The 72,089-nt window shown below is 39.2% G+C and overlaps 2 protein-coding genes and 1 pseudogene across 2 annotated transcripts; 2 read left to right on the forward strand and 1 right to left on the reverse strand.

The window, feature by feature from the left end:
* On the reverse strand, positions 2,279 to 3,131 carry LOC102188426 (annotated as a pseudogene).
* On the forward strand, positions 7,395 to 42,205 carry NLRP14 (NLR family pyrin domain containing 14). Its single transcript, XM_005689731.3, has 11 exons — positions 7,395 to 7,740; positions 8,765 to 8,836; positions 12,968 to 14,564; positions 16,901 to 17,065; positions 19,664 to 19,831; positions 27,815 to 27,985; positions 28,394 to 28,564; positions 30,887 to 31,057; positions 33,107 to 33,277; positions 41,013 to 41,183; positions 41,894 to 42,205. Exons 1-11 carry the CDS (start codon positions 7,449 to 7,451, stop codon positions 42,027 to 42,029), a joined length of 3,285 nt encoding a protein of 1,094 aa, XP_005689788.2. The 5' UTR covers positions 7,395 to 7,448; the 3' UTR covers positions 42,030 to 42,205.
* On the forward strand, positions 55,572 to 57,138 carry RBMXL2 (RNA binding motif protein, X-linked like 2). The gene has a single exon (XM_018058980.1). It carries the CDS (start codon positions 55,710 to 55,712, stop codon positions 56,895 to 56,897), a length of 1,188 nt encoding a protein of 395 aa, XP_017914469.1. The 5' UTR covers positions 55,572 to 55,709; the 3' UTR covers positions 56,898 to 57,138.

Here is a 72,089-nt window from a genome sequence, read left to right on the forward strand (position 1 = left end):
TTGAACTCCCGAGTGCAACGCCTGCTTCTTAACGGTCAGGTGGTATGATTTTCCCCTCTTTCGTGAATCCTAATGGATTCCGGCACTCCTCTCGCCTCTCTGCCCCAGCAGGTGTTTATCCTTCAATCCCGGATTCTTCCCTCCACCTGTGCTTCGCCTTTATTCCTCCACCCCATGCAGCCTCCGCCCCGTTCTCGCCGCGCTGAAAACAAAACTCAGCTCTGCAGTCTCTGGGCTCCTCGCTGAAGTTCTTTTTCCCCCTGTAAGTAGCAAAGTTCTGAAAAGAACAGCGCGTATTTGCTCACTGCATCAGTCACCCTCTACCCCCATAGTACTGAGACTATCACTCACACTCCTTCTACCCCAGCAGAGACCTAAAATTGCTCTCTTCACAGAGGTTTCCCTTGAACTCCCACTCGCCAAATTCAAGTACAGGTATTCATTTCTTTGTCTTTTTTAACATTTGACAAATATATTGCCTTTCGCCTTTTTATTTTTTTTCCACTTATTTAAGTAATGTAATCTTATTAAAGAAAGTTGTCACAAATTGTCCTAAGCCCAAAACACAACCGTGGTTGATACTTTGGTGTATTTTTTTGTTGTTGTTTTTTGTTTTTTTTTAATGCAGAGGTTTCAGTTCTTTGGTTGTAATCTTCATACTCCTACTATTTGCTTTTAACCATGCATGTGTTGCATATTGCTGTATGAAGAGATCATTTTAATAGCTGAAAAAGTGTTTCATTTTTTATGCATTCATTTCATTAATCATCTTTAAATTTTAATTAGTTGACATTTATGTTATGCACAGAAAATTATTCTGTTATGCCCAACACTTTCTTTTCTGTATTTGTAATTCTTCTCATTGGTTAATTTCCCAGAGAGAGGTTACTGATTGAAAAGTCATGTATGTTTTTGAAGTTCTGCATAGTTGTGTTAAACACACAGCTTTCCAAGAGTGTAGCAAATAACATTTACACTAACAATGGTCCATCCCATTCTCATTGTCAATGTGGTGGTGTTTTTAAACTTTATTTTTCGCCATTTTAATAAGTGTGGAGTGGTATCACCTGGTTTGTGTTAGTTTGGTATCTGCTTAAGTTTGACCATTTTCTGAAATATTTATTATCCATTTTCCCCTCTGTCTGAAGTGGTTATTTGCAATAATTTTATTTAAGTGCTTTTCTAATATATTGTCTTATTTCTTTCTGGTCATATGAACTAAAATCGTTATTTTAGAGGAGACTATAACTCATATAGAAGACAGTATTCAAAATAAATGTGCATTTAGTGAGTGACAACTGAATGATTACCCATGTAAGCTGTCACCAGATCAAGGAATAGAACATTACTATTACTATATTACACTATATTAACTTATTACCATTACTATAGAGTGCCCAAGAGCCCAGGGGATCTTTCCTGATTACAAATTCCTCCCTCCCTGCAGAGGTAACAATAAACCAGTTTTTTTGGTAGCTACTTCCTTACCACTGGCCCATTTTTTAAATATGGCTTTAAACACTTATATATGTATCTGTAAATAGTATACCAGTTTAGGTTTTTTTTACTTTTTTAGTTTTGATTTTTTTTTATAAATTGAATTATATAGTTTATAATCTTTGGGGGGTTGACTTCTTTCATGGGTAATGTTTGTGTGATTCATCCTAATGGCATGTAGCTACAGGTCATATATTTTCTTTGCTGTCCAGGATTTTGATGTATGAATTTATTGCAGTTAATTTATTGGTTCTACTTATAGTGTTACTCTGGATCTTTTCCAGTGCTTAAGAATTGGCAAACAATGCTGATGTGGCTATTTTTGTATGTCTCTTGGCATATACTTGCACACACACATTTCTGTTAGGTATATTCTGAGGACTATAATTCCTAAGCCATAGGGTATACATAAATTCAACTAAAAATAACCATTTTGTTTTAGAATAGTTTTAGATTTATGGAAAGAGTTCTCATGCACCCATCACCCAATTTCCCCTATTTTTAACATCTTGCATTACTGTAGTATATTCGTAACAGCAAAGATATGAACTAAAACTATTATTCACACTTAGTTCAGATTTCACAATATTTTTCCTGGTATTCTTTCTGCTCTTGAATCCTTTCCAAGATACCATATTGTCATTAGGCATCTTGTCTCCTTAGTCTTCTCTGGTCTGTAACAGTTTCTCAGTCTTTCCTTGTTTTTTTTTTAGTTTTGTGGGTTTTTTGGGGGGGTGGGGATGGATGTGCAAGTTACTTAATTAGGCTCTTTGTAAGAAGTTCAGAACACTACTTGGTGAGGGTAAATTCCATTTGTGAGAGCAAACAGAGTTGGGGGTGGCCCTGGAGCTGAGGAGCAGCTTTGATTCTTTGCAGAATTTGAGTCCACGCCCTTTCTGGTCGGCCTTGCGCTGCTCTGCAGTCTTCTATTTCTCCCTCTGTGGGTGGGTCAGAGATCTCACCTTCCTGTTGCCTAGACTTACACAGCTTCTTCTTGAAGTAAGCATCAGTGAGATGTTCTGGGGTTTTCATTCCACTGGTATCAATTTTAGAGGAGGCGGTAATGACAAATTTCTGGTGTGTTCTGTGCAGAGGAACCTGATTGAGGGACAGAGGCCCAGTCACAAGTAGCAAGCTACTGCCCGGCTTGCTTCAGGACAGTGACCGCTTGCCTCTGTGGCACCCAGTGAGGATGATCTGTATGGCCCCTGGAGTGATGCTGGTGCCCTGCTTTCTCACAGGCTTACTGAAGGGTTTTCTGCCATGACTCAGCAGCTTTCCAGGCACATCTTCAGTACGATAATACCTAAGCATTTTGCGCAGTTTGACCACTCAGGTACCACCATTCTTGTTACCACCAACTGGTTTTGTGACAGTAGCAAGAACCTGCATCTTCTTTTTCTTTTCAACCTTGGATTTCGCCACTGAGTACTTCCTCTTGTACAAGCTTTTCTGTAACACATAGCCGATTGGGAATATCTACCAATTCCTCTGATCTGGACAGGGTTTCAACTGCAGTGGGGTTTCCCCTTCTTAACCTTCTTCACTTTTTAAATTTTCTCACCAGCATCAGCCTTCTTGGCTTTGGGGTTTTTACCCTTAGTATCTGGCTTCTTAGCCTTTTCACCCACCATCTTGCAAGATAGGAAAGAGCTCAGTCTTTCCTTATTTTTGATCTTGATAGTTTTGAGAAGTACTGGCCAGGTATTTGTAGCATTTCATTTAAGTTTGTCTAATATCTTCCTCATGGTTAGACTGGGATTACAGATTTAGGAGAAGAATATCACGGTGGTCATAAGCCTTTCTCATCAATCATATCAGTGGTACATACTGTCAGTGGTGACTTATGGTTGATGATATTAACCTTAATCACCAGTGTTTGTCAGGTTTCTTCATGGTTCACACTCCTAGGTGGTAGTGGGCTGGGGGTAAGATCTACCTCCTGGAGGAGGAAACTGCTACAAAAAGTATTTGGAATTCTTCTGTAAGATTTGTCTCCCCCCACCCCACCCCCATTAATTTATTTTTATCAGTTTGGACATAGACACTTGTTTTATCCTTTAGGTTATGATCCAATACAATGTTATTTACTTTGCCACTGGGAGCTCTTTTGGGTTTGTTCTTGTGTATTTCTGATGTACTTAATCCTTTTCCTTTCCTTACTTTCTGGCATAAGAAGCTCTAGACTCTCAGCTCATATACTCCCAGCCTCAGCTCTAGAATCAACAGTTTTTCCAAGGAGCCCTCATTAGTAGTTAATGCCAACAATTCTAAAGTGGTTTTACTAATTTAAACTTCAGCCCTTTATTTGTCAAATTTCCTATAAACATTAGCTGTTTTCAGTTTACTTTTTGCATTTGACTTCCTATGGACAAGAAGTTTTATTTTCAACATATTTAACAATGTATCTCCTGATAGTTATCCTGATTCTTGATCATTTCCCTTAATTTTCCCAAGCTGAGAAATTCCTAATCTCCTAAAATGTAATGAATGTGCTCTGATTTATCCCAGTCTGCTTTGAACTATTAACAATGTCCTGATTTATGTATCTGAGATTTATTATGTGAGGATACTAATTTTTGTCTGAATGATTTACAAGTTGTCCTAATAATCTTCACTGAATGTTCCCCTTCACAGTTATATTTCTTGTCTTATATGCTGCCTTTTCCTGAGCTGTTTACTCTGTTTCTTTGATTTGTTACAGTAATGACATGGAGAAGGGCTGATGAATCATATATACAGCAGTAGAGGTTAAGGCTTTGAAATTGGTTTCAACTGGGGCAATATGCTCCCCTGGGGACATCTGGCAATGTCCAAAGACATATTGTCACAGCTGTGGGAGATTGAGGTTCTAATGGCATGTGGTGGGCAGAGTCCAGGAAGGCCACTGAACATCATACAGTGTACTTACAGTGTCCCCCAAATAAAGAATCATCTGGCAAAAGATGTTAATGGTGGTGAGGTTGAGAAACTGTTATAGGAGATTCCAGTGGCCCTATAAAGGAAGTCAGGCAGAAACACGTGAAAAGGGTAGGAATATCCTGTTTCTTAGATAGAATGCAACTCTTCCAAGACCTTGTCATCTCTACCCTCTTTGGAAAAGAATCCCTCCTTCCTTTATGTTCTGCCGTTATATATTTAGAAGTCTTCCCTTTCCCCTAGCCCAGTGTTGAGCAAAAGTCAGGTATCAGAGAATGGTCATGCAGATTTCATTAAATCAGAATTCCCACTGCCTGAAAAATAAAGTAAAATTAAAAGGCAAGTGGTTCATAGTAGAAAGAAAATGAGCTTTGTAGCCTGATAAGTTCCTTGTCAACTCTGTAACCTGGACAAACTTATTAAGTTCTGAGTCCATGTATCTGTAAAATGTAGATAAAACCAAGCTTTGGGGACTAGAGAACATTTTCATAAACTATCTCTGTAGGTTCTCAAGAAATATGATAATTATTAATACATGCTGAGAGAATAACTTATTTTGAGCAAATATTCTTTAATTATCATAGGTGGTAAAAATTTCCATCAATAAATTTGCAAATTGAAATAGATCCTCTTAGGCCATGGGTTCCCATTTTAGTTCAGAACATTTTGGAATTTATGAATGCCTTCCCAGAAAAGGAGTCATACCAGATAATATCTGCTTTCCTTTTCCCAAAAGTATAAGCACAGGAAGATCACAAAACAGGAAAAAAAGAAAAATCCTTAAAGAACAACATAAAATCATTGGAAAGGAGGCCAAGGCATATTGTACTCTATCAGAGTTGTAGATATCATTCTGTAGAAACACAAGGGATTCAGAAGTTGCAAATCTTGGCTCAAAGGAGCACCTAGAAAGACAGGAGGAAGATGAAGCATGAGGTATTATAAGAGCCAAAGAGAAAGAACATCAAGAATTATGACACTGTTAAAATTGTAATACTATATATATGAGACCCTATAAATTAGGGGCATGTATTATCTTCTAATCCTTGCAGAGGTAGGTACTGTTATTTTTCCTACTTAAAAATATAAACATTGAATCCCCCAAATGCCTACCTATTGGGTTTTACAACAGTGATCATTGGTATGAGTTTTCCCAGTGAAACTGGGGTAGCAAAAGTTAGATTGCAAGGGACTGAGGAGGTATAATAGGTAAAGTATAGAAGACTGAGGATGTTTGAAGAGGAAGGAGATGTGGAGTAAAGGAAATATTTGTAAAAGACTAAGGTGGACTTGCGCATGTTTAAATGCTGGCGAGAAGGACCTCAAGGACAGGGAGAAGTTGAGGCTCGAGAAGGGAAGGGAGATTTTTGATGGACTAAGTCCCTTAATTCCTGATGCTGATGAGATTGAGCTCACAGGTGAAGGAATGAGCTGTAGAAAAGGAGCTAGCGCTCACATCTTTTGTTACAGGAAAAGAGGGAACAGATAAGCCCCCGTGCAGTGATAAGTGTACTTTTCTGGGCAGGAAGTTGAGGGTGTGGTATTCTAGATCACATTTTCCCTCACCTCCCATATTTTGTATGTTCTGGAGAAATTTTAGTGTTCCTTTGAACACTAAAACAACTCTGGGGAATGTGGAAGAAACATTCAAATTCCTCAAATTTACTCCTTTTTGCTTCTTTTAAAAAATTATTGTAGAACCTGTTTGGTTGGATTCTATCTATAATGTAGAGTATTTCTTCAGTGCCATTAAAGCAAACAAAAACAATCCTGAAACAGCTGATAACTCACCAATTGCTGTATGAGAAAGTCCTAATTTACGTTGTAATTTTGAGATAATTCACCTTCTGTTTAAGAAGTAAAATTTCCCTCTGTACATTTTTTTCTTCCCCCATTCATCTTTTCCAATCCCACTGGCAAGAGTAGCAGGTGGCATATGAAAGGCTGGAAAGGAGAGGAGGGCTTGAAGAAAGATCTAGGGTGAGTTCCAGGTGTATCACTTACTACCTCTGTCTCTTTAGGCAAATCACTGAAGAGGTAATGGGGAACTTGAACATAAGATTTAAATGATTAACTAGAGTTCCTGTGCTAAATGAGAAATTGAATAAGGCTCTTAAGATGGCTGATAAATAAGGAAAACACAGGGCTCAGAAGACTAAGATTTAATAGCATCTGAAGAACTGTCATGGGAGTGAGGGGATGAAACTGTTCAGTTAACTAGAAAGTATTAGTTTAGGAGTTTAAAAGATTCTACAGAGTTGGAGTAGTTGATAAATCTGAGTGAGAACATTGGAGTGAAGTGCTGGAGTGGAGTGAGGTCATGAGAGTTGAGGTCAGGGATGGGTGAGAATGCTGTTTTGGAAGGGCTTTACCTTTGAACTCATCTATAATAATTTTGGTATTGAATAGGTGTGAAAGGAGCTTGTGAGCTAGGGAACACAGATCACCAGGAGCTGGTATGTACGTATGACTAGAGCTGACATGACCAGACAAGAAAAAGGTGGCATATGCCCCTTGCATGCCATGCTTTAGGAGTAATGGTGGAGGCACAGTAATAACATTTCATAGTTTGAGGTGCATGCTGGGTGTTGGTAGGGGAGAGAGTGAATGAAGAAATTTGCCAGTACTTAGTAGGAGCCTGTTCTGAGCCAGGTGATACATGAACTCTACCTCATTTAATCCAGGCCATAGTTCTCTGAGATTGGTTCTGATGTCCTCGCTTTGCAGAAGAGTAATGAGAGATGGATTGCCTTCCTTGATTTCTTATAGCTCATAAGCATGGGGCTGGGAGCAACTCTGCAGAATGTGGAAGAAACACAATTAGAGAAATGCTTTTATGATAGAAAATATATTACAGTGGACAGGAGGTTAGTACAGAGCCTGAAACAGTGGGCTTCAATAAGTTTGTTGAATTAGTCTGTGTTTTTAGAGGTATTTCATTCTCTAATCTTACTTTTCCACAGGTCCCAGTTATCCCATGTTCTTTGGATTATCTTTCCCCACTGAAGCTTGAATATTAATCCATAGACAAGATGACGCATTTGTCGTCTTCCTCCTTCTTTTCTGATTTTGGGCTGCTATTGTATTTGGAAGAGCTAAACAAAGAGGAATTAATTAGATTCAAGTCATTTCTAAAGAATGAGACCCTGGAACCCGGGTCCTGCAGGATACCCTGGTCTGAAGTGAAGAAGGCCAAGCGGAAGGATTTGGCTGACTTGATGAGCAAGTATTATCCAGGAGAGCAAGCCTGGGAGGTGGCTCTCAGAATCTTTGGCAAGATGAACCTGAAGGAACTGTGTGAGAGAGCAAAAGCAGAGATCAACTGTGAGTGATGTTGGAGATATACCTGGGGGTGGGGAGAAGGGGGTGCTTCCTGGAGTCCATTGACTCTGTGAAAGGGACTTGGGAATGAAGTCCAGGCCATTCTTTGGTTCACAAGTTCCATGGAGGTCAGGTATATAATGGGAGTTTGTTAGATCATTTGAGGAGCACTAAAAGGCTGAAGAGTTTTGAGTACTGTTGTTCAGTATGGCTCCTTAGGATTTGCTATGCTGTCACTTCAGTTGTGTCCGACTCTGTGCAACCCCATGGACTGTAGCCTGCCAGGCTCCTTTGTCCATGGGGTTCTCCAGGCAAGAATTCTGGAGTGGGTTGCCATGCCCTTCTCTAGAGTATGGCTCCTTAATTGGCAGTAATTCATCCATCTACAGTATTGTAAAGTAAAAAATAAAAAATAAAGAGCACACACACACGAAAACAAAACTAAACATGAAAAAAAAACAACAAAAAACAGAATGATTAGAAAGAATTGCCCCATCTAGTGTTCCTTTGCCTAAACTACAAATAAAGTAATTAGGCTGGCCTACATTTTAAGAATGCTTAAATAAGACCTTAAATCTTGGCTGAAATATGAGGAATGGGCAAAAAAAAATATTAAGGGACATAAAAACTATTTTTTGTCATTCCTAGGTGTGAAATACTGTAGACATCTAAAATTCCTTACTCACATTTAATGCTTTACAGCTCCAAAATGTATATCCATTATTTCTTTTGAGCCTCACCACATCCTCATGAGGTCAGTACAGACAAGGAAACTTAGGCTTAGACTAGACCACGTGCCTCAGAGTTACAGGGTGGGAGGCATGGCAAGAAGTGTCCTGCCTCAGTGTTCACACCACATCACTTTCCTGTCAGCTAAGCTGGTGGAGTCTGCGGCTCTGTTGGCTCTAGGTTCTTAAATCCAGATGATCACAGAATTGGACCACGGAGGAAAATTCTGGCCCCTGTGTGGCCGTCAGCAAATAATTGTCTTTGATAAATCTCATGTTCCTTTTGGAACCTGTTGCAGGGACTGTCCAGACTATGAGACCAGAGGACACTGAGGCCGGAGAGGTACAGGGTGATCAGGAAGCAGTGCTGGGTAAGTAGCTGGGCTTTTTGTCCGATTTGGGAGGTTTGAGCTTTTGAAGCATAGTGGGGGAGGATTATCTCTCAGGGGACTTTTGTTCAACTCTTGCTAATTTCTTACGATATACTACCTGCTCAGTGATTATCACGGAGAAGGCAATGGCACCCCACTCCAGTACTGTTGCCTGGAAAATCCCATGGACGGAGAAGCCTGGTGGGCTGCAGTCCACTGGGTCGCTGAGGGTTGGACATGACTGAGCGACTTCACTTTCACTTTTCACTTTCATGCACTGGAGAAGGAAATGGCAACCCACTCCAGTGTTCTTGCCTGGAGAATCCTAGGGATGGGAGAGCCTGGTGGGCTGTCGTCTATGGGGTCGCACAGAGTCAGACATGACTGAAGTGACTTAGCAGCAGCAACAGTGATTATCATTCAGAAAGAATTGACAAAACCAGCTCTCTGGACAAAATCAGACATAGGACCATGTTAATTCAGAGTCTTTAGAAATGACCCTGTCACAGTTGATCATCTGATGAACAAAGGTATCTTAATATCTTGTTTTATGGACTGAAGAGTTCATAAGAGTTCGTAAGAGTTGGCAGGGACAGTTTGGCTTGTTGCATCTCCTCTCTTCTGTTCAAAATGATACTCTAATTGAGTTCCAGGATGGTGACCAACTAATCTACATAAAATGTAATTTCTAGGGCTGGGTTTTCTTAGTCCTAATTCAATACCATTTCCAGTCCCCCTGCTTTGTTTTGAATTCTATATTAGCTGAATCCCAGTTTCTATAAATTGAAGTATAATACAGAGAAAATTGGACCATGTGAGAAGCCTTTGTTCTTAACTCAGCTATGCTGCTTTTTAATGGGCTACATTATTTCATTCAAAAAATAATTAAGAGCCTACTTTGTTCTAAGAACTGATAAATAAAAATTTCCTATTGTGTTAAATGATTCTGAAGATAAGTTCCTGCTTGAGCCGTGATTTCTGATACAATATAAGGAAGTTTATTTTTGTGGTATAATGAGCTGTAAATTTAGGAAACCAAGATTCTACCTCCATAGAAATTCACTTTATAAAATTTGGAAGATAGATAAAGTGTTACAAAGAAAGTAGATTATCCTTCTAACCATGATTTTTAAAAAGTGCAGCAGTGTCTGAGATGTTATACCATAAAAAGGAGTATCTGACTTCTAATACCATACCTTCCCCTGAGGGAGAAATAAGGATAATTTAGTGGGATCTGAACTTTGTTAGATGTTTGTACTGAAGGCCTTAGTAGAACAAAGAAAAGAATGATATACTTTAAAAAATTAAAGTAATTCCAGCTTGAGATATGTGCTGTGAATGAAAAATATACTATGTTCTGAGAGCATATGTGGAGGCAGGAATCCCATTAGTATTTAGATTGTGATTGCATTAAATCTGTAGGTTGCCTTGGGTGATACGGTCATCTTCACTTTTTGGAGAGTTTTTATTCTAAATGGATATGAATTTTGTCAGATGCTTTTTTGGCATCTATTTAAATGATTGTATGATTTTTGTTATTTGTCTATGCAGTCTCACACTTATTGATTTGCAGATACTGAACTTTCCTTGGGGATAAATCCCATTTGATCATGGTGTATGATCCTTTTAATGTGTTGTTGAATTTGGATTGCTAGTGTTTTGTTGAGGGTTTTTACATCTATGTTCAATGGTGATATTGGCCTGTAATTTTCTGTGGGATCTTTGTCTGATTTTGGTATCAAGGTTATGGTGGCCTCATAGAATGAGTTTGGAAGTATTACTTCCTCTGAAATTTTTTGGAATTGTTTCAGAAGGGTAGATTTTAAGTCTTCTCTAAATGTCTGATAGAAGTCACCTGTGAAGCCATGGTCCTAGACCTTTGTTATGATCCACAGTTTCAATTTCAGTACTTGTCATTGGTCTGTTCATATTTTTTATTTATTCCTGGTTCAATCTTGGGAGATTGTATCTTTCTAAGAATTTGTCCATTTCTTCCAGGTTGTCCATTTTATTGGTATATACTTCCTTGTGGTAGCCTCTTCCTACCCTTTCTATTTCTGTGGTATCCCTTGTAATTTCTTTATTTCTAATTTTATCGATTTGAGCCTGCTCCCTTTTTTTCTTGGCGAGTCTGTCTAAATGTTTATCAATTTTGTGTATCTTTTCAAAGAACCAGCTCTTAGTTTCATTGATCTTTGCTATAGTCTTCTTTGTCTCTGTTTCATTTATTTCTGCTCTAATCTTTATGATTTATTTCCTTCTTCTATTTTTAGGTTTGTTTGTTCTTCTTTCTCTAGTTTTAGATTATTTGTGTTTATTTGTGATTTTTCTTGTTTCCTGAGGTAAGATTTTATTGCTATCAACTTCCCTCTGAGAACTGTTTTTGCTGTATCCCATAGGATTTGGATCATTGTAGTTTCATTTTCATTTACCTCTAGGTATTTTTTGATTTCCTCTTTGATTTTTTCTGTGATCCATTGGTTGTTTAGTAGCATATTGTCTAGCCTCCTTGTGTTTGTGTCTGTTTCTATGTATTAGGTAGGTCTGTCCTGCGAGGCCCAGCAGCACACTTCCCCCTGGTCAGCAGAGCCATGTGGTCTGGGGGTGGCCCCTGTGCAGGCCCCATGGGCCCTTCTGTTGTGACAGGGCTGGCTACTGTGGACACACTGGTAGGCATGGCTGGCCCCTGGTCCAGTTGGTTGCTAGGCCCTGCCTCGTGCAGAAGCTACTGACTGCTGGTGGAACTGATCTCAGAGGAGCTGGCTGCATGGCCTGGGGAGTCCTTGTCCTGGTGCTGTCCCACTGGTGAGGGGGGCTGGGTTGTGGCTGGCTTCAAGCCCAGGTTTGCCAGAGCTGATGTTGACCTGCTATTGGGAGGGGTTGGGGCATGTTGTGACTGGTTGCACGGTCTGGGATGACCTGGTGGTGGGTAGGACCAGATCACAAGTGCCTGGCTTTGGGAGTACAGGGGGGCCAGGACTGGCTGGTCTGTTGTTGGGTGGAGCCAGATCCTGATGTGACCAGCTGTGGAGCTCTGGGGGTTCCAGGGCTGGTGCTGACCCACTGATGGGCAGGTCCAGGTTTGGCTATGGCCTGGGGGTCCTACAGGTGGTAGATGAGACCAGATTCCAGGGCCATTGCTGGCCCGCTGGTGGCTGGGGCTGGATTCCGGGGAAGCTGACTGAGGAGCCTAAGATATCTTGGAGCTGGTGTTTCCCTGCTGGTAGGTAGGGCCCTAGGGACTAGTGCTGACTAGCTGGTGGACATGGCTGGGTCCTGTTGCTAATGAACTAAGGGAAGGATTCCAAAATGGCTCTTGCCAGCACCTGTGTTTTCCTGGTAAAATCAACTCCCAAAGTGGCTGTTGTCAGTGTTGTGAGGGTAAGTCCCGGGTGCCTTCTGCCTCCCTGGGAAGCTCTCCAAGATCAGCCACTTACTCAAGTTCCTTTCATGTTATTGCTTCTACTCTGGGTCTCAACATGTGAGATTTTGTGTGTGCCCTTAAAGAGCAGAGTCTGTGTTTCTCACAGCCATCCAGGCTTTCCTGAAAGTAAACCTTGCTGTCTTCAAAGCCAAATGTTCCATGGGCTCATCTTCCTAGGGCAGGACCCCAGGGCTGAGAAGCTCAGTGTGGGGCTCAACCCTCCTGCTCCTTGAGAAACATGTTTGCAACTCTTCATGCCCATTAATGTTTTATCTGTATAAAGCAGATTACTTTGATCTATAGTTCAGATCTGTCTTCAGATCCTGTCTGGCTGTTATTGTTAATTGTTGCCTATGTTCTCTTTTTATCTGGAAAATGGCTCTGTTCTCCATACATACCATTTTTTTTTTTTCTCTATAGAAGTACAAAGAAGAAAAAATACTTCTGGAATGAATCTAATTTTTATTTTCCATCATAGATTTCTGCATTGTCAATTCCTTTTTTCCCACAATTTATAATGTGCATTTTAAACCCACAGGAATATTTTTATTTTATTTACATTCTTTTCTCATCTAAACCAGCTGTGCTTTGATTTCAGCCTGTATCACTCCTAGTCTGGTCTAGTCCAATATTAACATTGCAAATCATAGAATTAATTTTGATCATGTGTATCTTTTTTTTTTCAATCTCCCTTCTAACTGACTTAGGTGATGGAGCAGAATACAGAATTCAAATAAGGGAAAAATTTCACATCATGTTAGATAAGAACCATTTGCTTGGGAAATCTGAAGATTTCTGTCATGAAATTGCTCAGGAAGGCCGAGAACTGTTGGAACATTTGTTTGAAGAAGATGTTGGAACCGAAGAGCAGCCACAGACAGTGGTCCTTCAAGGGGCTGCTGGAATAGGCAAAACAACGTTGGTGAGAATGATGATGTTAGATTGGGCACAGGGCAACCTCTACCAGCAGAAATTTACCTATGTCTTTTATCTCAATGCAAGAGAAATTAACCAGTTGAGAGAGAGAAGCTTTGTTCAGTTGCTGTCAAAGGACTGGCCCAGCACAGAAGGTCCCATTGAAAGGATTATGTCCCAGCCAAGTCGTCTCCTTTTTATTATTGATAGTTTTGATGAACTGAACTTTGCCTTTGAGGAGCCTGAGTTTGTGCTGTGTGCAGACTGGACCCAAGTGCATCCTGTGTCCTTCCTCATGAGTAGTTTGCTGAGAAAAGTGATGCTCCCTGAGTCGTCCTTGTTGGTGACTACAAAACTCACAGCTTGGAGGAAACTAAAGCCTTTGTTGAAGAATCAGCATTCTATACAGTTACTAGGTATGTCTGAGGATGCAAGACAGGAATATATTTACCAGTTTTTTGAAGACCAGAGTTGGGCCTTGCAAGTATTCAGTTCCCTAAGAAACAATGTGATGCTTTTTAACATGTGCAAAGTCCCTGCAGTATGCTGGATCGTTTGTAATTGTCTGGAGCAGCAACTGGAAAAGGGTGGTGATATCACGCTGACTTGCAAGACAACCACTTCTCTGTTTGCCTGCTGTATCTCCAGCTTGTTGACACAAGTAGATAAAAGCTTTCCTGGTCTACCCAGCCAAACCCAACTGAGGAGCCTGTGCCACTTGGCTGCCAAAGGAGTATGGACCATGACATACGTATTTTACAAGGAAAATCTCAGAAGACATGGGTTAGTGAAATCTGATGTTTCAATTTTCCTAGACACAAATATTCTTCAAAAGGACACAGTGTATGAAAACTGCTATGTGTTCACCCACCTACACATTCAGGAGTTTTTTGCAGCAATGTTCTATGTGTTGCAAGACAATTGGGACACCAGGGACGATTCCCTTCAGTCTTTTGAAAATTTGGAGCTGGTGCTTGAAAGCAGCAGTTATAAAGACCCCCATTTGCTACAGATGAAATACTTTTTGTTTGGCCTTTTGAATGAAGATAGAAGGAAACAACTGGAGGAAACTTTTAATTGTACAATGTCATTGGAGGTGAAATGGACGATACTTCAGTGGATGGAAATGCTGGGAAACAGTGAACAGCTTCCATCACACCTGGTTTTTCTAGAGTTGTTTGTCCATTTGTATGAGACTCAAGATGAAGTATTTGTAAGCCAGGCAATGAGATATTTCCAAAAGGTTGTCATTAATATTTGTGAGGAAATCCATTTGCTTTTGTCTTCATTCTGCCTGAAGCACTGCCAGTGTTTACGGACCATGAAGCTGATGGTAACTGAGGTATTTGAGAAGAAGATGTTAAACTCAAGCTTCCCACCTGAAACTTGGTAAGTGGATTAGGTCAGTTCCCTGGAAGTGCCCTGCAAGAGAGTGAAGGACGTAGGTGTTGTCAGAGGGAGGGGAGGAGTTGTTTAACTGAGGTCCCAGAGCCAGGATAATCTTTCAGAATTGTCCCACCTTGAGACAAGGAGGTCAGGCACTGAAATCCCCTATTGACCAGTCACAGCTACTGGTGAGGAATAGGCAAAAATGTGCCTGCAGTTGCTGTCTTGGCCTGAGGGTAATCCCCAGAGAAGCACTTGGCTGAGAGCTTCCAGCAACTAGGGAATGAGTGTTTCAGTTCTCAAGGAGGGAGGCAGCACAGTGCTAACTTCCATCCACTATAATATATTCTTTTTAAAAAAATAGAGACCAGGAATTTCTTGCTGAACTCAGAGTACATAGCTCATTTGTCTTGGCTGTTTCACTTTACTGACCTCATTCACCTTCCCTATTGCCTTGATATAGTTTGGCCTTTGCATGAAAGATTTAGCCCTTTAGCACCATAAATAGTGAGATAAGAAATAGTAGGTGCTGAAGGAATGTTTTGAAAGACTAAATGCACCTTCAGCATTTTATGCATATTATTTTACCCTCTCTCCTTTCTCAAGTTACTTTTTCTAACTCTCTTGAACTATGGTATCAGTTCCAGATTTAATTGATTAAGGGCTTGGGGCCTCCCTGGTGGCTCAGAGGGTAAAGCATCTACTTGCATTGCAGGAGACCTGGGTTCGATCCCTGGGTCAGGAAGATCCCCTGGAGAAGGAAATGGCAACCCACTCCAGTATTCTTGCCTGGAAAATCCCATGGACAGAGAATCCTGGTAGGCTACAGTCCATGGGGTCGCAAAGAGTCGGACACAACTGAGCGACTTCACTTCACTTCATGTGGCACACAGCTATATAATCACAGAATATTTAACATGTTATCCAAGCTAATGCTGGTCAAAACCATATCTCAATTTATTTTTAAGATTATAAAACTGAGATTCAGAGAAGTTCAGCGAGAAAGTTACAGTTATCAATTATTGATTCAAGCACAGATCAAATAATAGCTAACATTTGCTTAACACATACCCAATATCCCTCTAAATACCAGCTCATTTAGTCTCCAACAATCCTACGTAGATGCTGTTATTTCCATTTACTTATAAAAAACTGAGGTACCAAGAAGGAACATAACTTGATTGAGGTTACACATCTGATTATAGGTATTTGGTTTTCCAACTTTACCCAAGTTTCCTCATTGCCATTACATACAAATGTATTCCTCTTATAAGAACATGCATTTCATTTCTCTTGGAACTGTGGGAGTAGGAATTGTACGCTGGGATGCTATGACCTTTCCTGTCCTTTGGGAGTTGTGAGTAATCACCTGCAGTCGGTTTTCTTAATTCTGACTTCATAGTTCTACTTATAGAAGACATGATTGAACCCAGAATATTAGAATCTATTTTATGCCTAATAATAAGTATTAGGAAGGAATTCTGGCAACTGTATTGCTAGTCTTTTTGCTACTTTCCCCTCATCTATGTTATAGTGTTATCTGATTCTAGAGTTACCATTGTGAAAATAAGAGACCTAGAATCGCGTGTTTTTTTCAAAAGAGACATTATAGGTGACCTCAGCCTATTTTATGACATAGCTACATTGTAAACCTCACAAGAGCTGGATCTCTTGTTCACCATTTTATACATAGTATGCAGTAAGCACCTGAATGTCTGAATGAATGATTTACCACCTCAATCTCAAATTTAAGTTTTCTCAAATTTAAGACCCTGAGTGATGTAGAGACCACCCCCTCTGCAATGTCATTCATCCCAATTTAAGCAAGGCATGGGGGAACCAATATTTATTGAGTAGTGAAATGGATCACTATATTGCCATTTCAAATTACGTAGTTTTTACATAAGAATTATTTTGAATAAAGGCATCTGAGTTCCCCAAATTCCTTATTTGCCTAAAAGCAGAGCCTTCCAAAAGATCTCAGCTTTTGAAATTAGCTGTCATGAATCCCCTCCCCAGAGTAACTCTAATTTTGTCTTTGTGAAGGCAGCAGTTGACACCACACTCAGACATTATAATCACCATCATATCTTCAGGCTCTCCTCCAAGGGGCCCATTTACCTTACCAAAAAGCCATCTGTTTTCCTATAAGAGCCCTTTCTCCCTCTGCCTTTCCTCTAGTAATTGATGTATATAGACGCCAAATTCCAACCACTTCTTTGAGTTACTCATAACTGAGTAACAAAGGACACTTGTTTTCATTCAGTACCATCTTCTGAGAGTTGCCTGAGCTGAAACTGATTTGTTGGTCTTTTCTTTTTCTAATCATTTAGGCAAAGGGCTGGCAGTCGCATTTTTCATTGGTGGCAAGACCTCTGTTCTGTGCTTCATACAAATGAACACTTGAGAGAAGTGATCTTGTGTCACAGCAACCTTGATGAATTCGCAATGAAGATTTTTAATCAAGAACTAAGGCACCCAAACTGTAAACTACAAAAACTACTGTAAGTCTGGCATGAGAAAATGGAGTTATTCTACTCTCTTTCTTTATCCCACCTCCCACTCCTACTCATTAGGGAGAATTAGTAGTAAACAGAAATTAAAATCTACCGCATAAAATACTCTTAAGAACACCAACTATGGGAACGTCTGGAGTTGTGGGAGCATAAGTAACTTTTTCTGGGGAAAACTGCACAGAGCGTAGAAGTGGTTGACCTGGTTTTTGAGGCTTGATTAGGAATTTTCTAGATAAAGAGGAACATAGAACTAAGGCATTCTACTCAGGTCAACAAAGCGTTTTCAAAGATAAGTTCTGTGTTTTCCCCACTCAATACAATGCACAGATGTTAAGTGTTTAGTTCATTAGGTTTTGACAGTTGCATACACCTTTGTAACAAATACCCAAAACAAGATAGAGAATAATTCCCTCACCTCATAAAGTTTCCATGTAGTCTTTATTTATGTCTCTCACTCTGTCCTGTCCTAAAGGCAACCACCTTCTGACCTCTGTGACTGTACATTAGCTTTGTCTGTTCTTGGATCTCATTTAGATTGATTCCTGTGTTCATCTTATTTTGCTCAACAAAAGGTTTTTTGAAACTCTTGTTATTGCATGTTTCAATCATTCATTTCTTTTAATTACTGATTAGCATCCCCTTGTAATGATATACTCCAACTTGCTTACTTATTTTCTTGTTAATGGATCTCTGGATTATTTCCAGTTTATGGCTGTTATGAATAAGGCTTCTATGAATATTTTGTACCAACCTTTTTTATGACATGCTCTTATCTCTTGGGCTAATACCAGGGGATGGAATTGTTAGCTCATAGATGTATATGTAACTTTTTAAAAAATTCCCAACCAGTTCTTCAAAGTGGTTTTACCATTTTATAATCGTGCCTGCATCGTATATACATTTCAGCTACTCCTCATCCTTGCCAACATTTGCTATTTCCTTTTCAAAATTTTTATATCTTCATTTTATTTTAGATACCCTACCACTTTTTAACATTTGCTTGTTCACATTTCTCTCTCTCATCTGTCGGCTCCACCAGGAGCTGGAACCGGTCCTATTTTTCTCTGTATTCAATGCCTATCCACGTGCCCAATGCCTGATTGGTGCTCAGTAATATGTGGTGAATGCTGAACAAATAATTGAGACTTGTTGTTTCCATTAGCACTGGAGATGAATGTTCTTTTTTCGGGAAACAGGCTTCCCTTTAAATATTTCCCTTAGAATCTCAAGTAAGTAGATGAAGTCTGGTCTTGCATATATTTATAAATGTTGACATTTGCCCATATGTGATGATGAAGTAGTTAAGTCCTTTTCACTTACCTGCCTTCATCTCGCCCACAGTGACCGTTCACTGGATGCCACCAACTCAGATCTCAACAACAGCTAATACTGGGGCTTCCCAGTTGGCGCCAGTGGTAAAGAACCTGCCTACCAATGCAGGAGATATAAGAGACATGGGTTTGATCCCTGGGTTGGGAAGATCCCCTAGAGGAGGGCATGGCAACCCATTCCAGTGTTCTTGCCTGGAGAATCCCATGGACAGAGGAGCCTGCTGGGCTACAGTCCAAGGGGGTAGCAAAGAGTTAGACACAACAGAGGCAACGCAGCATGCAGTGTCTTCTCTGGGGTTAAATGGCTCCCTCTTTTAGAACGTGAGAATCTTTTATGGGGGATAACACCATGAAGACGGCTCTCAGTCTTTCTTACCTCAGTGTCACCTTACTTACTCAAATCCATTTTCCCTGATGAGGGGATTGTACTTTCAACTTACGTTTAGTGAGTCCATTAGGCACCTTTACTATATGATGATACCTAGCACTCTAAATGGGTATAAAGCTTTATTCTTTTGGTGTGCTTGGCTGGATGAGGGGTGAGGGTGAAGGGTGAGTGATCTGCAAAAGTGAAGGGAGATGATATCACAGAGGTTTCTGAATGGTTAGAAGTATGACTATACTGGGCATTTGGGGCCAGCAGTGGCACTGGAGGACCCAGTCTTAAGTCTCTGACAAAGTTAGAAGATGGAAATTTAAAAATTGGCCGATTTAACTTACTTCAAATTTTGCTTTCTGCTGTCTCTCTCTCTCTACCTAACAAAGCCCATGAGATGACAGGAAATATTTTGAAAAAATGTGTTTTGCTAATTATGCATATCAAATAGTTGATATTAACTGTGAACTCACGTTGGCTTATTTAAAGGATTAATGTTGTGAATTAATGTTGTAATACAGTATTTGGAATAGCCCCAATAATATTTGGTCATCGTTCCTGAGACTGAAGAGTTAAAAAAAAAAAACCCTCTTCTGCTTTCCTTATGTTGTACCTTCTTTTCCTTCAAGGTTGAAAAAAAAATTGAGAGAATTGGTTGTCAGGATACAATGGACATCTAAGTCATAACCCAGTTTTTTTCCTAGGCAGCATGCTGAATCCTGAGTGTATGATCTTGACCTGGAATATAAGAAACCTAGTGTCAGATAAGAGATGGTAGAAATAGATAGTGTCTAAGAGCTGGGCTTGAAAAGAAAAGGATGTTGTAATCAGGGACAGAGATGATGATGTAATCTCTCCTGTGTACTTTTTCTTCTGAAGGTTGAGATTTACTTCTTTCCCTGACATTTGTCAGGGTATCTCTGGTTCTTTGACCCACAATCAGAATCTGATACATCTTGACCTGAAAGGGAGTGATATAGGGGATGATGGAGTGAAGTCATTATGTGAAGCCTTGAAACACCCAGACTGTAAACTACAGAATCTAAGGTAAATCATGATTTGTGTGTGTGTGTGTTTATAACTGAGACTTTTGTCTGTCCAAATAGACTCTTACAGCCTGGACTTGCTATTCTTTGGGCTAACTTAAATTTACTTTCCTGATACGAAATAGCAGGGATTAGTAGATTCAGGCGTCTTTCCTCTAGACAGGACCTACAACTCCTCCCACCTCCCCTACTGATGAACTCCATTGTATAATTCTCTGTGTCTCCATCTTCTAAGTCTGGGGGAAAAAATGGGAGCAGACCCAGAATTTGTAAGTTTTTCATATTTAAATGCAGGCATACTCACTGTATCTTTGAACTCTCACAGAAAAGAATGCACCAACAGTGGGTGGGGTGTGCAATGCTGTGGTGGCTAAATTTTTTTAACTTCATTTTGGATAATGAATCCCCTTACCTTATAATTGCAACACAGTGACCAGGTCAGAAAGTTGAGGAAGATCAGTGCAGCAGCTGTCAAGGTACTTGCTAGCTTTCACACACTACTGACAGGCCTGACTTTCTTTACAAAAGTGAGAAGGTTAGCAATCATACTTGGTCTCCACATTGTGTAACAGATTTCAAGAAAGATCTTATTTTCCAAGGAAAGGCACTTAAATCAACTTCTCACAAAAGAAAAACAACCAAAAAAGAAAAACAAAAAAATCATTACAGTAAGTTTTACCTTAGAAGTTTTTTAAATCCTTAGGTTCAGTTCAGGGGAGCAAGACTGAACCTTGATACATGAAGGGCCAAGGTAAGGCTTTATTTGTAGGGAGCAAATTATAATCTCTATGTGGACAAAAACAAGTGAAATCTGAAACAAGACCTTCTTTTTGACAGTAGGCAAAAATATCATTGGGATTTTTTAAAGTCTCACCAGTTTTTACGGGATGAAATTCACAGGATATCTGCAAAGTTTTTGGTTAATTCTTGATCATGTGTAGAGTTCAGTTGTCAGCAGGCCAGCCTAGGGTATTGGTTTTACCAACTACAAGGACATTTTAGGTCACGAAATTTCTCCTGTATCCAAGCATAAAACGTATTAGCAGCAAAGGGTTGTTAAATAGAGGGAAAGAGGTTTTCTTGTAGTGGGAGCCATGGGTCCAAGAAAAATGCCTTGGCACTTGACAGGTCAGCAGGAGTGATAAGATTCCTTTCATCAGCTGAGATCTGAATAAGGCATTCCACTGATGAACCTTGATGTAGGCCCAATTACTAGACTTTCAAATAGGAAACCATTTCTCCGAGTCAACTATTATAGGGCTGTTGCACCAGTGCATAGAATGTTTGGAGGCAGAAGTCATCAGAGCTTTGTATATTGCCTAACACTATATTCTGTAGGACTGGATGTTCTCTCAGCGTGGGTGGCCATTGGGGAGTAATCGGTCTCATAAACATTTCATATCATGAAATGTTCCTAGGAAAAACTCCAGTTCTGTGTTTGCTAGAGGCCTCCTGTTATGAGAGTTAGAAATAGCTTGAGTGGCCACGATTGTCTAGTTTAGGCATAGATCATGCTGAGATTAACATTTAGAATTGCATTTTGATGTTTTACTCTCCCTGCTGAATGTAGATGATGTGGGCAGCGAAAGTGTTGATAAATTAGTGGGTCTTTGCCAGTCTGTTTCACCAAATATGATCCCCAGTTGCTACAGGGACTTAGCAAATTTAGAAATAGTGTTTTAAAATGATTTAAATTATAAAGACTCATATCAGCCCTTGCAAATGAACATATTGGAAAGGTACACACAATCACTAATTTTCATGTGAATATTTCACTCTGATATTTACCAAAGATTTTCCCCCACAAGAGGAGAAAGATCTTGTCTCCCTGTCTTAATAACTTCTTCCACATTGTGATAACAGGGTAGCTCTTAAAACATGTTGAACACATGGGAGCGGGGATCTTGGACATGCATTTACTGCCTAATTGTGCCCAGAATCCTGTCTTAGTTTGCCTATACTCTGCTGTTGTGGTTACAAGCAAGGTGAGGGAGCAATCATTGGTTCCACCAAACAGCCACCTGAAGAATGCCAAAATGGTATAAATGCAAAACACCCCTTAGATCCTCAAAGGTTTTGAGTTAGAGGACTAACATTCTAGAAAGGGAGCATCTAAAATGGTTGCTAGAAGAAACTGACTAGTTGCCAGTTATAAACAGAAGGTACTTGAGAATGTCAAATATCCACAGTCTTGGCTCTATTATTAAGTAGAATAGAATACTTTATAATATTAATAGGTAGAGTGCATATGGTCCAGTAGAAATGTTTGCTTTTCCAGGATTGAGGAACTTGCAGTTTATTACAGTTGTTTACAGTCCTTAAGAGCTCAAAGCATAATGAGTCATGATAAACATGCACAGACTTTGGCAAAGTGAGGGTATACACTTTGAAACGAGAAGTTCTGCCATCTGCATAGGTGATACAGCAGGCAGAGACTTGACAACTGAACTACCAATCCTCTCTTCTCTCTTACAAAAATCTTTCATTCATCAGTTTTAATAAACCTTCATATGTATATTTATACAGCTTCATAATCACCCCAAATAAGGTTTAAATGAAGTATCATTTAAACATTTAAGCCTAACTTTTAAAATGCAAATAATATGGGACATAAGACAATTCACTGATTTGGGGGAATTATTTGATCTATAAGGGAACTGTAAGATTTTGCTACTATAATTTGAGTAATATTAACAAGAAATGGTAACAGATTATTGTAAGAATGTAATTTATTTTCTGTCTTTGAAGTTTAACTTCTGTATACGTGTTTAGATAAGCACACATTACTAATTCTTAAAATGTTACATTACTCTGAGCCTCCAAAATCAATGAGTAGGTTTAGAAAATATATTTGACATTAAGGATAGTATAATCACTGTTACTACGAATTTAGCAAAACAGTTTTATATCTCAAAGCTTAACCCAGATATCATGATGTTTATAATATTATCTGATTCTAAGATTTATAAAATTATAATTTTATAAAGATGTCATTTATTTAACTCATTTAAATTATACACACAGATTTACATTTATATTCTTTAAATATTAGCATAATCTATAAGAGAACTGTAAGATATTTAAGTTCTTTTATTTAGATTTGTTAAAGAAATGGAAAACCTTATGTGATCTAAAAAACCATGTGTGCATTTTTATTTCTCACTTTCGTAAAATTAGGGAGAAGTCCCATAGACATTTTAAGTCTCAAATTTTGGACCAAATTTACTTATCCCATGATTTACCTTGCTTGTGGCTCAGACGGTAAAGCGTCTGTCTACAATGTGGGAGACCTGGGTTCAATCCCTGGGTTGGGAAGATTCCCTGGAAAACGAAACGGCAACCCATTCCAGTACTCTTGCCTAGAAAATCCCATGCTTGGAGGAGGCTGGTGCAGGCTGCTGTCCAGGGGGTCGCAAAGAGTCGGACACGACTGAGCGACTTCACTTTCTTTCACTTTAGAACAGGCCCATGAAGCCTATCCCACTAATGTAAAGGCCCTTTCTCTTGTGAGCATCACTTCCCTGGCACCTGTGGTACATTCAGCCCCTATGTGGGTAACAGACAACTTCTGCAACCATTTTGCTTTGGCAACAACTCCATTCTGCTTATCTCAATTTCTAGTTCATATCAGAAAACTCATCTCACACAGCAACAAAAAGAAATAACCTGCAAATTAAACACACATTTTTAGAAAAGAAAGATACACTCAGACAGCTGTTCTGAGCTCCCCAAGAGTTCATGCTCTAGGACAGCAGGTCCTTCTCACTGAGGAATGGTGGCTTTCTTGGGTGATGCCTTTTGAGTGGCAGTTTTCTTACCGTAATCCTGTAGCATAGGAGAGCTTAACTCCACTGGGTCTCAACTCATGAATGAAGCTGTAGCAGCTTCCATCAGATAAAATTCTACCCTGACCACCTCTTGAACTGAGATAATTTATTCTAGGAGCATAGATTCCTTCCTCTCAGTCCCACTGCCTAAGAACTATTTTAGGGACCAATGTCCCATGACAACTCATAAGAGCCACAGACAGCAATCAATAAGAACAACAAAAGAATAAAACTTATAATGTGTCTACCGTAAAGGGGCTTTGGAAGTTTTCAGCCAAGGGCCTCATTTTAGTGGCAACATTAAGAGACTAGTTCTCCAGCAAGACCTGAAAGTAAGTGAGTGCATCTTCTCTGTTTTGCTGGTTCATTATTTAGGAGTTAAGTATGGAGTCACAAACCTCAGCTCTCACCTTCCCTTTTGGTTGAGTCACTGGTGATTGATATTACATATTAATAATAAGAAGACAGAGCCTTTAAACTCTAGAAAAAAATTATTTTTATTATCATAATGTGAGATGAGAGTACTGATAAATCTTTTTTCTGATTTAACAAAATTCTTTCAATATTTGTAACATTTAGGAATTCCAAAATATCAATTTGAGTATTGAAAGAAAGACATTATTACACAGGGCAATCAAAATTACAGACTTAAAAGCACTTAATGGTTGTTCTCACAAGACATAGCAACAATCAGTAAGGTTCAGGTACCCTATGAGATTCCCTTGTTATGATAAAACAATAAAACACAGCAAAAATGTTCTTACAAAATATTTTCTGATTTATGATACCATCTGCTTTTCTTTGCAGATGCAAGGGAAAGAGGGATCATTTTCTTTTTATGAGGCTGATTTTTCATTCATCAAGCATTAGGAGGTCCATAGCTGAAATTCTATTAATTGGCACAAAGAAAAGGGATTAAGAAACTCACTTATAATATGGAAAAGATAAGAGCAAAATAGATTATGAACAAAGGGACTCGAGGGCATGTACTCTATATCTCCAGTCAAAAGCATTTTTTAACGTTTCAGTACCACTTCTATTTCTTGATTCATAAATGAGCTACATTTTGTTTAATGTCCAGCAAATTATAGTGCCTGCTTTTAATTGGTAATTATTAGTTATTACTCTTCAGGGTTCCCCCTCATATGTATGCTTGATCAAATTCAACATGATTACAGCATTTAAAATACTCCATGTAAAGCAATACATTTAGTATACCTCTGTCATATAATTTCCAGTATGTTCATTTAATCTAGGATTACAAGGGCTAGATAGTCTACCTTTTGAACTCTTCTAAAACTTTCTATCATGGCAACACACATGATTGCAGCAATTATTTAGACTTAATTCTATAAATTTTTAAATCAGTGTGTACTGCTAGTTTTTTGGTTTTGTTTTCTTAAACTCACCTTTCTCACTGTATAAAATCTTAATTTTGATTCATTGCACCATTGGCTAGTACAATTTTAAACTAACATTTCCATGCAGGGTGTGGGAATGATACATTTGCCGACTTCCTTTATATCCTTGGATTGCCTTCATAGATGAATGACAGCATATCTGGGTCTCAGGCCTCCACTCTGTTCTGCACACTTTGACTTAGCTACCTTACTTTCTAACATCTAGGTTTCTAAAGAGAAGTCTGAGAAGAATCTGCCACTTCAGCTGCACCTTCCCAGACTTTCTCACTAGTGTTCTCAGAATTTTTTAAAATTAGTTTTACATTTTGTTACTTTCGACCCTGATGCTAGGAAAGATTGAAGGCAGGAGGTGAAGGGGATGACAGAGGACCAGATGGTTGGATGGCGTCACTGACTCAATAGACATGAGTTTGAGCAAGCTTCAGGAGTTGGTGATGGACAGGCAAGGCTGGCATGGTTTAGTCCATGGGGTTTGCAAAGAGTCAGTCACAACAGAGCGACTGAGCAACTGAACTGAACTTTTGAACTGCTGGAAACCTTTGTTTTTTCCCTGTCAGAAATGATTTCTTTGAATTTTTAAAAATGACTTCAGGGCTCACTCTCTTGCATGTGCTGTCTCTGTCTCTCTTCAAAGAGCATCTGATAGTCTTGAGAGTCCCTTGGACTGCAAGGAGATCCAACCAGTCCATTCTAAAGGAGATCAGTCCTGGGTGTTCTTTGGAAGGACTGAAGCTGAAGCTGAAACTCCAATACTTTGGCCACCTCATGCGAAGAGCTGACTCATTGGAAAAGACCCCGATGCTGGGAGGGATTGGGGGCAGGAAGAAAAGGGGATGACAGAGGATGAGATGGTTGGATGGCATCACCGACTTGATGGAGATGAGTCTGAGTGAACTCCGGGAGTTGGTGATGGACAGGGAGGCCTGGCGTGCTGCGATTCATGGGGTCGCAAAGAGTCAGACACGACTGAGCGACTGAACTGAACTGAACTGATAGTCAATGGCTGTAGCTTTCTTCCTATATAATTCTTACTTTTCTAAGAATTACTTTTGTCCTCTTAATCTTTTATCCTCTCCTTCTAGGGGAGTTTCTTAGATTTATTTATGTTGATTTTTCTCTATTATGTCAAATACAGACTTCAGTTCTCTGTTGTTTTTGTTTTTCGTTTGTTTTTGTTTTTTTGGTTGATTGAACCCATGTGAAGCATTCTCACTTCTGATGTGCTGTTCTTGTTTCACAGAATCTGCATCGTCCTATACATTTAAAATGTAAAAGAAGCCTTTCTAAACATTTTCTTCTGTTTCCTAGTTTTGTTTTTTATACTTGTGCTTATTTTCTGTCCCTTAGTATAATGTATCTTTTTCTGTTAAGCCTTAATATTTTATCCACTCATCCCATAATATTGGAATATCTTTTCTGTCTGGAAGAGCTCTATCCATACATAGTTTATAAGATTTCCCTTGTTTCCCTAACTGCCTTGTTGGCTGCTGATACAATATCTTTTTGCATTAATCTACTCAGGATCCCATAATAAAATACCCCAAATAGCACAGACTGGCAAGCTTAGAAAACACAAATTTATTACAGTTCTGGAAGCTGGAAGGTCGAGATCAAATGCTGGCAGAGCTGGTTTCTGGTGAGGCCTCTCTCCCTTGCTTATAGATGGCTGCCTTCTTGTTTTGTCTTCACATGGCCTTTTTGGGCATGTACTCATTCCTGGTGTCTCTTCCTCCTCTTATGAGGACACCAGTTCTATTGAATTAGGGAGTCTACTCCTATGACCTCATTAACCTTAATTACCTCCTTAGAGGCCCCTGGACAGGGAACATACAAATTTGTGGAGGGCAGTTCAGTCCATAACAACTTTTCAGAACAAGCTGAGGTTTTTCAGCTTTAGGTCATGTTCCAGGTCATCCACTAAGGACTAATTCTGGACCGAGGAGGGAGCTGCTCCTGTTCAGCCTACCTCTCTGTACCCTGATTTTGATGTAGAGAACCAGTTCTCAAGGGACTCAAGTTGATAAGTACCTGATTAAAGGGAATAAGTAGAACAAGTCCAAGTTCCAGGAATGCTACTGCCTGACGCTGCTTACAAATAGCTGATATTACTCTCAGCCATGTTTAAAGCCCAAGTTATGTATAAATACGAGTCTGTAAAAATAAGTGCTCTACGTGCACTTTAGTTTTCTTGTTGTTTCCCTTCCTCTTTTAAGAAATACTTAATTTTATTTCTAATTTACTTCTTATTTTCACTGTTAAGGACAAAGTTACTCAGAAAAACACAAATTGGCTGCCATGAATAAATGAAATCTTGACAGTAGTTTATGGTTGGTTCAGCTTTCACCCCTGGTTTCATGCCCATCTCAGTTCTGTTTCAGAAGTCAAAGTGTGCAAGGATACAGCCATCCTTCTGTCTACCTTCTTCATGTTGTTGTTAAATTCCTCCCCCCCCCAAAAAAAACTTATTATTTGAAAATACTTTTCTGAATGCTTTCATACATATTTTGTAGGGAATTGGGGAGGTAGGGATGGGAGAGACAAGCTTCCTCCCCTCCCCTTCCTAACTGTCTTATCAGAGCCCTGTGCTTTAGATAAACCACCCTCATTCTGTGTAGGGAAGCTGGGTTTCAGAACAGGTCCCGAAGACCGGGAAACCACACTCTGTGGCTGAGTGAGTTGGGGTTATAATTCTTTTCTGAGGAGTGGTCGTTTCTATTTTTCTGTATCGTTTTCCAGCTTGGAATCCTGCAACCTAACTACGGTTTGTTGTCTGAATATCTCTAAGGCTCTCGTGAGAAGCCAGAGCCTGTTGTCTCTGAATCTGTCAACTAATAATCTATTGGATGATGGAGTGAAGCTGTTGTGCGAGGGCTTAATGCATCCAAAGTGTAACCTGGAGAAACTGTCGTGAGTCTTTCTGTACTGTTTTCTACAGAGACATTTTGTTCAGTTTTGTTTTTTTTTAACTTATGAACTGAGTGGGTCTTGATATTAATTGGCTCATTTGTCAATCTTGGATGACCTCCTCCTTCTACCTCCTTCCCCCTTTCACTTGGCTTTTAGACATTTCTTTTGTTTATGACAGATGTCTTATTTTCATTCTTTTCCAGCCTTCTTCTCTGTCCTCTTGTGTTTTGTTTCACCATACCTTGTCCATGGCTGCAATGGAATTCATGATTGAAGTAGGTTTGATGAGGTTGCTTCTATAGTAGAGAGGTAGAGGTTGTTAGTACCAGCTAACTTCCCTCTAAAAGGGGAGAGAAGCATGCACTTTGGGACTTGACTGACCCCTCTTCATCTGTGTTTCTGCTTCAGCTTAGAAAGCTGTGGCCTCACAGTAGCTTGTTGTGAGGATCTGTCTTTGGTTCTCATCAGCAACAAAAGGCTGACACATTTATGCTTGGCGGACAACATCTTGGGAGATGGTGGAGTAAAGCTTATGAGCGAGGCCTTGAAACATCCACAGTGCATTCTACAGAGCCTAGTGTAAGTGTCTACTAGTTTTTTAAAAAATATATATATATTTATTGTTATTTACTTGGCCATGCTGGGTCTTAATTGTGGCATTCGGGATCTTCGATCCTCATTGCAGCGTGTGAACTCTTAGTTGCAGCTTGTGGGATCTAGTTCCCTGACCAGGGATCAAACCCAGGCTTCCTGTGTTGGGAGTGCAGAGTCGTAGCCACTGGACCACTAGGGAAGTCCTAGTGCCTGCTAGTTTTCATCATTCCCATGTAATAACATTTTGAAATATATTTAAACTAGGAAAATATTTTGGACATATTATGTCCCTTGCTTTTTCCCTGTTGTCTACAATGATGAAGATGATGAGGGTGATGATATTAATAATTGCCATATATTGTGACCCTACTCTCTGCTGGGCCCTGTGCAAAATTTAACCTGCAGAGAAGTACCCGTTGGTGTCAAATTGGTCACCTGAGTTCTAAGTGCCTCCCTGAATAGGTGAGGATTGTGAGGCTTAGAAAGGTTATGCAACTTGCATAATGCTTACAAGAAAATGATGTATTTAGAATTAAAGTCCACCCATCCAACTCTATATTCTGGGCTCCAAACAGTTAAATATGTATCACTACCATTAAACAAAGACAGTATTCCATGGTATGGCTGGGTTATGATGTGACAGTACTGTTCATTGCTGTTAGGTAACATGAGAATTGTGTGAGTTCATGTTGCTGCATAGGATGAGAGAAGACAACACTTCAAAACAATGATTTTGTTTGATTTTTGGTCAGCTCACAAGGCACCCACTTTTTGAGCTTTTTCACCTTTGCAATTTGCTTCAAATGCTGAATGACCATAGAATGGTCAACATTGGGCAACTTCTCATGTAGTTGTAAGAGGATCAGCTTCGATGATTGCCAGCCACTATGCTCCTCATCTTCAAGGCTCTTGTCGCCTTTGCACAAACTTCTTGAACCACCACTGCACTGTACATTCATTAGCAGTTCCTGGGCCAAATGTGTTGTTGATGTTGTGAGTTGTCTCCGTTGCTTTATGATCCATTTTGAACTTAAATAAGAAAATTGCTCGAATGTGCTTTTTGACTAACATCAATTCCATAGTCTAAAATAAATATAAAATAACCAGCAATTAATAAGTCATTAGCAAAAAAACATAAAGTAAGAAAGGTGCATTAAAAAGATGTATAACATAATCACATTTATTTAAGAATGTATTCCAATATCAAATGGCAAATTTCAACAATGCAAAACCCGCAATTACTTTTGCACCAACCTATACAAGATTCTTTATCAGTATTAAAATTAGTTGAAAATAACTTTAAAAATTATTTGTGTTGAACATCTTTTCAAATTTTTTGGTTTCTACTATTCTAGAAATTTCTTCTTACTAGGCTTAGTTTTCCCCTGATTTTTTTTTTTGTTATATTGTGGTTATTAATGTCACATATACATTATCACTATTATTTTTATATATTATAAATAACATACCTGTTGTATTTCTAACTTTCTTTATGGTTATTTTTAGAATATAGAAGTTTAAAACTTTCGTGAAGTTGAATTATCTTCCCCTTCATGACTTAATAGAATTGTTTAATAATATTAAAAAAAAAAACCCATTTCTGTCATCGTTTTCATACTCATTATGGCTTGTGAAAGTCAGCCTGCCAGGCTCCTCTGTCCATGGAATTCTCCAGGCCAGAACGCTGGAGTGGGTAGCCATTCTCTTCTCTGGGGGATCTTCCCAACCCAAGGATCGAACACAGGTCTTCCACATTGCAGGCAGATTCTTTACCATTTGAGCCACCATGGCTTAATTTTTAACACTTATTCCAAATTAATTTTGTCATAAGATTTAAATTTACCTTGCCCTACATATTAGGGGACATTAAATGTCCCCTACATGAAGGACATTAACCCTAAATCATTTATGGCATAATGTATCTTTTCCGTTCTGATTGGAAATGCCACATTTAATATGTACAGAAAGTCCTCATTTAATTATGATTCCGCCCATTCTACTCCATTTGCCTGCTCCTCTGCTCCACACAGCTACTTCTGTAATAGGATACTATATTTACGTACAATGTAGGGAAGTTAGCGTATTCTTTTTCGTAAGAAAAATTCTGAAGAACAAGAATCCAGTTTGAAGCCAAATTTGGCACAAACCTAAGTGAAACAGCCAAAGAGGCAATGAGGAAGGAGGGTATTTGATCTGAGGTAGATGGAGGGTTGGCAAGAAGATAGGGGCTTAGAAACCTCTTCAAAGATGTACAAATCTAAGTAGCAGAGCAGTGATTCCATCTCTCCTCACATTGTCCACGCACAGGCTGAGGTGCTGCCATTTCACCTCACTCAGCAGTGAATCTCTCTCAGCCTCTCTCCTGCACAACAAGAGCCTGAAGCATCTGGATCTGGGGTCAAACTGCCTACAAGACGATGGAGTAAAGCTTCTGTGTGATGCCTTTCGGCATCCAAGTTGCAGTCTTCAAGACCTGGAGTAGGTGCTCTGTGACCTTATTTTTGTGTAGCTTTAAGTACTGGGAGGGCAGGGGAGATGGGAAGAGAATTCTGAGAGCAGAGTATCTGTCAGAGAGGAATACACACTAATTCTCTCTCATTCTGCATGAGAAAAGCTGGAGGAGTCTATTCATCAGATTTTTGTTAAACAATTACTACAGTAATTACAGTCAACTTCCCTCATTCCCTCGGTTAAAGAGGGTCAGAGACCTCAGGTTGAACTGTACGTAGCCATTTCATTTTTGCCTCGGTTGTGCTTCAGGGAGTCTGTTGTGTGTCTTCTACCTAAATCCAGGAAGCTGAATTGTGCTTTACTAGTTTTTCTTTCTTAAACTCAGGTTTATATTTTGGTCAACTTTGAAAGAAACTGGGAATGAAGTTTTTAAGAATATCCAAGAATCCAATCATTCTTAAGCAGCAACCATTTTTAATTCCATTATAGTCTGTCTTACTCTGGGAGTGGGTACACAAACATTTGCATAATATGTGTATGTATAATTGTGATTACATGACTCTAAGGTTTCCTTTTTACATGATCATATTTCAGATGAATGTAGTATTTCATTTAAATACTTACATATAATTATCTATTTATTTTAATGGCTACATAATACATAGTATTTCATTAGGTAAATATTGTGGCTCAAGTGAAGCAAGATAAGAGATGTCACTTAGAAATCTCACTTCCCCACTAGGGCCTCCCATGGGACTAATAGCCTGGGTGAGTCATTAAGGGTCTAAGCCCAACACTGTTTTCCTAGAAACTGAAGATCGATGGGATACCTAGAAGTGTTTGGCCAGATTGGATTGACTTATGATAACCAAATTTTCAAATGAGTTTAATAGTTGATTGTCATTTCTATAAACCCTGAGGTGATTGAACTCTTGGATTCAATAAGTACCTGTACTTCCTCTGAGAAAATGTATATGATATGGGTTACGATGTGATTTTCTGGTTTCTTTTATTATTATTCACCTGGAATACAGAAATTTACTTCATGGAGTTTATCATTAAATCCAGTGCCTTCATTTCAGCTACAGAGATATAATTTCTATGTGGCCTGTGCACACAAGTTGTTTGCTTAGCCTGCATTTTTCTCCTAAGCATTGCTGTAAACACATAGACAAATTTGTGCCTTCTTAGCCACTTTCAAAGCCTCTGCAGGCATGCCTATTCTCTCAAGCAATCTTTACATCAGATATGAACTAGATGCTCAGGGAACTAATGGCTATCTCTAAGGTTACGCTCTTGTCCTAAGGTAACTTACAAAGTGCTGACAGCAGGGAAATAAATATAAAGCCAATTATAATAGATTCCATATGCTGTTATAAGGATGTGGCAAAAGTCCCAAGGAGCGAAGAATGGAACAGAGGAAACTTACTTAATTTAGGCTTGAAAGATACAGGGGATTTTGTTATGTGCAGATATTCTAGGCAGAGAGAAAAGATGGGGAATGCAGGTAGATGTGATATATTTGGGGTAGGGTGAATGGATGTGTATGGTTGGAAAATAGGGTGGGGACAAAATACGGAAAGAGAAAGAAAGGCCAGATCGTGAAGGCTCTTGAATGTCCTACAAAGGACTTGAAGGAAATACCTTTTTGTATGTAGCTTGCTTCTTTCTTCTTTGGAAACAGTACTTTTAGATTCCTTAACTGCAGTTTAATTTCAAAAATATATTAGGAACCGAAGGCATAGAGATCTGTGGATTCCTCAGGAAAATTATATCTGATCCTTTTTTTTTTTTTTTTGGCAGAGGTAGAAATAAGTGTGTATACCCTTGACTTGGGAAGCTTACTAGAAAACAACCTATTTGTGGGAGAAAGCAGTTTTACCTGTTGGTTTTTTCTCGCTTATTAAGCAATCCCATCTGTTTTTAGTGGTTTAACATTAGACCTTCCTGTGTGCATCCTAGGTTATAGATAGAAAAGGCTTAGGGAAAAAAAGGCTCACCTGGGCGTTCCTTCCAGGAATAAACTAATAAAGCCTCACAACTGAAAATCTCACTTCTCTTTTTTATTTCTCACAGATTGATGGGCTGTGTTCTCACTAGTGCATGTTGCCTGGATCTGGCTTCTGCTATTTTGAACAACCCAAACTTGCAGAGCCTGGACCTTGGGAACAATGACTTGCAGGATGACGGAGTGAAATTTCTGTTTGAGGCTTTGAGACATCCAAACTGCAATATTCAGAGGCTTGGGTGAGTTCGGTTTTCCTTAGGAAAATGATACCTATTTGGTGGCTTGTATACCTAGAAGAAATTTAGTATATGCAGAATGGGTGAAAAATTAATGGGGCTAGAAGGTAAATTATTCTCAAAAATGAAAATCTGAATTTCATATATATAAATCGGTGTATTACATGTTCTTAGCATAGAAGCCACACTTCACATTTCTTTGTGTCCCCCTTAGTGCTTTGGACACGGTATATATTAAGTAAATAGTGCTTAATTTAGGTTGTCTATGTTCTGTTATCCTTCAGATATTCCATCTGTCCTTGAATTAATTTTTCTTAGTAAATCAAAGGTTTTACTAATCATTTTCTACCTGGAAAAATGCTGTCTGTGGTCTCAAGGAGCTTGTAATCTAACAAAATCTAATCCTATGTTCTGAGTACTTTTTATGTTGAATAATGTTTACATTTTTATTTTCTCTAAATCTTGAACAGATTCGTATTGGCTAGTACATTTTTACTTACACAGCATAAATTATTGACCTCTGGGTCAAGAAATTTGCTCTACATGTGGAAAGCCTAGACACTATGATATATCTTCCTGGCTCTTCTAAGAAAGTGTTGCTTTTTCTATGTTTCCATTGACAATTTACAAATACACACACACACATACAAATACATATAAATTATATATACATATATATTTCACAATAATTATGATATTACTTTTGGGTCTGACTATTAATTTTATTCTACCTGTTTTAGCCAGTTACTGTTTAATGCATCCTGCCAGGAGAGTGGGGTCCTATCAGAGACAGAGGACTTGATTACTCAGAGGATAGCCACATAAGCATTGGGCATGTTTGCTGGCAGTTTCCCTTGTGTCGCAGATCCCACAGGGTCGATGTGTAGGACTCAGATGGATGCCTGCACAGGCAGTTGTTGCATTCCAGGAGAGGAACGTTGAGTTTGGGGGACCCATCATTTCATAGTAAGCAGTGAGCAAGCCTGCCCTTTGTCCTGGAGGGAGACATTTCTTTATCCCTCAAGGTTGCTCACTGCACACACATCCCAGGAAACGATCAGGTAGTGTTGTCAGGACCTTGCATTTTTGTCAGTTAAACATGTAGGGGGGTGACATAGCCATAGAAGAATGTCTCCCAACAATTTCCAACAACTTTTCTACACAACAGGAAAAGTTTTATACAGAAGTCTTGGCTTCTGGTGAACTTTCGCACAGATATGCCACTCCACTGGCCACTCTGATTAGTCAGACCAACAAAGGCTGGGACCAAATTTGTTCAGTTTGTCTCTATGCCATTTAATTAAGGTCACTATCAACAGGACTCCAAGCACAGGATGAGGCCAATTTGCAGTATTGATTTAAAACATGCCCCAGGGCCCTGGGCTTTGCCAACTGAGTAACAATAAAAGGAACAATGTGTCCATTTTTTATTATAATTCAAGAAAGGGAATTTAGAATGACCTGCTGCTCCTGGTCTCATTAGCAATAAAGAAAGGAGGCAAAAGATGGGCCAGAAGCAATGCTTTCACCATTAAAGAGCCATTCAGTGGTCTACACTTTCCCACATGCAAACATATAACCTGAAGGTGCATAGGTGGCTCCAATGTGGGGTTTGTTGTAATATTTGATTTGGGTCACCATTGCCTTGCTTTGGTTGTATCGGGCAGGCAGTGCCGCTGAGGAGTTACAGCTGCTTTGTTTGCCATATGTGGCATAATCCAGGCTGTTCCAGCATTAAGAGAATCTTAGTGAATTTGCATCAGACAGATTGAAACAAGTTCATACCAGTTGCCCTGTGAAAGGGATCTTACATTTGGGGTCTGCCTTTGACGGCCACAGGCCTAACAGAATGGTTGAGGACCTGCCATGTCCATGTGAGACTTTCTGTTTTCATAGCATGTAGACAGGCATGACAACTGGGCAGTGGGTCCAGGCGCCAGCTGCTGCTTGACTCAAGCAAACCACGTAATTATTTGTCAGGTGGCAGTGCTGGATCCAGGGTGACAAGGAGAACCTTGGTGGTTCTTCCCACTTCCTGAACCTCTCAGGTTCTACGGTGTTCTTTCTCCAGGTATTAGTGCTGTTAGTCTTCCTCCCAGGCAGGAACTCGGTGTGTCCCATCCCAGTGTCTATAACTTCACTTTTTCTCTAGTCATCCCCCACCAGCACCAGGCCTACAGTCCAGAGGGATAAGGCAGGAGAGGGACAAAAGCAATTTTACAGTATTTATAGAAACCCGTTGTATCCCATATCTTGGCTTGTTGGGAAGTTGTCCAGCATTGTACTCAACCAAACGATTGTTATTTTGACGAGCTATGTCAGTCCAAAAGAGAATCCAGGTATCTGATCTGAATTAAGTTTGAATTCCAAAGTCCTTTTTTGGCTGACCTGCCACCTGGAGGATGTACCAGTCAGGGTCACCTGGAGTTGCTTTTAGGGAGAGAAAAGCATCATGCCCAAGAATGACCCGAATACAATCCTGAAACTTCAAAATAGTTTTTTATAGAAGCTGCCATCCCTTTCATCCTAATCATTACCCAGGAGGTAGCCAAAGAGAGATGAGCTTTTCAGGGGATAGTCACAATTGGTGACTAAACTGCCCTTCTAAGGAATGTAGACCAGGAGTTAGTGAGGGGTATAGAGTCAGTAATCTTTCTTATTTAATTTTGAGGGGCAGTCCAGAGATATATATTATTTTTTTGCATATCTGAAAATATGTTAGTTTTCGATGAACCTGAATGAACACATTTGGTTGTCTTCATAATATTTTGGTTATCCTCTTAAGAGTTCTGAAGAGTCCACTGCCTGCTAGCATTGAATTTGGTTGTAGAAAAGTCTGAAATCAGTTGGTTCTTCCCCTTTAATATCCTTATTGTTCTAAAAAAAATGGGGGAGGGGGACTATATATCCTCCGAATTTTTCCTTTAGCCTTTGTTGAATTTTCTTTAATAATACTTTTCTGGGGAAATGGTGTGCCATTTAAGTATGTAGATTGTGCTTTTTTTTGTGGGGGGGGGGGTAGGCTTTCCTATCTTTAGTTTCTGCTTATCTATTTGACTTAATTTTTTTTTTCAGAATTACTAATTATGCTTATGTTGGATCTCTTTTGTTTTTCTGTAATTATGGATAATTCTTTATCTATATTCTTTAATCTTTTAAAACTCACTCTTCTTTTGCTGGATCTTTCTAACTCATGCTACATATTCCTAAGTGTATTTTTAGCAGTTGTGACTTCTTTTAATGTGGCCTTCATTCTATAATTTTTTTCTTCTGTTACTTTTAAGCTCTGCCAAATCATATTTTATACATTTTATTTATAAAATAAAATATACTGAAAAGTAAATAAAACTAATGTTTTTTAAAAAGGAAATATGTAACAATCATGGTCAGGTTCAGATATTGAATTTTCCCAGTAAACTAAACTCCCCTCAGTTATCCCTCCCAAATCACAACTTCTCTCCTGTTCAAGAAGTAAACATTATCTTGACTTTTATAGTAGTAATTTGTGTTTTCCACTATAGATTTATATATGTAATCATAAACAATATATTTGAATTTTGCTTGATTTTGAACTTTCTATACAGGGAAATCATACTTTATGTATTCTTTTATGTTTTTTGCTTAATGTTATGATTGTAAGAGTCCTCTAGTTGTTTCATGTGGCTGTTTTTACTCATTTTTATTGCTATGAAAGATTCCAATGAATGACCATACTACCAACTATTGCTAACCTGAAACACTGCCAGATATTTCTCTGGCAAAAATGGATTTATTCAGGATCAGCAGAGAATTGTAATTTGGGGTCTGCAACCATGATGAGCCATGTGCAAGTCTCTACATGGCAAGGAAAGGAGAACGTGTTTACAGAGAGGAAAACGAAGCTGGAAGGGCTATAACAAACCAAGAGTCTGGCTTTTCACTGGCTGAGTCCTTGCCAGGAAAGAAGTCCTTGTTGGGCTGCGCTATCTTTGCAGGGTGTGAGAGCTCCCCCTTCTGGTCTCTCAACTCTATTTAGTTGAGGTTTGTGTTTATTATAGGTTTCTTCTGTGCTGTGCTGGGCTTAGTCGCTCAGTCTATTTAGCTGGTGGACTTTTGGATTGTTTTCTTTAATGATTAGTGCTGCTATGAGTATTTTAAAACATGAATTGTAGTACAGGTGTTTACACATTTATCTCCAGTAAATAATGTCTGACTCTTTGCGACCCCATGGACTGTAGCCCACCAGGGTCCTCTGTCCATGAGATTCTCCAGGCAAGAATACTGGAATGGGTTGCCATTTCCTTCTCCACAGGATCTTCCTGACCTAGGGATCTAACTTGGGTCTCCTGCATTGCCAGAGGCGTTCAAAAGCTACCCACTCCAGTATTCTGGCCTGGAGAATTCCATGGACAGAGGACCCTGGTGGGCTACAGTCCATGGGGTAGCAAAGAGTCGGACATGACTGAGCAACTTTCAATTTCACTTTCTTTACCACTAGCACCACCTGGGAAGCCCATTTTAATACATGGATTGTAAGACAGGTGTGTACACATTTATCTACAGTAAATAATTAGGAGTGGAATTATTACCGGGAGTACTCCAAGGATTACACCCATTATGCTACCACTGGCAGTGTGTAAGAGTTCTTGTTACTCTATTCTTGACAATTTTGTCAGACTTAATTTTTAGAATTCTAGCCAATCAAGTGTGATTTTAGCATAAGACTGTGTAGAACTGGAATTATTTCTTCCTTGAACTTGGCAGAAATTTCTGGTGAACTTCTGGCAAGTGATGTTAGCCATTTCATCTGAAACTTAAAACTTACTGGCAAGTGTCTGTTATTATCTGCTTAATTTCTAAGTCATATCTAGTGTTTAGATAGCCATGTTTCATTAATTACTATATTTCTCTATTTTTGTTGAGTTAATTTTGCCATTATTTTTCCTAAATTCTTGAGTTGGATGTTTATCTCATAAATATTTCCTTCTTTTCCAATAGACTTCATTAAGTCATTAAGTTCATCCTACAAATTTTGATATTATATGTGGTATTTTTGTTACTTTGAATTTAAAATATTTAACATGATTTTTTTCTTCAACATATGGATTATTCTAAAGTGTACTACTTCATTTTCAAACATAAAGGTTTCTTATTATCTTCTTATATTTAACTTCTGGCACTGTAGTCTGAGAATATATTGTACATGATTTCAGTGTTTAAAAAGTTGTTGACACTTGTTTCATGGCCCTTATATAGTCAGCTTTTAATGTGTGTTCCATAGTGCACTTGGAAAGATTATGAAGAGTTGTGGGTTGCAGTATTTTGTATCGGTTAAGATTGTTAGTTCTGTTGTTTAAATCATCTGGTATTTTTAATGATTTTTTCCAGATAATTCTATTATTGTGAAAAATATGTTAAAATCTCTGCTATAGTTACAGATCTGTGTATTTCACTTTGTAGTTCTGTTAGTTTTTATTTTCTATATTTGAGACTTCTATTAGAGACCACAAATTTAGAATGATTATTTCCTGATGAATTCTTGATAGTGTTTTATGTCTCTTAATGCTTTTATTCTTATAATGCTTTTATGTCTTATGTCTTATATGCTTTTACCATAAGGTTTGTTTTGTGTGATATTTATGTACCTTGTGTCATAATTATTGGGACTGTTTCCCCACCACCTCTTCTTTATCCATTCATCTGTTGATGGACATCTAGGTGACGTCCATGTCTTGACTATTGTAAAAAGCGCAATTATGAATATAGGGGTGCATGTATCTTTTCAAATTATAATTTTCTCTGTATATATGCATGGGAACAGGATTACTGGATCATATGGTAATTCTATTTTTTAGTTTTCTGAGGAACCTCTCTACTCTTTTCCGTAGTGGCTGTACCAATTTACTTTCCTACCAACAATGTAGGAGGGTTCTCTTTTCTTCACACTCTCTCCAGCATCTATTATTTGTAGAGTTTTAAATGATGGCCATTCTTCTGTTGTCAGGTGGTACCTCATTGTAGTTTTGATTTGCATTTCCCTAACGATTAGCCATGTTGAGTATCTTTTCAGGTGCCTATTGGCCATCTGTATGTCTTTGGAGAAACGTCCATTTAGGTCTTCTGCCATTTTTTGATTGGGTTGTCTCGTTGTTGTTGAGTTGTATGAGCGGTCCGTATATTTTGGAAATTAAGTCCTTGTTGGTCACATCATTTGCAAATATGTTCTCCCATTCTGTAGCTTGTCTTTATATATGTACATACATATATATATATACACATATACATATATACATATCTATCTATCTATCTATCTATCTATCTATAGTTTCCTTTGCTGTTAAAACCTTGTAAGTTTGATTAAGTTCCATTTGTTTATTTTTATTTCTGTTGACTGAAGAGGTTGACCAAAAACACATTGGTACAATTTATGTCAAAGAATATCTTGCCTGTGATCTCTTCTAGGAATTTTATGGTGTCTTGTCTTATATTTAAGTCTTTAAGCCATTTGAAGTTTATCTTTGAGTATAGTGTGAGGGCGTGTTCTAATCTCATTGATTTACATGCAGCTGTCCAACCTCCCAGCATCACTTGCTGATGAGACCATTTTTTTTCCCCTATTTTATATTTTTGCCTCCTTTGTTGAAGATTAATTGACTCTAGGTGTGTGGATTTATTTCTGGGTTCTCTATTCTGTTCCATTGATCCAGTTCGTGGTATTTTGTAATCCTTGTTTTATGCAAGGGCCCTGGTTGGTTGATTAGTTGGTTAATTTATCTCCATTAACTATGTCTCCTTTCCATGTATAGTCAGTTTGCCTAGTTTTTTTGAAATATGCCATAGAATTGTATTACCTTATAGAAGATGTAATGTTGCTTTGGGGGCTTCTCTGGTGTTTTTAGGTGTATACATTTTTTTTGCATAACTGGCATGGTGCCATTCATTTACCTTACCCAGTCTCCATAATGTCTTTAACATATGACATTTTTAAAAATACTAAAAAAATTCTTTTTCATTGTGGTTTATCACAGGATATTGAATATATAGTTTTCTGTGCTATACAGTAGGTCCTTGTTGTTTGTCCATTCTATATATAATAGTTTGCATCTGCTAGTCCCAAATTCCAACTCCAACCCTTCCCCACCTCCACTCCTCCTTGGCAACCACAAGATTGTTCTCTATGTCCGGAGTCTGTTTTATAGAGAAGTTCATTTGTATCATATTTTAGATTCCATTTATAAGTGATATCATATGGTGTTTATCTGACTTCACAGTATGATAATCTCTAGGTCCATCCGTATTGTTGCAAATGGCATTATTTCATTCCTGTTACGGCTGAACAATATTCCACTATATACATGTACCACATCTTCTTTATTCATTCCTCTGTCCATGGACATTTAGTTTGTTTCCCTGTGTTGTATACTTGGACTTTTAATACTCAATATCATATTTCTAAAATCTAATGTTGCTGTGTTTTTAATTCTAAGGATTCAGTTGCTTCAGTTTTCCTTGGTGTGCTTCCACATTTTATTTATTCCTGGAGCATAATTATGAACCTGTAATTCATGATTAGGGAAGGGATATATTCAACCCCAAAACATCTAGAAATAAGGAATATTATATACCTTGATTTTACCCTATTTGTGCTCATTTTTTGAGCTTCTGGAGTTACCCTACACTCCCAGATCACAGATCGCTTGTGTGCATGCTCTCTATCATGAGATAAAGTTCATTTATCTTTAGTCTCTCTTCCCTGCAGGTTGGAACACTGTGGTTTGACTTCTCTCTGTTGTCAGGATCTCTCTTCTACTCTTAGCAGCAACCAAGGCCTGATAAAAATAAGCCTGACACTGAATACCTTAGAGCGTGAAGAAATTATGAAGTTAAGTGAAGTCTTGAGGTCTACTGAATGTAAACTACAGGTTCTAGGGTAAGTCTTCATTGGCTTCTCAGGGGAGAAGTTTCCTGGAATGAGGCATTTGGGGAGCCATTCATTAATGGCAAGCCTCAGCATCAACCTGATTGTGAATCCTTGGGTATTTTCCAGGCCCTTATTTGTTTTTCTCACATAGAAGAGTGAATTTCAAGAGGTGCAATGTAGCATAGTAGTTAAGAGCCGAGAACTCTAGAGCCAGACTCTCTGAGTTTGAACTCTGGCGCTGCCACTTACTAGACATTTGAACTTGTACTAGTCCCCAAATTCTCTGTGTTTTGGTTTCCTTTGTCTGTAAAATTGATGAAATGACAATATTTACTTATAGGTTTACTGTGAGCATGGATCACCTGAGTCCATACAGGCAGTGTTTAGAACAGTGACTAACACATAATAAACAGTGTATGTGTTGGCTGTTTTCATAATCATGAATAGAGCTATTTTGCTTGAATAGGAAAGTCTCTTAACGGATCCTTTAAAAATCTTAATCTATTTTCCCTTTATCTTTTGTACTCTATTTTCCTTCAACTGCTGTGTCTCTCAGTGTATCTCTTTCTCCTTACCTGCTGCCCAGCCATGTTAATATTCTCTGTCTATTAACAGGTTTTTTTCTTTCCTCGAAATAAATTCCCCAGAGAAAGTGAAGGGCTATGGGAGAATTGAGAGGTGTTTTTGTGGCAAGAAGAGGTGTTCCCTTGTCTTCTCAGGTTGTGCAAAGAGGCACTTGATGAGGAAACCCAGAAGCTGCTGGAAGCTGTGGGGAGTAGCAATCTATGCCTAGCTGTTAAGCAGGACTGTAATGACCATGAGGAAGAAGATGGTTCCTGGTGGCGGTGTTTCTGATTTGAAGAACCTGATGTCCTTCAACGAAGTAAAATTAAGGCCTCAGAGTGACAAGGTGGGGTGGAAGGCTCTTAGCTTTAGGTACTCCGTGCCCAGACATATAGCATGTGATGTCTGTCAGATACGGGTTAGTCACTTCTCTGTAAAATGTCTGTTCTACTTCACATGGGAGTTAAGAGGCTATAATAAAATGGAAAACATAAAGCTCTGTGGAAAATGTAACATGGTTTGAGTTGAATACAAAGTTTAAGGATTCAGATGTAAGAAGCCTGGAAATGAGACTGGAGAATGGGCCAGGGAGGATTATGTTAAAGCCCCCTATTTCCCTTTCCCTCCCTTCCTGCTGCCGTGCCTCTCTTCACAGCCTCACCATCTGTGGCACATTTTACTGAATGCTCCGCTGTGTGTTCTTGGGACCAGTCGGGGCAAAACCACTTGGTGTTTTCTTAAAATGCAGATTTCTGAGCTCCATCCCAGATTTATTGAATTAGATTACTGGGTGAGGTTCCCAGACACTGGCATGTTTAATGACTTCCCAGGCAATTCTTTGGTACATTACTCTTTAAGAATCACAAGTCTCAATAGAAATGGGAGTTGCCTTTTCACTGTGAAGATCAATGAAGATATAAAGATTATAGGAGTTTCTAGAGCTAAAAACAGATTCCTTCCTTTGGCAGAAACATGGTATACTAAAATTTTCAGTGGGAGAATGTCTTGTCATACAATTTATTGCCAAATAACAAACCATCCATAAACATAGTGGGTTAAAACAATAACCACTTTGTTATATCTCATGACTGGATGAATTAGAATCCAGAAAGGGCTCAGTTAAGCACTTCTTATGTTCCACATGACATCACCTGGAGTCTTGTGGTGATATTTAGTTGACAGTCATATTGCTCTGCTCTGTAAGACTAAAGAGGACTTCTGTCACATGCCTGGTGCCTTGCAGAGGATGGCAGGCTGGCAGGCTGGCAGGCTGGGCCCCTCTTCTCTCCAGTCTTAGGGCCTCTCTAGCAGGGATGGAGTAATGAATGGAGGTTCGGGCTTTGATGAAGTCAAGGGGAAGTTGCCAGTTCTCTTAAAAGGTAGGCCCAGAACTGGCATAAAGCCAATTCTGTCTTACTCCATTGATCTAAACAGTCCAAGCCAGTCTAGATTCAAGGGCAGTCACTGGTTGATGGGAATAGTGTTAGAGAATTTGTGGCCTTCTGTAGTTTACCACAAACTCTTATCCTTTTTCTCCCTGTCTGTCTCTTTGCTGGTATAATAGCTCCCAACTCAGCATAGCAAGGCTGGAGACAAGAGTGAACCATGACAGGTAGAAGGGGGCAGAAGGCAATTGGGTGAGAATTTACAAGTAATGTTCCTAGAGCTGATATATGCACACAGAACAGTGATAACAGGTGACATTTGGCAGAGATGATACCTAGAGAAGGGTCAGTATGAGGTTAACTCCCAGTGACAGTTGTCCTGGCTAGAGAAAGCTAGCCTCTCGTGTCTGACTCTTTGCGGACCCATGGACTATAGCCCACCAGGCTCCTCCGTCCATGGGATTCTCCAGGCAAGAATACTGGAGTGGTTTGCCATTTCCTTCTCCAGGGGATCTTCCCGACCCAGGGATCGAACCCAAGTCTCCCACATTGCAGGCAGATGCTTTAATCTCTGAGCCACCAGGGAAGTCCATAGAAAATAAAGCATACATCAAAGAAGTGGCATTCCTTTCATAGAGCAGCATCTTATCCTTCATAAACAACAGGATTGTTGTTTATGAAGGATATAAATGTGCCATTCAATAAACGCGCCATTTCATTCCATTCAATAAAATGTGCCACAGATGGTAACGCTGTGAGGAGAGCCATAGCAGCAGGAATGGAGAGAAAGGGAAATAAGGGGCTTTAACATAATCCTGGCCCATTCTCCAGGGCCAAATAAAGCTCCAACTAAGGACTAATAAATGCTGCTGCTTTTTTCTTTTTTGGTTGCACTGTGCAACCTGTGAGATCTTAGTTCCCTGGCCAGGGATTGAACCCTGGCCCATGGTAGTGAAAGTGCCCAGTTCTAACCACTGGACAATGGAATTCCCGAAAACTGCTTATAATCAAGGTGATGTCTACCAAACTTTCAGATAAAGGAAAATTCTTTTGTCTTTTAACTAAATTTCAGAGCATTATAGAGGAAGAAAACTTTCCCATTTCATTTTATAAAGTTAGAAAAACTTTGATAATAGAACTTACAAAGATAACATTACTGAGAAATTTATAATTGTCACTTATGAATATATACTCAAAGACAAAATATATTTGAAAATTATTTCCAACAATTAAAATATACCATGACTATTGTGATTTGTAACAGAAGTACAAGAGGACAAGTACTAGAAGTAATTTTATAATTTATGACATTAGTTGACTGATGGAAAAAGACCAAATAATCATCTTAATATATATTGAAAGGGAATTTAATAAAATTTAGTCTTTTTGGTCGGAGAAGGCAATGGCACCCCACTCCAGTACTCTTGCCTGGAAAATCCATGAATGGAGGAGCCTGGTAGGCTGCAGTCCATGGGGTTGCTAAGAGTCAGACACGACTGAGCGATTTCACTTTCAATTTTTACTTTCATGCACTGGAGAGGGAAATGGCAACCCACTCCAGTGTTCTTGCCTAGAGAATCCCAGGGACAGGGAAGCCTGGTGGGCTGCCGTCTATGGGGTCGCACAGAGTCGGACACGAGAAGCTACTTAGCAGCAGCAGTCTTTTTGGTCAGGTACTTCCATAACATAAAGACTGTTTACACTGCAGATGGTGATTGCAGCCATGAAATTAAAAGATGGTTACTCCTTGGAAGGAAAGTTATGACCAACCTAGATAGCATATTCAAAAGTGGAGACATTACGTTGCCAACAAAGGTCTGTCTAGTCAAGGCTATGGTTTTTCCAGTAGTCATGTATGGATGTGATTGGACTGTGAAGAAAACTGAGTGCCGAAGAATTGATGCTTTTGAACTGTGGTGTTGAAGAAGACTGGAGAATCCCTTGGACTGCAAGGAGATCCAACCAGTCCATCCTAAAGAAGATCAGTCCTGAGTATTCATTGGAAGGACTGATGCTGAAGCTGAAACTCCAATACTTTGGCCACCTCATGCAAACAGTTGACTCATTGGAAAAGACTCTGATGCTGGGAGGGATTGGGGGCAGGAAGAAAAGGGGACGACAGAGGATGAGATGGCTGGGTGGCATCACCGACTCGATGGATGTGAGTCTGAACTCCGGGAGTTGGTGATGGACAGGGAGGGCTGGCATGCTGCAATTCACGGGGTCGCAAAGAGTCGGACACGACTGAGCAACTGAACTGAACTGAACAGTATACTAGAAGCAATGCCATTTACATTTTGCACATATGCCTGGTATCACTGCTATCAGGTAACCCATGAGCCAGGATCAGGATGAGGCAAGTAAGGCACTTATTCTTCTGGCTGTGCAAGTTCCAGGTCAAACACCATCTTTATTAAAATTGTTAATACTTGGTTATCATGGATTTTTTGCACTAATTTTTATTTTTAAAAATATTCCACTAAAATATTATTTATCTTCATTCCTGAGGGGCTTTTTGGCATCTCCTTAAATTTTGTGCATCAGGAAAACCACTTCCCTCATTCTAAATAGAGCTCTATGTTAGGAATGGTTTGCAGTTTTAAATAGTATAGTTAACGAGCCAAATACGATAGCGAAAGAATCAAATAGGGTGGTCAAAACAAATGTTATATTTGATTCTTTACATTTTTTGTTTTCTTTTTATAGATTTGTATTGTAAATTCTTATTTTATTTCTATTATCTTTGAATTTGCTTTGTTAGTATGCTAACTTACGTTAGATTCTTACTGATTTCCAACCTTATCTTTTATTATAAGCATTAAGACTATAAATTTCCTTCTATTTGCATTTTAATTAAATTCCCATCATTGGCCATGGAATCTTTACTGGAGTAGAGTTGATTTACAACATTATATAAGTTTCAAGTGTACAATATCGTAATTCACCATTTTTAAAGTTTACATATTCATAGCTATTATAAAGTATTGTCTATATTCCCTGTATTGTATAGTATATCCTTGTAGCTTATTTTATACATAGCAGTTTGTATCTCTTAATCCCCTGCCCCTATATTGCCTCTCCCTCTTTTCTCTCCCTCCTGGTAACCACTAGTTTGTTCTGTGTCTATGAGTCTCTTTCTTTTTTGTTATATTCACTAGTTTTATTTTCTAGATTCATATATAAGTGATATCATATAATATTTATTTTTCTGTCTGACTTCTTTCACTAAGCATAATACCCTTCAACTCTATCCAGAATATGAACTATTTTCATTAGCATTCATATCCAAATATTTTTATTTACATGAATTTATTTTTCTGTAACCCACATGTCACATAGAAGTGTGCTTATAAATTTTCAAACTTAGGCATTTTTAAAGTTACCTTTTTGTTATTGCTTTTAACCTAATAGAGTTCAGATAATGTGTTCTATATGAAAACATTTTTTGAAATTAGTTAAGATATAATTCAAGGCCTAGTATATAATCAATTTTCTACATGAGCTTGAAAAGAATGTGTTTTCCCATGACTGTGTATGTATGTATATATACCCCTTAAATCAAGCTTTTTAATTATTCAGTACAAATCATTTTATAATAATTTTTGCTGCTCAAACTATAAATTATTGAGAACATTTTCTTTAACTCTTTTAATGGAAAATTTTTCTTTTTTTCTTAGAATTCTTTAAAAATTTCCTTTAGATATTTTGGGGCTATGGCAATGGGTAAATGTAGTAGAGATATGTCACAGGCAGCTTTGAGCTCACATGCTTTCAGCTTAGCAACCAAGGAGAAAAGATTTCTTTTATTTCCCTGCTTTAGTTTTAAATGTCTTCCAAAGACTCTAATTGGTTCATTGAGAATCCAGTGATGTAGTGAAATAATTTTCAAGGATTTTAAATCATGGCTCTTATACAAATGCGAAATGAACCCTTATCAAAGAATATTATCAATTCATTAGTAAGAGAACCAGTGAGATGCTGGTTAACAAAGTATTTGAGGAAGAAGGATTTATATATCCATCATGAAAAACATTAAAAAGATTTTTAATTTTTATATTGGATTATAGTTGATTAATAATGCATTAGTTTCAGATGAATAGTAAAGTGATTCAGTTATATATATCTCTATTCTTTTCAGATTCTTTTCTCATATAGGTTATTACAGAGTATTGAATAAAGTTTCCCTCAGTAGGTTCTTGTTGATTACCTATTTTATATATAGTAGTGTGTATATGTTAATCCAAACCTCTCACTAAACAACTGTAATTTCCTCCCAATACCTTGAATCCTCCCAGTTTTTCACCACTGGTCCTTTGTGTGCTTCATCCTCTCTGCCTACTCTGGTCTTCACTCTTCACTGTAGTTTAAGTATCACTTCTTCCTGCAGGTTGAACCCTATCTTAACTATTACCATCCTCTTCCCTTTTCCTAACACTGCATCATGTTTCTTTCCTACCACTGAGACAGATTTCCTTATTATTTTTCCCTCCATCTCATCCCAGTGTAAGCTCAGTAAGGGTGGGGACCATGTTTCTTTGGTTCACTATTAATATTGCTAGCCTATAGCACTGTGTCTTTAATATGGTGGGTTCTCAATAAATGAATGTAAGCAAAAATACCCTATTCCTTCCCAGCTTCCCAGCAACTCAGTGAAGTAGGTGATCTTGTTGGCAGTGGAATATCTGCAAACACCCACTGGGAGCGCACTTCCCCGGGGGTTTCTGGAATCGTGGCCTTCACATCTGGGCGGGAGTGCCTAGATTTCTATTCCTGAGGCCAGCGCCCTGCGTTTCCAGGTGGCTTTTTTTTTTTAATTTATTATTTCACTTTACAATACTGTATTGGTTTTGCCATATATTGACATGAATCCGCCAGGGGTGTACATGAGTTCCCAATCCTGAACCCACCGCCCCCCAATCTCTCTCCCCATATCATCCCTCTGGGTCATCCCAGTGCACCAGCCCCAAGCATCCTGTATCCAACCTAGACTGGCGATACGCTTCTTACATGATAGTATACATGTTTCAATGCCATTCTTCCACCCTCTCCCTCTCCCACAGAGTCCAAAAGTCTTTTGAGAGTGGTTACTCTAAGTGAGGCGAGTCTGCCCTCCAAGTCCTCTGAGAAAACCAGGAAGGAAGGCAGGGTCAGGACAGTGGTTCGGGGCACTTATGGATCCTGCGCAGTGGGAGGGGAAGAAACAGCTCAGAGGAAAGCGTTGTGCTGCGCTGCTTGCGGACCTAGCTCTCACAGGGTCCTGGCCAGAAGTGCAGGGAGCACAGGGTTTGTCAGGTTCAGGAACTCAGCGGCTGCCAGCCTTCGTCCCTAACTCTGGCGCTGTCAGAACTATGCACGGGGCGGGGCGCCTGGTAGGGGCATTCCTGGAAGCTACGCCAACTCTGGTCTTCATACCAGAGAAAGCAGAACCCTGGACAGCGCTTTGAGGCAGAGACCTCTTGCATTACCCCTTTTAGTTCCCAGATCTTTTGTCTGCTTGGTCAGTTTCACCGCTCATAATAAATCCTGAGGCTGTGAAGCCATTTTCCTAAAGAAATGAAATCCTCCAAAGTGGACACTTATTATCATTCATTGAAATAATATAAATGTAGATTAAAGGGAACATTAAAAGACAACCCCCCTCCAAATATTCACAATCCCCCTGGTTCTATAATTCATTAGTATGACTGACAGAACTAAGGAAAGTGCTATACTTAGGATTCCAGTGTATTATAAATGATACAAGTGAACAGCCAGATGAAGAGATATAAAGAGCAAATTCGAGGGAGGGGGTGGTAGTGAATGCACAGAAATTCCATGCCCCGTCCAAGTGCATGATCCTCCCAGCACATCCATGTGTTCACCAACCCAGAAGTTCCCTGAATCCTTTTTAGGGTTTCTAGATGGGGTTTTACTACATAGGCAGGACTGACTAAACCATATGGTCATGCTAGCATTCTCCTCCACCCCAGATCCATCAGGCAGGTGAGGAAGGAGAGACTTTAGTCAGGATACTCCCTTAGCCCTGCTCATGTTGAGTGTGAGCACACACTCATGAGGGTGTATAAACCAGCTCTTCATGCCTGTATCTACCCCTCAGACAATAATGCTTTAATTCCCCATTGCAATTCTCTATCAAACAATTACTCTGAGCAGGGTATCTCTGTCCATCTCTTTTCATTATGGGCTGTAAAGTATGTACCTTGGTCTGAAGCAATGTCACTCTGTGATCCAAGCTGGTATAATATTTGCTGTTACTGTTCTTTTATAGTACTCTGAGCATTCTCATCTACCACTGAGTAAACAAAGTCTGTGTCAGAATCAGGATCTATTCTCATCAAGACCCATTAGATCCCAGCATCTGACTCACTTGCCACTATGTTCATGGTCTTTTCCCCTTTGAGGTATCTGCAACATATCCATCTGCAGGCTCTGTCTATTTTGTTGGCAAACAAAGCAGTTCTTAGTGGCATTTTGTGCTTCAGAGGTGCAAGAGGAGTATGTCTAGACTGGGTCCATCTCTGTTTGCTGTAGTCCCTCAATGTCCATTCATTTCATGCACCCAGGTGTCGTCCTCAAGCAAGCACACCAGGGCATCCGACGGTCAGGTCCAACCACCTTGTGAACCTGCAAGTTGGTTCTTCCTATGAGCATCACCGTATCTACTATAATGCATCCCTTGAAGTCTCAGTAATTTCAATACAGCAATGCCTCATACAGGCATCTCTTTAATAGGCCAACTTTCCATTCACTTAAGACCAGGCCATTACCCAGGAGTCAGATCAAACATAGGGACTTTCTATCACTGTTCATTTCTTCAGTCATTGCTAGGAAAATAGCATATAACTGAGTTCACCAAACTGTTGTTTTTTTTTTTTTTTTTCTATTACTACATTGGACTCCTACTCAAAAGGAGGAGCAAGAAGTCCTATTGAAATGATTGGTTTTTACCTTCTATAAACACAGTGATAACCTTCCAAACAGGATGCTATCCATTCACCTTGGAACTGCCATCCATAAACGAAGCAACTCTTTGTTGATCAGCTGAAAAACTTTACAGGGCACTGTTCACAGAATAGATTCTGACAGCTCCTCATGCATTTCCAAAGTCAGTCCTGGGAGAAAGAGTCCACCTGCCTGTGAATCCACTGAGTAGCTCTCTGCATTTCCCCCAAAGGGTATACCTATACAAACATTTCCATTTTATTATGGAACTCTTCTAGGCACTATCTTCCCCCTAGCATGCTTCTCTGACCTTACCTAAGACATCACTGATACTTCAGGCTTTAAGACTATTATAGTTTTTATTTACAGATTTTTTAGTTGTGCTTAAATACACATAACATGGCGCTTACCATCTAATCATTTTAAAATGTACAGTCAGTAGTGTTAAGTATATTCACATTGTTCTGCAACAAACCCCTAGATATGTTTCATCAGGCAGAAATGAAATTCTATACCAATTAAACAATAGCTCCTCATTTCTCATTCCCTCCAGCCTCTGGCAACCACTTCTCTACTTTGTTTCTACGAACTTGACCGTTCTAGGATACCTTTTATAAGTGGAATCATCATACAGTATTTTTCTTTTTCGTGACTAGTTTATTTTTCTTAGCATAATGTCCTCCAGGTTCATGCATATTGTAGCAGGTGTCTTCATGTTCTTCTAAGTCTGAATAATATTACACTGCAGATATATACTACATTTTGTTTATCCATCTATCAATGGACACTTGAGTTGTTTCCACCATTTGGCACTGTGAATAATGTTGCTATGAACATGGGTATAAAATATCTGAGAGTCTGCTTTCAATTCTTTTTTATGCATACCTCAAATTAGATTGCTGGATCATATGATAATTTTATTTTTAATTTTTTGAAAAACCACCACACTGTTTCCCATAGTGGGCTACACCATTTTACATTCCCACCACTACTGCACAAGTGTTCCAATTTTTCCACATCCTCCCCAATATTTATTTTGTTTTGTTTGTTTGTTTTTTTGATAGTAACCATACTAATGCATGCAAGGTGGTAAGATTATTTTATGTCCTTCAGTCATAAGGACAATTTCAATTAATGTCCAAAAGCAAGCTAGTAACTGCCCCTCAAATGGAAATTTTCTAGTCCAAAGTCCCAGGAGTCATTACTGTGGGGTGTTCACAGGCTTTTGCTATAAGCCACAGTTTACACTCATCAGTCTATGGTACAGAGAACTCACTTATACCAGCACACAAGGTTTTATTCTATACTGTGTGGGCAATCTTAAAAGCATTTCTTAACTGAAGTATAGTTAATTTACAGTGCTGTGTTAGTGTCAGGTGTACAGCAAGGTGATAAACACATAATATATTCTTTTTCAGATTTTTTCCCATTATAAGTTAGTATAAGATACTGAATATGGTTCCCTGACTGTACAGTAGATCCTTATCTATCTACAGTATTTTATATATAGTAGTATGTATATATTAATCCCAAATTCCAAATGTATCTCTACTCCTTCCCCTTTGATAACCATATATTTATTTTCTATGTAAATAAGTTCACCTGTATAATTTTTTAGATTTCACATAGATAACATGATATTTGTATTTCTCTGATTGACTTCACTTAATATTATAATCCCTCGGTTCATTCATGTTGTTGCAAATGGCATTTCATTCTTTTTTATGGTGGAGTAATATTCCATTATATATATATTCATCTGTTGATGGACATTTAGACTGCCTCCATGTCTTGGCTATTGTAAATAGTGCTGCTGTGAATATCGAGGTCCATGAATCTTTTTGAATTTAGATTTTCTCTGGATATATGCCCAGGAGTGGGATGGCTGGATCATACAGTAACTCTGTTTTTAGTTTAGTAGGGAACCTCTATACTGTTCTTTGTAGTGGCTGCACCAACTTATATTCCCACCAACAGGGTAGGAGGGTTCCCTTTTCTTCACACCCTCTCCAGCATTTATTATTTGTAGAATTTTTGAAGATGGCTATTTTTCTGAGGTGAGGTGGGACCTCATGATAGTTTTTATTTGCATTTCTCTAATAATTAGTGATGTTGCACATCTTTTCATGTGCCTGTTGGATATCTGTATTTCTTCTTTGGAGACATGTCTTTTTAGGCCGTGTGTGTGTGTGTGTGTAGCTATTAAGCTGTATGAATTATTTGTATATTTTGGAAAGTAATCTCTTATTGTCACATCACTTGGGCTCAGGCAATCTTGTTTGCTCCCATTTAGCATGTCTGACTGATACTTCTCGAAGGGCAATTTACAGTACTAGGTAGGGGAAACATTCCTCAGTCAGATATAATTTCCACCCACATAATCCATTCAGATAAAAGAGACAAAGAAACCCAATCACTTGATGTAAAGCCTGTTTAAAAATTCCATTTCTCATCCGAACCTCCTCTTAAATTCTATCAACCCTACATTTCTATATTCTCTCAATCTAATTGCAGCTCCAGTTATGGATCACCAGTGGGTTTTGATACTTGACAAGGAGCTTGAGACTCTCTTGTGAAGGAGTCCCAGACAGACCTTTGGGACCACTGACATTTTAAAATGTCCAAAGGACCTAGGTAGTTTGTATGAAGGTGATAGCAATGCATAAATAAGTGAATGGGTTCTGGATGTACTGTGGGATCAGGGACTGATTATATGCAGAAAGGGCATTATGAGAATGGGAGAAAAATAGGAATCACTCCCCAGCAAGTCCCTATGTCAATCAACAGAAAAATGGAAAAAATCAAATCAGTATAGTCATACAGTGACTAAAAAAATCTAACAAAAGTGCAGACAACTCCTGGTGTGTGCGATACATGGATGAATCTCAAAAATATACTGAGTGCCATAAGCCAGACAAAGATGAGTTCATTCTATTTTTATTCCATTTATGTAAAGTCTAAAAATAATAAAAACTAAATTATCACTGATATATCAGGAAACTGGTTATCTCTGAGAGGAACGTATTGTTTTGAAAGGCAGGAGGGAACCATTAGGGGTGAACAACCATTATGGAGGCCTACACATACATAAAATTAATCAAGTATTAAATTTAATATTTTGTAAGTAAACTTGTAAATTTTGTATTTATGTTAGCCCTCAATAAAAACATTAAATGTAATCATTCTAAGAATAGAAATAGAAGACATAACTTCTTTCATATTATTAGAGAAAAAAGAAAGGAATAAAATGAAATCATGATAACAAGAGAGGGCAAGAAGGATGGAACAAAGAGGCAAGAAAGAAGTGGTTAAGAGACAACACACAATAAGCTGGCAGAAAAAAAAATTTGAAAAATATTGAGCTACATCAAGTATCAGACAAAACAAATTAAGATAAAAGATATGAATAATGAGGATCATTACATAATGAACTCATTCACCAGAAACACACAGCAATTCTCAATCTTCATGTATTCAAGAATATAACTTTAAATTACATGAGGCAAAGTAGATGCAAACATTATTAAAATTATAAAAATTATTAAAAGAAAAATTAACAAATCCACAACTATGGGATTTTAAAACAATTCTCAGCGATGGACAACGCTATCAAAAAGTAAGATAGAATAGGAAAGACTTAAACATCACTATACAAGGAAAGAACTAGACGTTAATATTTAGAGAATATACTTTCCTCTCAAGCATATTAGACACACACAGGCACTCATGCAAGTTTCAGCCAACACCAATGTATGGATATCATATAGAACATGTTAAAATAACACTAAAAATATCCGTATGTTTGTAAATTTTAAAAACATATTCTTTATAATTCATGAGTCAAGAAATAAAGAAAATGAGAAAATGTTAGGAACTGAACAACAATGAAAATACCATGTATCACAGTTTAGGGCATCCTGTTAACTAGTAGTAGAGAATAAAATATAAATTTAGATACAACAATTAGAAGAAACGTTTCTTTAAAACTCTTAATGGACTAAGTACCTTATCTAAAAATCCAGAATGAAAATAATACAGATTGCAAATCCAAAGAATATGAAAAGAAGGTGAAAAAGACAATAGCAGCAAATAAAATCAAAAGAGAGGATGAGCAAAGAAAAACGCTAGTTCTTTCAAAAGATAAACTTCTGGCAAGAGTGATCACATAAAAGAGAAAGCAAAACAGGACATGGCTACTGAAAAAATAAATTTTCAAGATGAACAAAAATGGTAACTTTAGAAAAAAGTATATCTTACAAAAACTAAGTCAAGAAGAAATTTTAAAAAATCTTCTAGACTGAAAATCTAAGAGAAATTTGGGCAAAAATCTCAGCTAGGTATGGGAGAGAAAATTATTGGCTAAGACCCTTTATGCTTGGAAATGTAAAATTTCTAAGTATGAACAAACAAAATTCGTTAATATATTTTAAAACGAATACCTCCCAAACAAGTTTACTTCAGAAATATATTAATAGTGAATATACTAAAATTATATATTAAATGATAAAAATTGTTACCGTAAACTGATGTGATGCATTTAAACTTTCACTTCCATTCATGCATGCTAAAAAAAAATCACAAAACCTTAAAAGAGCCCTTATTAAAATCAGAAGCATCATAAAAATGCCTTTTACTACCCTTTTCAAGATTAAATGCTATTGCAATAAACAAATGTAGCATTATTCACACACAATCAATATAGTATAAAATAAAAAAGTGGTTTTAGACCATTTACTCTCAGGTAAAGAGAGTTCACTAATTTACTCTTCACGCTTACTTCCATTCAGAGGATATCATAAGGAACAAATTTGAATTGTGTGATTCGTTTGAATGAACCCAGAATGTTTTGTTTTCCTGAGGTGTGCCTCTTCTCTCAAGATTAAGAGGTAAAGCCTTTAGTGGTCTATGCTTGCTTAGGTACTACTTTGACAGGTGTCTACGTGCTTTCACATTTGCCTTTACTTTGTCCCTGAGGTGACTTTCTGTTCAATACTTACCTGAAAGGACAGTTTTAATACTACGCAACTACGAGTTCTTTGAAGGCTGAAAAACGGAAGAAAATGCATCCAAAGAATGACTCCCTCTCCTTCCTATTCTACCAGGGAACCTTCCACTTACCAAGTTCTCTTTTGCCCCTTGGCAATGCAAAATATCTTATTCTTAATACATTTTATGTACAAAATTCATTTAAAAACTTTAAAATTGTTCTTTTTCCATTTTTCTGTTAATTTTTGTTTGAATGTGGTTTGGGTAACTTGGATGGGAATGCATTAAAATTCTTCTCATTAAAGTGTATCAAAAGAATTTAAGCCAAGGATAGGTTAATCAGCCGAAGTTTAACGACTGGAAAAAAAGTTACAAAACCGTCAGTCTTCCTCGACGGGGAACTACGGCCCCGGCACTACCAACCAATCACAACCAGCAAGAGCCTAGCACGCTGAGGGAACCAGATCAGAGAGGCGCAAACCGGAGCGTTCCGCCTGCGCAGCGGGGGGCGAGAACTGCGGTTCCGGGGTTTCGCGACGACGCGGCGCCCGACCAGTAGGAGCCGCCCTCGACCAGCGGGCTCAGAAGGCACGACGACTGCTCGCCTTCGCCACACGCCGCCACACACCGCCACTGACCGACCACCCGACCGGCAGACATGGTGGAAGCGGATCGCCCGGGGAAGCTCTTCATTGGAGGACTCAACCACGAAACTGACGAGAAATCCCTCGAGGCTGCGTTTGGCAAGTATGGCCACATCTCCGAGGTGCTGTTGATGAAAGATCGAGAAACCAACAAGTCCAGGGGCTTCGCGTTCATCACCTTCGAAAGTCCGGCAGACGCCAAGGCCGCCGTGAGAGACATGAACGGCAAGTCCCTGGATGGTAAGGCCATCAAGGTGGCCCAGGCCACCAAACCGGCTTTCGAGAGCGGCCGGCGGGGCCCACCCCTGTCCCGCAGCCGGGGCCGCTCGAGGGGCCTGCGCGGGGCCCGCGGCGGCGGTCCGCGGCGCCCCCCGTCCCGCGGAGGGCCTGCGGATGACGGCGGCTACGCGGGCGATTTCGACCTGCGGCCCTCCAGGGCCCCGCTACCCATGAAGCGCGGGCCGCCACCACCGCGGCGGGCCGGCCCGCCCCCCAAGAGGGCCGCGCCGTCGGGCCCGGCTCGCAGCGGCGGCGGTGGTGGAATGCGCGGGCGGGCCCCGGCCGCGCGAGGGCGAGACGGCTATGAGGGCCCGCCGCGCCGAGAGCCGCCGCCCCCGCGCCGGGATCCCTACCTGGGTTCCCGGGAGGGGGGCTACTCTCCCCGAGACGGCTACTCCAGCCGCGACTACCCGAGCGCCCGCGACGCCCGGGATTTTGCCCCCTCGCCCAGAGAGTATACCTACCGCGACTACGGCCACTCCAGCGCCCGGGATGAGTGTCCATCGAGAGGCTACGGCGACCGAGACGGCTACGGGGGGCGCGACCGCGACTACGCGGATCACCCGAGCGGAGGCTCCTACCGAGATCCCTTCGAGAGCTACGGGGACCCGCGCAGCGCCGCCCCCGCGCGTGGGCCCCCGCCATCTTACGGTGGCGGCGGCGGCCGCTACGAGGAGTACCGCGGCTGCTCGCCCGACGCCTATGGCGGCGGCCGCGACGGTTATGCTGGGGGCCGGAGCGAGCGCTACTCGGGGGGCCGCGACCGGGTAGGCAGGGCGGATCGCGGGCTGCCGCAGTCTGTGGAGAGGGGGTGCCCGCCCCCGCGCGAGTCTTACAGCCGGTCGGGCCGTAAGGTCCCCCGAGGCGGAGGCCGCCTGGGGAGCCGCTCGGAGAGAGGAGGAGGAGGCCGGAGCAGATACTAAGACCAACAAACCTTGGGACCCAAACCAGGTTTCAAAGAAGTTCCAGAGAAGAAGAGCCTGTTCTGTGGTAACTACCCAAGGACTAGTGCAAGGAAGAATTGTTTTTCACTTTTTAAGAGTTTCCTGTTAACTTCTCCATGATTATTTTTGTGTGTGTGCATTTGAGAGGAAAAAGTTTAAACTCGTTTTGATTTCGTTCTGGAATTGTTAACGTTTCTTTCAACAAGCTCATTTAAAAGCATACGATTTGAACCTGCTTACTAGTCGTCTTATGTTTCCACGTAGAAATTCTCCTAAAGGCTTTCTTCCTTCTAAATTTTCCTGATAAATGAGGCCAAAAGTTCTAAGATCTTTTACAAAGATCTTCTCACCTAAGATGGAAAATTGGACCATTCTTTACATTCAATCCAACTAGATTGGAGCGTGGGGGTGGGGGTGGGGTTGAGTGGGAGGGATTGGTGTGTGCTACTCCTGAGATTTCAAGGTGTCTTTCAAACTAAATCTCTTACCTGTATTAAAAAGCAAACAACTGACAGCAACAACAGAAACTGCTTATGTCAGTATATATAAAGAAAGAAAGTTCTATTCACAAGTCTCAAAAAAGGAAATTGCGGGGCATATTTTGCCTTTTTTCATACTTTGAAATCTGCAGAATTTCCTATTCCCTTGCTCCCCAAAATACCATTCTTGTGTTGAACTAGGATGGAATACTATATTAAAGATTTGGTCAGCCAACCACAAAGCTGCAGACCACCCCTCTTAAAATCAATACCATTCATTTTCACCACCAAATTATTAAGAAACAAATAGAAAATATACCGTTGGTGGATTTGGAAATCCAAATGGCTTCTATTTCTAACTGCGAGCTCCTGCCCTTTGGCTCTAGGAAATTGGAGAACTGGGCTTCTCCCCACTAGGGGTGGAAGAATAAAGAGTAAGCATCATTAGAGCTCAGAAACTCAAAGAGCCCCTGAAAGCTTGGCATTTCAACATCTGAGGAACTCAGTCTAGTATGAGACATTTGGGTCTTCCTGTCCACAAAAGGCAAAGATACGAGTTCAGTGGTCCATACATTTATGGTGGGGAGAAGGGCTTGAACACAGATTTTAGAGGCTTCCTCCAAAGTGACTCATGAAGGATATGAGAGTCTCCTTTGTTTTGCCCCAAGTGCAGGGTAAGAAACATTTTTTCCATTCAACTCCTGTGGAATTTCTCTGTTTATCTGAAAGAAAGGTAATTGTACAGTCACATGTCTGTAATGACCAAATGAAGAATCAGGTCAAAATATTAGGAGCCATGTTCAGTGTAATAATTGCTGGAGAAACAGATGAACACATGAAAAACAACAAAAGTAAATCTGAATATAACATACATGATTCTAAAAGCATGATTTTTTGATTAATAAAGTGAGTTAAAGGAAAGGCTGTGGTAGTGGCCCAGAAGATCAAAGGCAACTAATAGCTCAATAAAAAAAAAGATCAGGAATTAATCTGGCAAAAATGTGTAAGACCTTTATGGAAAAAATGTTAATCTTTATTTAAGGACATAAAAGAAGTCTAAATAAATGGAGATTCATGCTATGTCATGGTTGGGAAGGCTTTATCATAACTGTTCTCAACCTTGCCAAATTAATTTGGAAAATCAATACAACTTCAAGTGAAATTACAACATGATTTTTTTTCCCCACACAGCTCCCCTCCCCTCCTTCCCAGTAATGCCATGTATTTGTGTTGATCAGCGATGGAATACTAAATAAAAGATTTGGCCAATCAACCACAAAACTGAAAAAAAAAAAAATAGCTCCGGTTCACTACCAACAAATTATTAAGAAACAGATTTTTTTTTAAAGCGCTAATGGGAGACTTAACTAATCCTAAAACTTACATGGTTGAATAAAGAGAAAAGCAAAACAAGCAAAACAATTCTGAAAAAAAAAAAAATTAGAACTTTATCAGATACCAAGACTTCCTGGAAAATTCTAGTAATTTAAGCTGTGTGACATCTTTGGACAAATATAAGACAGATCAGTAGACCAAAATAGCCTAGAACAGGCCAAGCTGTATGTGAAAATATATGATAGCTCTAAAAGTTGGTGAAAGGATGGACTTTTTAAAAATGGCTTTCTTTGCAAAAAGATAAAATAAGATTCTCTTAACAGCATACACAAAAATATACATGGTTTGAAGATATAAATGTGATATGAAGAGGAAAAAACACTTGAAGAAATAAATCACACTGAGGTAGAGAGTTTAAGATAAAAAGCACAAACCTAGGAGGAAAATGTTGATACAGTTTTCCACATTAATATTTTTTTGTAATAAAGGTCACTGATAAAATGAAATATTAAACCATAGATTGGAAGAATTGATTTGCATTGAAATAATTTGGAAAAGAGTACTTAAAAAATGAAAAAAAAAGTGGGCAAAAGAACTTAACCTTTCTGATAGATGTGTAAATTGACACAATCACTTTGGAAATGATTTTGGCAATGCCTAGTACAGTTGGAGAATACATATCTACGACCCAGAAAATCTGCTTCAAAGAGAGGACCTAGAGAAATTTGCACATGTACACAAGGAGATATGTACAGGATTGGTTTTTACAACCCTTGAATGTTAAAAAGGTAGAAAGCCTATTGGAGAGGATCAACTGAGAGTCACTCTTACAGTGAAGTTCAACATAGAAGCTAATGTGAATCAACCAGATCCACAAGTATCAACAGGTAAATATTAAAATATTTGTTGGGTGAAAAAGGCAATTTGTATAAATAAAGGTATAGTAAAAAGAACAAGAGGTTGGAGTGACAACATAAAAAAGATATTTAGTGTGAGGAGGAAAGGAAGGAAGGAGGACTGAGCTTTCGATGAATTGTAGTGTTTTATCTCTTTAAAAAGAGATGGATTTTAAGCAAAAATGACAATCTTATCTTAATTTCTATAGTCAATGCATTGGCATCTCTTATTGTGTAATTTCAAAATGCTTTATAATATGAATGTTACTATGAAAAGTAGAGCCTAGCACCAGAATATAATGACTACTTAAAAAAAAAGTTAGCTATTGAATATTATTCTGAAACTGTCTTATCTTGACAGTGGTCCTTTCTCCCAGCTTTGTTCTTTCTGTGTGGGTGATACCTTACTCTTGTTTGATTCAATTTGTAGAACCTTCCTATACTAGACTGCGTTTGTGGCCAGCTCATGGTGAATACAAGGGTAGAACTTTTATAGCTGAGAACCAAAGCTTAGATGAAAATAGTTTTACCTTTGGTATTATTTTTAAAGTATAATAGCGGTGAAATAGCAGTGAAAACATTTTTTCTAGTTAACAGAATAGTTATTTCTAAAGAGCAATGTTACGTCTATTGAAACTGCTAATAAATAGCTTTTTAAAAAGTGAGATGGAAACATTAGGAAATAAAGACTTAGCCAGAACTTAAATGAGCTCAAGAGATCATAGATTACAAAGGCTGTGGGTTTCTCATGTATGTATATAATGTAACAGACACAATATTTCCTCAGTGCAGAGGAAAGTATGCAAGAGAGTCAATAAGGATCTTGTTCATATCTCTTTCATGAGAGAGGGAGAGAGATGGGGGGAGCACATGAGTGCAGATCAACTGTTTTACAAGACTGATTCACTGGGTATAATTTAAGGAATCACATAACCAAAACTTGTATGTTTTCTGTCTTGAACTTGTCTCAGCCTATTTCTGAGACCCCCTTCTTCACATTCCTTTTGTCCAAAACGGTTCCAGAGATATCCAAACTGTCTATGTGACAAGCTGAATATTTCCCCATCAGGTGAGGCCTGAACTCTTTCATCTCTAATTGCAACCTGAATCCTGGGGTTTTAGAGCTCTGGAGGGATGCTTGTTTCCTATAGATCAATAGCTCCCCTTAACTGCTTGCCTCAGGACAGGTAAGATGGAGAATTCTCTGGCTGTAGTTTTGCAACCTGGGACCTGTCTAACCTCAATCTTAAGTTTACGTGGGGTCCATGCTGCCTCCCCTTTTAGCCTTTACCTTAAATGTTATGTGATTATCCTCTTTGTACAGAGAAGTTTCCTCTTGGGGGATGGTTAAACTCTTGTTTTCCTCTTTGGATCATTGCTCAAACTCAGCAAGTAGACTGTTGCTTTTGCTGTGTACACATGAAATCCAGTGGTGGTAGGAATCCTTTCAGAACCTCTGTGTTCTGTTTACATTGATGTTATTTCTGAAGTAATTTATCTCATAATGTAGCACATCTGAGAACTCTTTAAAGATGATTATGAGTCCAGATATTTTGTGGGTGACATTGAACATGAGTATCAAGTACAAAAGTAAATTAACTCTAAAGGAGGTACAGAGCAATGATGACCATGTGGAATGTATTCTACTATCATATTTACAAACTCAAGAATGAAGAATCTGAGGATGTTATAAATTTTGGGGGAAGAAATTGGGAAAAAATAGTATAGCTTCCCCATAATGTTTGTAGGCTCCTTGTTACAGTAAAAGGGTACATTCTGGTCACAGTATGAGTCCTCATTCTGTTGTTTGACTTGGGCAATTGCCTTCTATAAAATTGATCTTTGGTCGTCTTCATATGCCAGTGCCGATAATCATAGAGTTTAAAATAAGGCATGTAAGTACACAGCATGGTGCCTGAAATGATTGGGGTTCATCAAGTGGTTAGTGCCATAGCATGCTACACACAGCAATAGCAGTTTATTGTTACCATTGACTTATAAAGCTGCTTATGTATTAGAAGTCTTCAGGAAAGTTCAACTGGAGAGTTTTATTGTATGTATTCACTCAACTTGAAATCTTAAGGTACTTGACTCTATGCCCCAGTTTATATCCTGCTGCCTCTGCCTTAACTTCTTGACAGCTAAGGTGACCAATAACGTGCATCACCAGGCTCAGTGTCCCATTCCTAACCAGTTTGGAGTGAGGCAGATACATGTTATTGTTAAGACGATTCCTTCAGGGAAGGGAGTCACGAGGGGGAAGGTGATGAAATAGGTGAACAGGATTAAGAGGAACAAGCCTCCAGTTCTAAAATAAATAAGCCACGGGAATATAACATGCATCATGAGGCATACAGTCAAGAATACTATACTCATGTTATATTGGGACACACTGTTCTTGCTAAGTCGCTTCAGTTGTGTCCGACTCTGACCCTATGGACTGTAACCTGCCAGGCTCCTCTGTCCGTGGGATTCTCCAGGCAAGAATACTGGAGTGGGTAGCCATTTCCTTTTCCAGGGGATCTTTGTGACCCAGGGATCGAACCTATATCTCTGGCATGGCAGGCAGATTTTTTGTCTGAGCCACCAGGGCAGCCCAAATCACTATGTAGTACACCTGAAACTAGTGGCTCAGACGGCAAAGAATATGCCTGCCGTGTGGGAGACCTAGGTTGAATCCCTGGGTCAAGAAGATTCCCTGAAGGAAATGGCAACCCACTCCAGAATTCCTGCCTGGAGAATTCCATGGACAGAAGAGCCTGGTAGCCAGCTCATGGGGTCGCAAAGAGTCGAACATGACTGAGTGATTAACACTTCACTTCTACAATTGAAACTCACAATATTGTACGTCAAAATATTTCAGTTTTTAAAAAGTGAGAAGTTAAAGACCTTGAATTCCTTCAAATCCAGTAGGGTTTAGAATTATTACTTTCTGGCATAATTGACTTGGATTTTACCTCATAAATGAAGTAGCTAGTACAGTGCTAGCTCTTGTCACTCATTGCTCATGGTTGGGATTTGAAGCAGTTGAGATCTTGATAATAAAATGTATCAGCCTTGACCCCTGCTGGAGATTTTTGGCCAGCCCAGCTGTAAAGGACTAGAGAAAGCAGAGACGGTAGAATATAAATAGAGGCTGCAGAGGTGTTACTGTGACTAATACCAGGTCTTAAGATATTATGGGGCTGGGGTGAAAGTCTTGGAACTGAAGCTGTATGACAGCAAACTAATGGCAGGATGTGCTACGTCAGTGTTTATGATTGGGGACTGTTAGCTCTTTTCTAACATCATAACTGTAGAGGCAACTGTTGTCCAAGCTGTATAGCTGATCAGGACTAAGTGCCTTAACCAGTTTTCATTGAACTTTTCATAAGACTAGTCTTTTGTGGGAGGCCACTCTGCTAGGGATTTTGGACAAGATCATTCTTATGGTTTAGCTAAGAAATGAAAACACTGTGGTGCACAAAAGTAGATAATTATTAACCCTCAAAGGGATTTAATGTTCAAAGGGGAAGATAGACCTTGGTTAAAAAATGTAAAATTTTCCCAGCACCACTTATTAAAGAGACTATCTCTGCCCTATTGTATATTCTTGCCTCCTTTGTCAAAGATAAGGTGCCCATAGGTGTGTGAGTTTATCTCTGGGCTTTCTGTCTTGTTTCATTGGTCTATATTTCCATCTTTGTGCCCATACCATACTGTCTTGATGACTGCAGCTTTGTAGTACAGTCTGAAGTAGGAAGATTGATTCCTCCAGCTCCATTCTTCTTTCTCAAGATTACTTTGGCTCTTTGGGGTCTTTTGTGTTTACATACAAATTGAGAAATTTTGTTCTGGTTCTGTGAAAAATGCCATTTGTAATTTGATAGGTACATTGAATATGTAGATTGCATTTGGCAGTATACTCGTTTTCATAATATTGCTTGTCCCAACCCAGGAATATGGAATCTTTCTCTTATCTGTTTATGTTGTCTTTGACTTCTTTCATCAGTCTCTTATACTTTTCTGTCTACAGCTCTTTTTTCTCCTTAGGTATGTTTATTCCTAGGTATTGTTGCAATAGTAAATGGTATTGATTTCTTCATTTCTCTTTCTGATTTTTCATTGTTAGTGCATAGGAATGCAAGTGATTTCTGTATATTTACATTGTATCCCGTGACCTTATTAAATTCACTGATTAGCTCTAGTAATTTTCTGATAATGTCTTTAGGGTTTTCTATGTATAGTAGCATATCATCTGCAAATAGAATTTTATTTCTTCTTTTCCAATCTGGATCCTTTTAATTTCTCTTTCTTCTCCGACTGTCATACCTAGGACTTCCAAAACTATGTTGAATAATAGTGATGAGATTGGGCACCCTTGTCTTGTTCTTGATCTTTGAGGGAATGCTTTCAGTGTTTTACTGTTGAAATTAGTGTTTGCTGTGGGTTTGTTGTATATGACCTTTATTATGTTGAGGTAGGTTCCTTCTCTGCCCATTTTGAAGAGTTTTTACTGGACAGGTGGCGTGTAAAAGAATGAAATTAGAATGCTTCCTGACACCGTACACAGATATAAACTGAAAATGGATTAGGGACCTAAATGAAAGACCAGAAACAATAAAACTCTTAGAGAAAAACATAGAACACTGTATGACATAAATCACAGAAAGATCTTCTATCACCTTGTAGAGTAATGGAGATAAAAAGCAAGCAAGTGGGACCTAATTAAATTTAAAAGCTTTTGGACAGCAAAGGAAGCTATAAACAAGGTGAAAAGACAACCCTCAAAATGGGAGAAAATAATAGCAAATGAAACAACTGATAAAGGATTAATTTCCAAAATATACAAGGAGCTCATAAAACTCAATATGGGAAAAAGAATGCAATCAAAAGAGGGCAAAAGACCTAAACAGACATTTCTCCAAAGAAGATGTACAAATGTCTAATAAACACAGGAAAAAATACTCAGCATCACTCATTAATAGAGAAATGCAGATCAAAACTATAATGAGCTATCACCTCACACCAATTAGAATGGCCATCATCAAAAATCCAAAAGCAATAAATGCTGGAGAGAGTGTGGAGAAAAGGGAATTCTTTTACACTGTTGGTGGGAATGTAAATTGATGCAGCAGCTATGGAAGGCAGTATGGAGATTCCTCAAAAAACTGGAAGTAGAACTATCATATGACTCATCAGTCCCACTACTTGGCATATATCCTGAGGAAACAAAAATTGAAAAAGGTACATGTACCCAAATGTTCATTGCAGCACTGTTTACAATAGCTAGGACATGGAAGCAACCTAGATGTCCACCATCAGATTAATGGCTAAAGAAACTGTGGTACATTTACAGAATGGAATATTAGCCATAAAAAGGAACTTGTTTGAGTCAGTTCTAATGAGGTGGATGAACCTGGAGCCTATTATAGAGTGAAGTAAGTCATAAAGAGAAAAATACTGTATATTAACACATATATGGAATCTAGAAAGATGATACTGATGAACCTATTTACAGGGCAGCAGTGGAGACAGACATAGAGAACAGACTTACGGACATGGGCCGGGTGGAAGAAGAGGAGGGTGGGAGGGATAGAGTAACATGGAAGCATATACACTACCATGTATAAAATAGATAACCAATTTGCTGTATTACTCGGAACTCAAATGGGCTCTGTAACAACCTAGAGGGGGTAGGAAGGGGAGGGAGGTTGAAAAGGAAGGGGACACATGTATACCTACAGCTGACTCGTTGATTATGGCAGAGGCTGTGAAGTAATTTTCCTTCAACTAAGTTTGGGAAAAAATGTAAAATTTTAATGGCAATAAGCATTATGAAAGAAATGTATAATGCTATGAGATGCAGTATTTAATAAAGCTCAGGGTAGTATGGGGCATCAGAGAATACACCCTTAAAGAAGTGATGATTGAATTAAGATGTGACAGATGAATAAGAACTAAATTGCTTTGAAAATTAAGCAAGACAATATATTAAAGCATATAGCAGGTAATAAGCTCTTAGTAAATAGAGGCTGTGGGTTTCTTATTGCTATTCTTTTTAAAATTGAAGTACAGTTGATTTGCAATGTTGTCTTAATTTCTGCTATACACCAAAGTGATTCAATTATATATGTATCCATTCTTTTTCATACTCTTTTCCATTGTGCTTTAATCACAGGACATTGAATATAGTTCTCTGTCCTTTACAGTATGACCTTGTATATCCATTCAGTTTGCATCTGCTAATTTGTTTTCATCTGCTAATTTCAAACCCCGCCTCCACCTCTTCCCCGCCTCCCCTCCCGCTATGTCTGTGAGTCTGTTTCTCTTTGGTAGACAAGTTCATATGTGAGATAGCTTAGAATCCACATGTAAGTGATATCATACGATATTTATCTTTTTCTTTCTGACTTCACTTAGTATGATAATCTCTAGGTTCATCCATGTTGCTGCCAAAGGCATTATTTTATTCTTTTTTTATGGCTGAGTAATACTCCATTGTATATGTGTATGTATGTAGCACATCTTTATCCATTCATCTCTTAGTGGACACTTCATTTCAGTTCAGTCGCTCAGTTGTGTCCGATTTTGCGACCCCATGAATTGCAGCATGCAAGGCCTCCCTGTCCATCACTGACTCCCAGAGTTCACTCAGACTCACGTCCATCGAGTCAGTGATGCCATCCAGCCATCTCATCCTCTCTCATCCCCTTCTCCTCCTGCCCCCAATCCCTCCCATCATCAGGGTCTTTTCCAGTGAGTCAACTCTTCACATGAGGTGGCCAAAGTACTGGAGTTTCAGCTTTAGCATCATTCCCTCCAAAGAAATCCCAGGGCTGATCTCCTTCAGAATGGACTGGTTGGATCTCCTTGCAGTCCAAGGGACTCTCAAGAGTCTTCTCCAACACTACAGTTCAAAAGCATCAATTCTTTGGCGCTCACCTTTCTTCACAGTCCAACTCTCATATCCATCCATGACCACTGGAAAAAACATATCTTTGACTAGACAGACCTGTGTCGGCAAAGTAATGTCTCTGCTTTTCAATATGCTATCTAGGTTGGTCATAACTTTTCTTCCAAGGAGTAAGCGTCTTTTAATTTCATGGCTGCAATCACCATCTGCAGTGATTCTGGAGCCGAAAAAATAAAGTCTGACACTTTCCACTGTTTCCCCATCTATTTCCCATGAAGTGATGGGACCAGATACCATGATCTTCGTTTTCTGAATGTTGAGCTTTAAGCCAGCTTTTTCACGTGGACGCTTAGGTTTTTCCATATCTTGGCTATTGTGAATAGTACTGCTTTGAACATAGGGGTGCATGTATTTTTTGAATTATAGTTCTGTCCAGAAATATGCCCAGGAATAGGATCATAGGATCATAAGGTACCTCTAGTTTTTTGAGGAACCTCCGCACCTTTTCCCATAGTGGCTATACCAATTTACTTTCCCACCTGCAGTGTAGCAGGGTTCTCTTTTCTTCACATTCTTTCCAGCATTTTCGATTTGTAGACTTTTTAATGATGGCTATTCTGACTGGTGTGAGGTGGTACTCATTCTAATTTTGATTTGTATTTCGCTAATAATTATATTGTTGTTATTTGACATCAAGGTAGTTTTGCTGAAGTTTAAGCTGTACAGGTGAGTGAAGGTACGCAGATGAATCACTGACATACTAACTTAAGAACGCATGCATATCTTAAGGTTGATTAATAAGGGAGCAGAAATAAGGAATACCAAAATGTGAATTACAAATAAGAAAGATAGGAAATATGAGATCAGTTTTAACTCAAACACATAAGAAAAAAAATTAACAAGTAAAATGTAGAAACTGGGAGATGGACATAGATTATCTGGATTAATACCCTGAAATGAACTGCATATGCCCTGATTGTTGTTTAGCTGCTCACTGGTGTCCAACTCTTTGCACCCCCATTGACTATAACCTGCTAGAGTCCATGTGTGCATGGAATTGTCCAGTCAAGAATACTGGAGTGGGTTGCCATTTTCTTCTCCATGGGGATCTTCTCTACCCAGGATCAAATCCACGTCTGCTACACTGGCAGGCAGATTCTTTATCTTTGAGCCACCAGGGAAGCCCCCTTTAAAATCCCAGAATCACCTTCAACAAAGAAAGTCACTCTTACTAAAAGTATCAAGACTATTTAAATATGAGATGTACCAGATGCTATCTTTATCCTTAAGGCATTCACAGTCTAATATGAATCAACCTACCTAGACTGCAAAAGAGAGAAGTGCTATGAGATAGGCATAGGCAATGTGCTAAGAGAATGAATAAATTGATTCAGTTCAGTTCACTTCAGTTGCTCAGTCATGTCTGACTCTTTGTGACCCTGTGGACTGCAGCACGCCAGGCCTCCCCATCACCAACTCCCAGAGTTTACTCAGACTCATGTCTGTTGAGTTGGTGATGCCATCCAACCATCTTGTCATCTGTCGTCTCCTTCTCCTGCCTTCAGTCTTTCCCAGCATCATGGTATTTTCAAATGAGTCAGTTCTTTGCATCAGGTAGCCAAAGTATTGGAGTTTCAGCTTCAGCATCAGTCTTCCAATGAATATTCAGGACTGATTTCCTTTAGGATGGACTGGTTGAATCTCCTTGCAGTCCAAGGTACTCTCAAGAGTCTTCTCAAACACCATAGTTCAAAAGCATCAATTCTTTAGCACTCAGCTTTCTTTGTAGTCCAACTCTCATGTCCATACATAAGTACTGGAAAAACCATAGCTTTGACTAGATGGACCTTTGTTGGTAATGTCTCTGCTTTTGAATATGCTGTCTAGGTTGGTCATAACTTTTCTTCCAAGGAGTAAGCATCTTTTAATTTCATGGCTGCAGTCACCATCTGGAGTGTTTTTGGAGCCCAAAAAAGTAGTCTGTCACTGTTTACACTGTTTCCCCATCTATTTGCCTGAAGTGATGGGACCAGATGCCATGATCTTAGTTTTCTGAATGTTGAGCTTTAAGCCAACTTTTTCACTGTCCTCTTTCACTTTCAAGAGGCTCTTTAGTTGTTCTTCACTTTCTGCCATAAGGGTGACGTCATCTGCATATCTGAGGTTATTGCTATGTCTCCCAGCAGTCTAGATTCCAGCTTGTGCTTCATCCAGCCCAGTGCTTCTCACGATGTACTCTGTATAGAAATTAAACAAGCAGAGTGACAATATACAGCCTTGACGTACTCATTTCCTGATTTGGAACCAGAATGTTGTTCCAAGTCCAGTTCTAACTATTGCTTCCTGTCATGCATACAGATTTCTGAAGAGGCAGGTCAGGTGGTCTGGTATTCCCATCTCTTGAAGAATTTTCCACAGTTTGTTGTGGTCCATACAGTCAAAGGTTTTGGCATGGTCAATAAAGCAGAAATAGATGTTTTTCTGAAACTCTCTTGCTTTTTCGAGGATCCAGTGGATTTGGCAATTTGATCTCTGGTTCCTCTGCCTTTTAAAAACCAGCTTGAACATCTGGAAGTTCACGGTTCACGTACTGTTGAAGCCTGGCTTGGAGAATTTTGAGCATTGACTAGCATGTGAGATGAGTGTAATTGTATGGTAGTTTGAGCATTCTTTGGCATTGCCTGCCTTTGGGATTGGAATGAAAACTGACCTTGTCCAGTTCTATGGCCACTGCTGAATTTTCCATATTTGCTGGCATTTTGAGTGCAGCAATTTCACAGCATCATCATTTAGGATTTGAAATAGCTCAACTGGAATTCCATCACCTCCACTAGGTTTGTTCTTAGTGATACTTCCTAAGGCCCACTTGACTTCATGTTCCACGATGTCTGGCTCTAGGTTGGTAATCACACCATCGTAATTATCCGGGTCCTGAAAATCTTTTTTGCATAGTTCTGTGTATTCTTGCCACCTCTTCTTAATATCTTCTGTGTCTGTTAGGTCCATACCATTTCTGCCCTTTATTGTGCCCATCTTTGCATAAAATGTTTCCTTGGTATCTCTGCTGTTCTTGAAGAGGTCTCTAGTCTTTCCCATTCTACTGTTTATTTCTTTGCATTGATCACTGAGGACGGCTTTCTTATTTCTCCTTGCTATTTTTTGGAACTCTGCATTCAAATGAGAATATCTTTCCTTTTCTCCTTTGCCTTTAGTGTCTCTTCTTTCTTCATCTATTTGTAAGGCCTCCTCAGACAACCATTTTGCCTTTTTTCATTTCTTTTCCTTGGGGATATTCTTGATCCCTGCCTCCTGTACAATGTCATGAACCTCCGTCCATAGTTTTTCAGGCACTGTCTATCAGATGTAATCCCTTGAATCTATTTGTCACTTCCACTGTATAATCGTAAGGGATTTGATTTACATCATACCTGAATGGTGTAATGGTTTTCCTTGCTTTCTTCAATTTAAGTCTGAATTTGGCAATAAGGAGTTTATGGTTTGTGCCAGAATCAGCTCCAGGTCTTCTTTCTGCTGACAGTATAGAAGTTCTCCGTCTTTGGCTGCACAGAATATAATCAATCTAATTTCGGTATTGACCATCTGGTGATGTCCGTGTGTAGAGTCTTCTCTTGTGTTGTTGGAAGAGGGTGTTTGCTATGACCAGTGTGATCTCTTGGCAAAACTCTTATTAGCCTTTGCCCTGCTTCATTCTGTACTCCAAGGCTAAATTTGCCTGTTACTCCAGATATTTCTTGACTTCCTACTTTTGCATTCCAGTCGCCTGTAATGAAAAGGACATCTTTTTTTGGTATTAGTTCTAGAAGGTCTTGTAGGTCTTCATAGAACTGTTCAGCTTCAGCTTCTAAAGCATTACTGATCAGTACATAGACTTGGATTACTGTGATATTGAGTGGTTTGCCTCGGAAACGAACAGAGATCATTCTGTCGTTTTTGAGGTTGCATCCAAGTACTGAATTTCAGACTCTCTTGTTGACTGTGATGGCTACTTCATTTCTTCTAAGGGATTCTTGCCCGCAGTAATAGATATAATGGTCATCTGAGTTAGATTCACGTGTTTCCAGTCCATTTTAGTTCGCTAATTCCTAAAATGTCGGCATTCACTCTTGCCATCTCCTGTTTGACCACCTTCAACTTACCTTGATTCATGGACCTAACATTCCAGGTTCCTATGCAATATTGCTCTTCACAACATTGGACTTTACTTCCATCACCAGTCACATCCACAACTGGGATATTGTTTTTGCTTTGGCTCTGTCTCTTCATTCTTTCTGTAGTTATTTCTCCAATAATCTCCAGTAGCATACTGGGCACCTACCGACTTGGGGAATTCATCTTTCAGTGTCCTATCTTTTTTCCTTTTCATACTGTTCATGGGGTTCTCAAAGGCAAGAATACTGAAGAATTCTGATTAGAGGAAGTCTTTCCAGAGGAGATGAGTTTGAAAGTTTTCCTTGAAACAAAAAAGGTCTTCTTTAGCATGTATATATTACCCACTTTAAATAGGGCAAAGTCCATTTGTTTTCTATTAGTGAATTTTAGGATTTTCCTCATCTTTTTTGATTTTCTCCATCTCTGCTAATTTACATGAGGCTTACTCTGGCCAGTTGGCAGCCACTGAAACTTCTGAAGACTGGAGTAGTGATCTGAGCTGCTCTTACTATTATATCCATGGCATCTGAAAGATGGATTACAGATAAAGGTCAGAGGCAGGATGCTATCCTGTACATGATAAAGCTTAATTGTTTTATATACTTAAAATTCCCCTAGAGGATTAAGAAGGGGAAAAGGATTTTCCTACGGCAAAGTGTTTTCTGACTCTGAACAGAGGTTAACCCATAAAGACAGTCCTCTAGGTGGCACCAGAAGCTTAAAGATTGTGGCCTCATGTTTCCTTCCTTGTAGCTGCCTGAAGCTCCAGGGCCAATGACTTTAGGGCTAGGTGATGTCTGTCTTCTGGATAAGATGAAAGTAAAATAGAGGCAATTGAAGATCTTTATCTAATCAGATTATGAGCATTATATACAGTTGGAAAGACCAGAAGTATATACAAGTATACAGATTTGTAGGAACAAATGAGGAATTCAGTAAGTGATACTGATTCAGTTGACTAAAGACTTTTGAAAAAAAAAAATTGATGTATACTATTATTATACTCCAGTAATTCCCTGGTGGCTTAGACGGTAAAGCATCTGCCTACAATGTGGGAGACCCGGGTTCAATCCCTGGGTTGGGAAGATCTCCTGGAGAAGGAAATGGCAACCCACTCTAGTATTCTAGCCTGTAAGGTCCCATGGACAGAGAAGCCTGGTAGTCTACAGTCCATGGAGTCACAAAGAGTCGAACATGACTGAGCGACTTGACTTTACTATTATACTCCAAAATAAGTTCCAGGTGAATTAACTCCTTTTTTTTCTTTAGGTAAGCTTTTTCTTAAATTTTTTTTAAATTGTGATAAAATACACATAAAGTTACCATCTTGACCATTTTTAAGTATACAGTTAAGTGGTATTAAGTGCATTCACACAGATGTGCTGCCATCATTATC

This window comes from Capra hircus, chromosome 15, assembly GCF_001704415.2.
Source record: "Capra hircus breed San Clemente chromosome 15, ASM170441v1, whole genome shotgun sequence".
Taxonomy (NCBI): domain Eukaryota; kingdom Metazoa; phylum Chordata; class Mammalia; order Artiodactyla; family Bovidae; genus Capra; species Capra hircus.

Bases quoted from the DNA above. Each gene is read 5' to 3' on its own strand.
- NLRP14 (XM_005689731.3), top strand. From the start codon at position 7,449: ATGACGCATTTGTCGTCTTCCTCCTTCTTTTCTGATTTTGGGCTGCTA. The intron at 27,986-28,393 runs GTGAGTCTTTCT...TTTCTGCTTCAG, and splicing joins TGTAACCTGGAGAAACTGTC to CTTAGAAAGCTGTGGCCTCA. The intron at 31,058-33,106 runs GTAGGTGCTCTG...TATTTCTCACAG, and splicing joins TGCAGTCTTCAAGACCTGGA to ATTGATGGGCTGTGTTCTCA.
- RBMXL2 (XM_018058980.1), top strand. From the start codon at position 55,710: ATGGTGGAAGCGGATCGCCCGGGGAAGCTCTTCATTGGAGGACTCAAC.